The sequence below is a fragment of the Zingiber officinale genome, chromosome 2B (assembly GCF_018446385.1).
Source record: "Zingiber officinale cultivar Zhangliang chromosome 2B, Zo_v1.1, whole genome shotgun sequence".
Taxonomy (NCBI): domain Eukaryota; kingdom Viridiplantae; phylum Streptophyta; class Magnoliopsida; order Zingiberales; family Zingiberaceae; genus Zingiber; species Zingiber officinale.
The window spans coordinates 128,476,011-128,547,786 of NC_055989.1; the positions used below are offsets into that span (position 1 = coordinate 128,476,011).

At 36.7% G+C, this 71,776-nt stretch overlaps 4 protein-coding genes across 6 annotated transcripts; 3 read left to right on the forward strand and 1 right to left on the reverse strand.

The window, feature by feature from the left end:
- The first annotated feature begins 18,469 nt into the window (after positions 1-18,469).
- LOC122047122 (probable galacturonosyltransferase 13) lies at positions 18,470-29,279 on the forward strand. Its single transcript, XM_042608190.1, has 6 exons — positions 18,470-19,040; positions 20,764-20,822; positions 20,924-21,079; positions 23,136-23,723; positions 24,888-25,190; positions 28,480-29,279. Exons 1-6 carry the CDS (start codon positions 18,830-18,832, stop codon positions 28,765-28,767), a joined length of 1,605 nt encoding a protein of 534 aa, XP_042464124.1. The 5' UTR covers positions 18,470-18,829; the 3' UTR covers positions 28,768-29,279.
- A 1,295-nt stretch (positions 29,280-30,574) lies between these two features.
- Positions 30,575-42,562, forward strand: LOC122047123 (casein kinase II subunit alpha-2-like). Of its 2 annotated transcripts, XM_042608191.1 has the most exons (11): positions 30,576-30,900; positions 32,807-32,936; positions 38,451-38,645; positions 38,903-39,060; positions 39,246-39,336; positions 39,463-39,528; positions 39,866-39,948; positions 40,153-40,216; positions 40,316-40,384; positions 41,236-41,293; positions 42,175-42,562. In XM_042608191.1, exons 1-10 carry the CDS (start codon positions 30,662-30,664, stop codon positions 41,290-41,292), a joined length of 1,152 nt encoding a protein of 383 aa, XP_042464125.1. In that variant the 5' UTR covers positions 30,576-30,661; the 3' UTR covers position 41,293; positions 42,175-42,562. The 2 variants fall into 2 exon arrangements, with proteins under 2 accessions (XP_042464126.1, XP_042464125.1); XM_042608192.1 differs by lacking the exon at positions 41,236-41,293 and having other exon boundaries at positions 30,575-30,900.
- A 1,488-nt stretch (positions 42,563-44,050) lies between these two features.
- On the forward strand, positions 44,051-47,955 carry LOC122047124 (probable protein phosphatase 2C 78). The gene is made up of 4 exons (XM_042608193.1): positions 44,051-44,468; positions 44,581-44,948; positions 47,114-47,350; positions 47,441-47,955. Exons 1-4 carry the CDS (start codon positions 44,210-44,212, stop codon positions 47,711-47,713), a joined length of 1,137 nt encoding a protein of 378 aa, XP_042464127.1. The 5' UTR covers positions 44,051-44,209; the 3' UTR covers positions 47,714-47,955.
- Positions 47,956-51,786: 3,831 nt separating this feature from the next.
- On the reverse strand, positions 51,787-54,504 carry LOC122047125. 2 transcript variants are annotated; one of them, XR_006130482.1, is made up of 4 exons: positions 53,976-54,504; positions 53,427-53,774; positions 52,281-53,298; positions 51,787-52,217 (listed from the first exon to the last, which is right to left on the reverse strand). XR_006130482.1 is itself a non-coding variant. In XM_042608194.1 (3 exons), exons 1-3 carry the CDS (start codon positions 54,396-54,398, stop codon positions 52,810-52,812), a joined length of 1,260 nt encoding a protein of 419 aa, XP_042464128.1. In that variant the 5' UTR covers positions 54,399-54,504; the 3' UTR covers positions 51,787-52,809. The 2 variants fall into 2 exon arrangements, 1 of the variants encoding a protein (XP_042464128.1); XM_042608194.1 differs by having other exon boundaries at positions 51,787-53,298.
- Between the last annotated feature and the right edge of the window lie 17,272 nt (positions 54,505-71,776).

The window sequence follows — 71,776 nt, forward strand, 5'->3', positions numbered from 1 at the left end:
AAAATTAAATTCTAATTAATTTTTAACAAAAATTATGTAAAACAATTTATTTGATAATTCTAAGCAAACAATAAAAATTAAATCAATTAATAGTATGACATGCATAAGAATTTAATTTAAGTATGATTTTGGAACCCAATATAAGTTCCTTCCAACTGAGTTAATCAAAAACTTCTTAGGGATATATTTTACTGATAATTTTCTCATGTGACCCTTTTGGTATCTAAGATGCCAATTGAATCCTTCAAAATTTCTAAAATTTGAAGAAATAACATTCGAATATACAGAATTTTTCAAATTTTGTATTTGTTCTTTTAAATTTTTATTTTCTATTTTTATTTTGTCAAAATCTTATAATCGACAAGATGTAGCTAAGGTTCCTTTTAATTCATTATTTCCTTTTAATAATTTTTAATTATATATTTCTAATTTATAAGAATTTTTTTGATAAAGTTTTAATAAATTTAAATAACTGGTCAGGAGGTAGAGACTGCACCTGACTTACCTTGTCGATTTCTGATGCTTCCCTTGTAGAGTTGCTTTCTTTTGACGTTGCTCTCCCTTCTTCAATACTTTCGATGCTCATTTTAGATGAGCTCACTTTGTCTTCTTCTTCTTGGTGACTTATCATTAGCGTAAGTCTGGCATAGGCCTGGATCGGTACGATATACCGTACCCAAAATTGAATATCGTATACCGTATCGAAAAAATCGGTATTCTAAGAAATGATACCGATACCGTACCGACATTTCGGTATATCGAATTTCGGTATACTGAAATATCGGTACGGTATCGGTAAAATACCGTCATGCCGAAGTTATATATATATTACATATAATATATAAAAAATAATTCTTTTGTAATGAAGGCAGTGATCATATAAGAACAAGAGTTGGGATTTCGGACCCAAATATACAAGATTGAAGATTAAACCAGTAGCTAGCGGTCCCAGGGTGGTGACTCGTCGGAGATTTGTCGAAATCTTACCAGAAATAACTAAATGCTAGCTGGAAAAATAGGGGAAGCATATAGGCTTCAATCCATACTAAAAATACCATAAATCCACCAAAGAAACAAAAGCTAAAACTCACCGGAAAATCGGACAAGAACTTGCACAAGCATAACTCTCAGAACAGAGCTTGGTGATTAGATTTCTTCAGATTCAATGAAGGGAAAAAAATATTAGGGTTGGAGAAGAAGTTTCTAAGTTGCTGTGCATCTTCTCCGGCGACTACGTGCGGTGGTCGACTGTGGAAGGAAAGAATCGCGAGTTGCGACGTGTGCACCGACGGCGCAAGGAGAGAACATGGTTTGGGGTCGTTTAGGGTTTGGTTTAGACTTTAGGGGAATCTAAATTATTCATATAATCTATAGTTACTCGGTATTTCGGTATACCGAAATATTTTAAATCGTTACCGTTACCGTTACCGACAAATTCGGTACGGTATGATACCGTACCGAATTTTTCGGTATACCGAAAATTTCGGTATATACGATATTTTTTCGGTACGATTTTTTGATATTTCGGTATTTCAATATTTTTTTCCAGCCCTAGTCTGGCATGGACTTCGATCTCCGACCTTGACGACGTTTCATCCCACGTCGTTTTTAAATTTTTGTGCTTTGTTTAGGTCGGCTTCTTGTCCTTTTCCTTGTTCTTTAATTTTGGATAGTTGTTTTTGACGTGCCCTTCTTCATTGCACTGGTAGCATCTTACCTTTCTTTTCCTTCTTTTACCCTGCACTTGATTAAACTTATTATCCTTAAATTTTTTTTTTTGAATTTCCTTACCATGAACGTCGTTTCGTCATTGTCAAGGGATGTTTCAAACTCTGATTCATCCATTTTTGCCTTCAGGGCAATGTTCTACATCGTTTTCGTCTTTAGATCTGCATATCTAGATTCGTGAATTTCAAATGTTAAAAATAATTCCTCTAAATTACTTACCTCTAAGTTCCTAGAGTTGAAAAATGTTAGGATGTATACTAAAAGCCTAGCTTTTTGTATGAACATTTATTTTGAAATAAGAATCACATTGGTCAAATGTCTGCATTTAGTTTAATGCAGTTGTCTATTTAATTTATGTTGTAGATAACATGGTGTGTGGTGTCACACAGAAGATAATGTTATCAATTCCTTATAAATTATAAAAATAGTAGCTCACAACCAAGATGAATTAGGACAAACTATTGGAATGGTTGTAGTGTAATTTGGTATTAGTTTATCTTGACTATAAAATCACACTAGTACACTATGTGTGTATTGAGTAGAACCATTTGAGGTTGTTTCTTTTTATACTGACTGCATAAAAGAACAAAATCTCTATTATTATGGATGTGCGTACTCTTAATCCCGATACAATAACAAACACATATACTTAGTATTTATTTCTTTAATTTATCAAAGGGTGAGATTTATTCAGTTAAATCAATAGGCCCGATAAGTTAGGAAATAATATTATTTATATGGTGTGTTGTTGATTATAAAAGGAAATTATGTCCTAGTAATCTAGGTTGATGATGTCCCCTTGAGGAGCTCATAAGGATTATCATGTAAACCCTGCAGGTGGACTTAGTCCGACATGATAATAAGGTTGAGTGGTACTACTCTTGGAGCTAGATGTTAATTAAGTGAGTTGTCAGTAACTTATTTAATTAATGGACATACGATATCTTAAACACAGGGAGACTAGCGCACTCATGATAAGTAGGAGCCCATATTGTAATATGGGATTGGTGCGGTAGTTCAATAATAACTCTTTAGTGGTATGAGTAATTATTGATGAACTTGAGTTGGGTGTTCGGGTCGAACACAGGAAGCTCAAGTCTATCAGGAGGCCAAAACTAATTCCTCCTCTCGGTTCCTGTTGTAGCCTCTATAAAGCCTTGCATTCACCCATTTTGGTTTTGCTTCCTACCCAAGAAAGGGGTCGGCCACATCCTTGCTTGGTGCCCAAGCAAGAGGTCGGCCAACCCTTGCTTCCTACCCAAGAAAGGGGTCGGTCAAGCCTTGCTTGGTGCCCAAGCAAAGGGCATGCCAAACCAAAAGAAAAGAGAAAAAAAGAGAATTTTTTTTCTCAACAGAATTAGAGATTTTTCTAAAAAGAATTACGTTGATTCTTTCTTAGGAATTTTCTAAAAAGAATTATATTACTTCTTTTTTAAGAAATTTTTCTAAAAAGAATTATGTTAATTCTTTCCTAGAGATTTTTCTAAAAATAATTATGTTGATTCTTTCTTAGAAATTTTCTAAAAAGAATTATACTATTTCTTTCTTAAGAGATTTTTCTAAAAAGAATTATGTTAATTCTTTTCTAGAGATTTTTTCTAAACAAAAATCTATTACTTTTTCTCATTTTTTATCTGGGGCAAAGGGTTATAAAAGGAGAGGAGATTGTGCCACAAAAATCAATAATTCAATTGAGAATTGATAAGTTTCTCTCCTTTCCCTTAAGGTAGGCGCCCATTGTTTCTTTTCTTTCCTCTAGGGACGACACCCCACTTCTTTTCTTCTTCCCTTTTCTTCCCTCTAGGGCTAGCACCCCATCTTCTCTTGGTGGCCGGAGCTTGGAGGAAAAGAAAACGAAGAGACGAAACACCTTGGTGGCCAGCGGTTTGGAGGAGAAGAAGAAGAAAGAGACGTTCCTTTCTTTGCATCTTTTGGTGGTAGGCGGCTTGGAAACAAAAGGGGTTTGGGGTGTTTTTGTCTTGGTAGATCGTCGCCCACACGACGTACAAGAAGAGGAGAGGAATACGGCAGAAGATCAAGAGGTCTTTAAGATACAAAGAAAGGTATAACTAGTTAATTTATTCCACAGCACAACTAGTTTTGCTTTCTTTGTATGGATCTTGAAATACCAACACAAGAGGCTAGCGATTTTGTGTTTCCATTTTTGTGCTTCGATTTTATGTTTCGATCCTGTGCTTTAATTGAGGTTTCTGTAGTTAAATCTAATGTTACTGTGAGAAGTTTAAATATTCGAGTTCTTTGAAAGATTTTGTGTAGGAAGTGGTGGATGATCCCATAACCAAGAAGGCCTAGTGCCTCGCCAACGACCTGGAAGCCAATCCTTGAAATAAATATTTAATAAACTTCTGTAATATGGTTTAACTTTTGAAGAACACAAGGGTTGAACATGGAGTAAAAATATTAAGTTCCGTTTCTAATCCAAGTTTATCTTTGAAGAACGAACTTGGAGTAAAAATGTTAACTTTCGTTTCCAATCCAAGTTTAACTTCTGAAGAGCACATGGGTTGCTAGGAAAAGTTCTGTGCTTGTACAAATTTTTGTACAGGGGAAACATAACGGTATTCCAAGTAGCACCCTATAAAATATGCATCTACTAGGGTTGATCATTCTAGAGTTCTAGGAAATGTATTAAGTGCGTACCTTAATAAATCTCAGTTGGTTACCTTTTCTCTGAGATCTTTGAGTCCGGTGATGAGTTCTTTGATCCTTAAGTGGAGGTGTGCGACGGTTTCACCTTCTTCTAACCAGAGGTTGCCAATCTGGTTCCAGAGTAGGTCCTGTCTTATGAGTTTTATCTCAAGGCCCCTTCATGTAGTTCTAGGAATTTCTCCTAGAGCTCCTTGGATGACTTATATGCTCTGATCCGGTTGACTTCTTGTGGCAGTAACACGCTTAGCAGATGAAATTCTGCCTTGTCGTTTGCCATGAAGTCGGCTTGCTCCTTTTTCGTCCAATGATGTTTTTCTTTGTCTTTTGGTGCTACAAAATAATATTTCATTATAATTAATAAATCAAAATCCATTTTGAAAAATACTTCCATCTTTCTTTTCCAAATAACGAACTCTCCCTCGAACTTAGGAGAGTAGATGCTTGGTCTGACAATCGTCTTTTATGCTTCGATCGGTGGTTAATCCTTCTAAAGCGATTGGGCTCTGATACAACTTGTTGGTCTCCTTGATTAGCAAGAGGGGGGGGTGGGTGAATTGCCTTGCACAAACAAACTCAAACCTTTTCCTAACTTATAGCTTGATTAATACAAACACTTGTTAAAAAGAAACTAATTAATAAAAAGAAAGAAGAGGCATATCTTTTACTTAGTTTTCAATCAGAAGATTGTAATTCAAGATATTGAACCTCACTAACAAATCTTTTTCAGGCAGAGAAACCTCTTATAGTAGTTAAAACACTCGAATATAAAACTTAACAGAAAGAGAATCATTTACAAGTGTTACTTTTTAACTACTGAGATCAGGACTGTATTTATAGCCCTATTTCGGGTGCTTGGAAGGGTTCCAGGCACCTGAGTGTGGATATAACTTTATCCACATCATAACGAATCGTGATAGCTGGCATTTCGATAAACTTTCTGATCCGGGCGCCTAGAAGAGTTTCGGGCGCTCGAACGATGTTGATACGACCCCCCTCAGGCGAGGCGCCCTGGGGGCGCCCAGGGGATCCAGGCACCCATACCAAGTCCAGGCACCCAGACTTAGTCCAGGCGCCCTTGACAGTCAACAACTTGTTGAGTGTTCAATTTCTCCCTGTTCCGGCTCTGTTCACATAGGTGATTTCGACCATCGAGAATAGGGCTCACTCGAACCCATTTTTTTATCTTCTCGAGCAACTTTCCGCTCCGGCTTATCATCCCTCAAAACTGCTGCACACTTCCTTTTCATCTACCAGCGTATTCTTCCGCAGCGCCTCGTCCCTCAGACACACCGAGCCAGTCAACTCTCTTCCATGCCATCTTTCTCACTAGCTGCATTTTTCGCTCGACTTCCTGTACTCCTAGGTTCCCGCACACTTAGATACAAGGCATCATAACACAACAAGACCTAACTTGACTTGGTTGATCACATTAAAATTACCAAGGGGTACTTACAGAGACTACTACACTTCTCACAAAGTTAGTGTGCATGTGGTAAGGGTAATATTAGGGAGTACATCATGGAGATGTCCAACTTAGTTACAAGGCTTAAGACACTAAAGTTAGACATGTCTGAAAGTGTCCTTGTGAAGGAGAAATGAACACTAAATGAGCTCATAGCTCAGTATGTATGGGAAGAAGAGAGATTGAGAGGTGACACATCTTAAAGTGCACACTATGCATCCTCATCTCAATATTCAAACAAGAAAAAGAAGAAGGATAATGGTAAGAGTAAGGGCAAACAACTTGTAGTGACTGGGGCTTCAAGGTATAAGGTGCAAAAGCAACAAGATTTGGACCTAACTTGTTTCTTTTGTAAAAAGAAAGGTAATTTGAAGAAGGATTGCCCTAGATACGTCAACTGACGTACCAAAAAAGGTATACTTCTCAACTTTGTAAGTTAAAAAGTCAACCTAGCTACTGTACCTAATAACATTTAGTGGATAAATATTGGTGTAACTACTTACATAAGTGTAACTATGCAGGGTTGCCTCATGAGCCGAATGCCAATTGATGTCGAAATATTCTTCTATGCGGGAATGAGCAAGAAGGCAAAAATAGAAGCAATAGGTGTCTTTAAAGTTTGTTTGGGGAATAATGTACTTTTAAATTTGAAAAATATATTTGTAGTGTCGTCTTTTAAATGGAAAGTTTAGTATTTTTCAAAATTCTATCTTGTGTGGTACTGGTTCCTTGATTGATAAACTATATAGCTTGGACACTGAAACTCATATGAATAATCTTGTGATGCATAGTATAGGTGTGAAGCGTGGTGTGACAAATGAGAATTCATCCATATTGTGGCATAGACATTTAGGGCATATCTTCAAACAACACCTAGAAAAGTTAATGTCATAAGAAATTCTCGATTCCCTTGATATGTCAGATTTTAGAATCTGTATTAAGTGTTTCAAGGGAAAAACAACTAACAAAAATAATAAGGGTTTAAGGTGGAGTAATAGAATCTTAGAGCTTATACATATGGATATATGTGAATTATTCTCTAAGGCTTTTTGGAACGATCAAGCATACTTTATATGATTTATAAATGATTATTTCTGATACAGATACTTGTACCTTATTCATGAGAAGTCGCAATCCCTAGACATGTTCAAAACATTCAAAGTTGAAGCTGAAAATTAACTTGGTAAGAAGATTAAGGCCGTAAGATTAGACTGCGGTGGTGAATACTATAATAGATCTGACGGATCATGTGAACAACATTCTGGGTCATTTGTGGATTACCTTGTTGAGTGCGGTATCGTGGTGCAATACATCATGCTTGGGACACCTCAACAGAATGGTATAGCAGAGCGATGAAATCAAACCCTTAAGGACATGGTGAGAAGTATGATTCCATTTTTTTCTCTACCGAGTCTTTGTAGGGTGAAGTACTTAAGGCTACAGTTTACCTACTCAATAGGGTTCCTAATAAAGCAGTAACCAAAATCTCATACGAGTTGTGAACAGGTAGAGCGCCTAGTCTTAGGTATCTACATGTCTAGGGTTGGTCAACTGAGGCTAGACCCTATAAGTCTAACAAAAGAAAATTGGGCTCAAGAATCATTAACTGTCACTTTATAGGATACTCTGAAAACTCAAGAGGTTTCAAGTTCTATAATTCCTTCAGTAGATCCTTTTCGATGGGTAATGACAAATTCATTGAGGATGATGGGAGTGATAATGCCAGAGAAATATCATTTGAGGAGAACATTAGTGATCCTAATATGATAACTACTAAATAATAATGTACTTGATAGTGAAATGATTATCGTTCCACATATAGTTGAAGTTGCACAACTGGAAGGGGTAGTTGGTCATGATATTTCCATATTACCTCCAATTCATTTCACTACAAGAAAAAAGCTAATAGACAACGCTTTTAAAGCGTTGTCTTTGTGCCTGAAAAAGTGTTGTTAAAGGCACTGTTATTAAAAGTCTGCTCAATGACAACGCTTTTAAAGCGTTGTCGTTTGTAGCGATGATAACGCTTTTGCAACGCTTTAAAAGCGTTGTTGTTTTTTTACAAAGACAACATTTTTTGCAACGCTTTAAAAGCGTTGTCGTTTTAAAGAAAAAAATTTTAAAAAAAATATTTAAAAATCATTATTTTTATATTTACGAAACTATTATTTTTCTTTTACCATGTCCAGATTCGAATTTTACATATAATCAACTCAGCTAATGATTTCAAACTCATACCAAAATAATAGAATTCTGGCATTGAAGTAATATTAGTATTTAATTACATGAGAAGCTAGTAAATATCAAAATTAACACTAATTCTATTTCAAAGTAGATAGTGATATTCACATATAAAACAAAAGAACACAAAATAACTAGCCGACCTCGAAGCCAACAATCTATTTACTTCTACTAGCTACACTCAAAAATTATTATCGGCTTAAGAACGGGACAAAACATTACAGTAATTACTACCACAATACTGAAGAAGTAACTTGTCTTTCTCAATCTATTACAGGAATAAACAATTGGATTTTGTCTAGGATCTTTGTGAGCTTTGAACAGATTGAATAGTTGGCCTGAAATATAAACAAAAAATTACAGTCAATAGTTTGAACCAAAAAATTACTTCTACTAGCTAGTTTCTATAAATGAACCAAAACTCATTACTCAGAAATGAAATGCTTGTAGAAAGAAAGAAAGAAAGCTTGCAGAAATGCAACGTTTCTTCAAACTGCAGAAAGAAAGTTTGTAGAAATGAAACGCTTTCTTCTCTGCAAATGCTTTCTTGCAAAAAGCACTGTTGTTGCATAAATGCAACGTTTCTTCAAACTGCAAAAATAAAGCTTGCAGAAAGAAAGCTTGCAGAAAGAAAGACAATGTTTCTTCAAACAACATTCTAAAATGCATGCAGTTTCTAATATGCATTCTAAAATGCATGCGGTTTCTAAACTACATTCTTCAGTTTCTAATTTGCAGAGAAAGCTTGCAATTTCTCCATTTTAAAATGCATACAGTATTTCTCCATTCTAAAATGCATACAGTATTTGCAGAAAGAAAGCTAAAATGAAACGTTTAGAATATGAGTTTAACTAATAGTGGAAAATTGCCAACTTCCTAAAGAAAGCTTGTAGAATTTTTAGTTTAACATGCTTGATAGACTTAAAGCTTGCCAAAATCTTGCATAAAGCTTGCAAAAATCTTGTAGAAAGCTTGCAGAATATTTGCAAAGAAAGCTTGCAGAATAGACTTAATATTGTGCCATTCATCACAATGCCGATGACCGAACCCATAATGACTTAGCATGAATTAAGGGCAACAAACTGAAGACAAGAAAGTACTCCAATGTATTTGAGCTACAGCTTAATTGTTGCCCTTGTAATTTTTTAACTACTGCTGATGTGGCTGCAACCAAGTAGGAAAAAAAATGATCTAGAGTTTAAGAACTGGAGCATCTCCACCTAAGTGACTAGTCACCAATGATAATTAGATTGTGTACAAAACAGAACTTATCCATATTAGAGTGTCATTGTGTTGATTAGAACTGGAGCATCTACATCCAAGCAACTAGCCACTAGGATTGATAAGAACCCACTAATAAGCAGCAGTGAAAATTAATAAGCTGGAGAAACTATTGCTCAAAAATCAAATATATTTTACTAGGAAGTCAAAAGGATACCACTAACTAGAGCATTTTCCTGAATGCTGGTGAAGACTCTCACTGTAAGATAAAGAAAAAGTAATTATAAACTGTGTCCAGCAAAATGTAGTAGGGGTTTAGACAAATAAAAGTATTCCTAAATGAACTTTCACCAACAACTTTTAGTCTAGCGAAGTGTATAACAACATCAAACCTGCAGAAACAAACAAAATGATGTCATGAAATGTTAAAAAGGATATCCAAACAAAATCGGACGCAGAAAGGTAAATGATAGTGAAATAATAAGCAACAAAGGTCTAAATCACAGTGTATTAGGCTTGGCAGCCTCAGCATGCAACGCCAAACAAACATCTAAAGCACGCTTACTATATCAATATAACATATGTAATGCTCTTGGGACACTTGTTGACAAAGTATGTTTCTTTTTTGGTTGTTCAAACTTATTCCTTCGAGACTTCTAATAATTTCAAATGATGACAGTTAGATAGAATGACTAATAAAAAAAGTGACAATTTAATTTGAAATAAAATCTAACAAATACCTCATCTTGGTTCACTACCAAGGATAAATAACTCCTTTAAGAAAACTGAGGCAAAGACTATTAGCTAAATCCTGTCTAAAGAAAATAGTGATCACATGACCACAATATATCAAAAAATGTGTAATGACTTTATTGCAGTTACATGTATAAAAATTAAGGAACATAATATCCACTAGCATTGAGCATTTATTCCTATAAATTGGAAATATTAATTCTTTATGCTATATTTTTTCAATGGATAATTAGAAAGGTGTGCTTCTTAATTTGGGAGCCTTAAATTCGAGTTTAGATTCATGTCCCATAATTAGAATCAGTTAACAATGCAACACCACATGATGATTGTTTACCTTTGAGCAATACCATAGCTGAAGATATTGCCTTCAAAATGGATGTTCCTTCTTTAGGCGTTGGATCAGTGAATTCTTTCAAACTCAAAACATTTGCATCAAATATTGACCAATATTCATATGCTTACAAGGTTGGTCTGCACAAAAATAATAAATTGACCGCTTAATCCATAGCATATAGTAGCACATTTTCCCAGTAAGAGACATTGAAATGAATTCCAACAACTTATCAAAAGTCATAACCATCTTGAAACATATTGTATTGCATGTAGAAAGAGTTTTCAAATTTCTAGAGCAGATAAAGAGTATTACATAATAAGTTATTTTTAGTTCAACAAGATTATCAAAGATAAATAGCAAGCAACCAAGTATGAGATGGACCAAATTTTCAGTAAAAAAGGAATCGAGAAGGTATGGCTTGAATCAGAAAAACTTGCTCCAACAATTAGTGCCCAAGCTGTACATTACATGGTTTAGAAAACTTTATAGGCTAAGCATCACGCAGCTGCTGCTCTAGGAAAGTGCTTAAGCACAGATGCCTATAGCTATCAGATGCTTATGAATTGCATATCTGTTTCACTTACAAGCAAGCACAAGCTTAAATCTAAAGTAGAAACATATAGAACCAAATCTAGAAGAATACCTAGAATGAAATGAGACATTTAATGGCATAGTGGTAAAGTGCAGAAGTGAGCCATGACCACCTGCAATTGATTGGGAAAAGGAATCAAGAACGAAGAATCAACGAAGATGAAAAACCCAATTTGTTTTGCTTACCGGAGTTAGGGATTTCCAAAAGCCCAAGTCGGTCTTGGGCGGCTCGGTAACCCTAGTAGCCCAGAAGATGAGCATTAATATAAGGGAGCTAGACAACGGCGAGGGAGAGCGTGGAGGTCAGCCAAGGGTAGGGGAAGGCATTGAGAACCTTCTTATTGTAGATGTTGAACACCACGTTCAGCGCCCACCACGTGGCGAAGTAAAATCTAATCTTGACATTCTGCGCCACCGCCAATCGGCTCTCCTCCTCACCACCGATCGGCCATCAAAGCCCTAACGAGCTGGGGAAGCCCCTTGGCGGTCTCCGCGGAGAACCATCCCTCCTCCTCCATTAGATTGGCTACTAGGGTATCGATCTCGTGCGGCGATCCGCACCTAGACAAGGTGGAGGCCATCTCTGTGTAGAGGTTGAGATCGACATGGTACCACTGCTTGCTTCGGGTGGTAGTGAAGGCTTTCAAGGCAAGGCATGACTGATCCTAAAAAACAAGCTATTGTTTGAAGGTGTTCAGAGGAGAGATTCGTAGAGAGGGTTTCGTCATAGAGGGGTTGGACGGAGAGGAGTTTGAAGGAGAGATTTGAGGAGAGGGGTTGGATGGAGAGGGGTTCGAAGGACACGAGTTCGGGAAGGGAAGACTTTTTAGGGTTGGCATAAAAATTTCGAGGCCGGAGGAAAGAAAACACTGATGGGAAAAATACGGTGAAGAGGAAAAAATGTGTCTAAGGGAAAAAAACCATGTTATTTTGACAGAAAGGTTCAAAGACAACGCTTTTCAAAAAAGTATTGCCGTAGCCCTCAAAAAACTACTTTTTCTTGTAGTGTTTAGAAGGTACATCATTTCAAATAGAAATTCTATCCTATGGTTGAGAATGACTGCCAACCACCTCAAGATCAAGTGTCACTAAGAAGATCCATTAGAGAGAGAAAATCGACGGTGTCTCGTGGTTATGTATATCTCCAAGAGCATGAATTTAACATTGGGTTGGAAGATGATCCCACATCATTCCAAGAAGTCAAACAATGCCCTCATTTGGAAAAATGAATGAATGTCATGAAGGAAGAGATGAAGCCTATAGTGGACAACAACGTTTATAAACTTGTAGAATTGCCTGAATGTGTGAAACCTATTAGTTGTAAATGAATATTTAAAACTAAAATGGATTCACATGACAATGTTGAAAAGTATAAGACACGCTTAGTCGCCAAGGGATTCACTTAAAAGGAGGACATCGATTACAAGAAGATATTTTTGTCGATTTCGATGAAAGACTTCTTTAGGGTAATCAAGACACTCGTATCTCATTATGACCTAGAGCTACAACAAATGAGTGTTAAGATTGCGTTTCTTAATGGAAACATTGAAGAAACTATATACATAGTACAACCGGAGAACTTTGACTCAGATGATTCAAAGCACCTAGTATATAAATTAAGGAAGTTCATTTATGGCTTAAAGCAGACATCTCATCAATGGTATCGGAAGTTTGATCAAGTAATTTCTTCATATAGTTTCAAGGAGAACCCGATTGATCAATGTTTGTATATCGAGTTCAGTGGGAGTAAGTTTATTATACTTATTCTATATGTGAATGGTATATTGTTGGCAAGCAGTAATATGAATCTGCTGCTGGAAACCAAGTTATTTCTATCCAGTGAATTTGAAATGAAAGATCTTAGTGAAATATTTTTATCTTAGACATATAGATTGTTTGTGATCATTCAAGGTACACACTTGGACTATCACAAAAGGCCTATATAGAAAAGGTGTTCATTTTGTATAACATATAAAATTGTTCTTCCAACAACACTCCTGTGGCAAAGGGTGATGGACTTAGCTTGCAACAATGTCTACGTCATGAATTTGAGATCAACAAAATACAGCAATGCTCCTATACATCAGCAGTAGGGAGTTGATGTATGCTCAGGTACGTACACATCCGGATCTTGCGTATATTATGGGAATGTCGGGCAGATATTTGAGTAACATTGGACCAGAGCATTAGAAAATCGTAAAGAGAGTTATGCGATATTTGTAAAGAACGAAGAATTACATACTTATATATAAGAGATTAGGTCATCTGGAGATCATTGGATACTCAGACTCTAATTTTACTAAATGCTTAAATAGCAGGAGGTTCACATAAGGTTATGCCTTCATATTGGCGGAAGGGGCTATATCATGGAAAAGGGTCAAACAAACACTAATAGCAACTTCCACTATGGATGCAGAGTTTATAGCCTGCTATGAAGCTTTCAATCACGGGATATGGATATAGAACCTTATCACAAGGTTACATATCATTGGGGACATTGACATGCCATAGAGGATCTCTTAGAGTGTATACTAAAAGCCTAGCTTTTTGTAAACATTTATTTTTGAAATAAAGAATCACATTGGTCAAATGTCTACATTTATATGCTAAGTGTAGTTGTTCAATTAATTTATATTGTGGATAACATGGTGTATGGTGTCACACACAGAAGATAATGTTATCAGTTCTTTATAAATTATAAACAGTTGCTCACAACTAAGATGGATAGGAACAAACCATTGGAATAGTCGTAGTGTAATTTGGTATTAGTTTATCTTGACTATAAAATTACACTAGTACACTCAGAGTGTATTGAGCTGTACCATTTAAGATAAGTTCTTTTTATACTGACTGAATAAAAGAATAAGACCTTTGTTATTGTGGAAGTATGTGCTCTTAATCCTGATATAATAATAAGCACATATATCTAATATTTATTTCTTTGACTTATCAATGAGTGAGATTTAGTTCGATAAATCAAGAGACCCGATAAGTTGGAAAATGATATTATTTATAGTGTGTGTTGTTGATTATAGAAGGAAACTGTGTCCTAGTAATCTAGATTGATGATGTCCCCAAGAGGAGCTCATAAGGATTGTCATGTAAACCCTGCAGGTGGACTTAGTCCGACATGACGATAAGGTTGAGTGGTACTATTCTTGGAGCTAGATATTAATTAAGTAAGTTGTCAGTAACTCATTTAATTGGTGGGCATTCTATATCTTAAACATAGGGAGACTAACATACTCATTATAAGAAGGAGCCCAAAATGTAATTTGGGATTGGTGCGGTAGTTCAATAATAATTCTTTAGTGGTATGAATTATTATTGATGAAATTAAGTTGGGTGTTCAGGGCGAACACGGGAAGCTTACTTTTATCGGGAGACCAAAACCAATTCCTCCTCTCGGTCTCTATCGTAGCCTCTTATTTATAAAGTATTATACCCACCTTCTTATCCACCTTAAGGTGGCCGACCAAGCCTAGCTTGGAGCCCAAGCTAGGGCCGACCAAACTAAGGTGAGTTGGTTTGCTTAGGTGGCCGGCCCTAGCTTGAACCCAAGCTAAGGTGGTGGCCGACCACAATTAAAAATAAAAGGATTTTATTTTAAAATCTTTTCTTATGTGGAAGCATGTTTTAAAAGAGAGTTTAAAATTTAAATCTTTCCTTTTATAATTTTCTACAAAGGATTAAGAGAAATGTTTGATATCTTTCCTTATTTGTAGTTAAAAGGAAGATTTTAATTTTTGATAAAACTTTCTTTTTTTAACCATGTTCATGATTTAAAAGAGAGTTTTAAAAATTATAAATATTTCCTTTTATAGTTTTCTACAAAAGATTAAGAGAAAGATTTGATATCTTTTCTTATTTGTATATTGAAAGAAAGATTTTAATTTTGGAGAAAACTTTCTTTTTTGTAATCATCCACATGTTTTAATAGAGAGATTTTAATTTATAAAAGTTTCCTTTTATAACCAACCATGAAGGGAATTTTTAAAGAGAAATTTTATTTTGAAAATTTCTGGAAATAAATTAGGTAGTTTAAATTTTGTATTTAAAACTTTTCTTGTTTGGAGCTCAAGGTGGTGGCCGACCATTGAAATTTAAAAAGGAATCGTTGTTTAAATTTTCCTTTTGTTGGCAAGGAGAATAAGGAAGTTTTATTAAAACTTTCATTATATGCCAAGACCAAGGAATATAAAAGAGAGGGTAGAGGTGCCTCACCTCATAACCTAACATCTATTATTCCCTCTCTTCTCTTCCTTGGTGTGGCCGGCCCCTAGTCTTCCTTTTCTCTTTTTCTTTAGTGGCCGGTGGCACCCTCTCTTGGAGCTCTTGTGGTGGCCGGATTTTGCTTGGAGAAGAAGGAGAGAAAGGAGACTTTGTTCTAGCATCCCTTGGAGCTTGAAGGTTGGTGGCCGAAACTTGCAAGGAGGAAGGTGGTGGTGGTTCTTGTCTTGATATATCGTCGCCCACACGACGCCCAAGATAAGAAGAGGAATACGATAGAAGATCAAGAGGTTGTTGCTTACAAAGAAAGGTATAACTAGTAATTCTATTCTGCATCATACTAGTTTTCTTTGTATAGATTTTGAAATACCAAACACAAGAGGCATATGATTCTAGGTTTCGAATTTGTGATTCGAGTTTGTGTTTTTTTTTAATTTTTTTGAACTTGTGATTCGATTGTTCTTTTTGGTTAAACCTAGGGTTACTATAAGGAAATTAAATATTAAATTTCGTTGAAAGGCTTTGTCTAGGAAGTGGTGGATGCTCCCATACCCAAGAAGGCCTAGTGTCTCACCATGTTTAACCTGGAAGCCAATCTCTGAAATTAATATTTAATTGAATTTGTAACATGGGTGGATTTGGATAAAAAAATGTTAAGTATCATTTGCGATCCAAGTCTAAACCTCTAAGAACAGATAAGTTAAATTCGGAATTAATAATGTTAAGTTCCGCTTGCGATTCCTAATTTAATTTCTAAAGAACACAATAGGTTGTTAGGAATGGTTCAGGACTTGTACAAAATTTTTGTACAGAGGGGAACTGGTACGATATTCCGAGTATCAACCAACAGGATCAACTGTGATAACAAAGCTGTAGAATTGTATTACAAGAATAATTACAGTCTGTCGAAGTCTAAACATATCAACATAAAATTTTTGACGGTTAAAGAAAGAGTTCAGAATGGTCCAATAATGATGGAGCATGTAAGAACAGATTCCATGTTAGCGGATCTATTCACCAAGGGTTTGTCACCCAAGGTGTTTCACTAGAATGTGCTGAATATGGGGGGTTCTTTCTTTTGATGAAGTACCCATTATGTAAGAATTTGATTTTGTGTGATGCTCTATGGTCATGAACATATATTTTGATTCATTGTATATACTGTAATTTTTCTTTATGTGTGCATGATTTTTGACTTTCATTGACATTTGGATATCATATTTATTGTTGCGGTTTTACATTTGGTTATTGTAAATATGATGTGGACTCTATCGAGAGTCATAAAGTTAAATCATGATTTACCACTGTAATTTAGCATAAGGTTTTGGTAAATATGATTTTGACCCGATTTGGGTCGTAAAGAGGACTTATTAAGAATGGACACTTATAGATCATATTTCATGTCATTGTTGTACTACACATCCACATTTGATCTATGTCGTTAATGATATTAGTATTCTGATTACTATTGGGTCTTGTTACAGTTATAGTAGTTATCACTTCTTTAGTCCTATACTAATTGATTTAATGGATGAGATTGTTTAATGGGGTATTTAACCTATAAAGTTTGACATGTTGAACTCAACTTAGGGGTTGTATGGTATATAAGGAATCAAGTATAGCCCAAGTGAGAGCTTGTAGGATTAAGTCCACATGAGTAGACTAAATCCAATTGAGTCCACATGAGTGAACTTAATCTCCATAAGATGGGTTTACATTTGATCAACACAAACAACTAATTGCCATTAAAGTAGCTAAATCCAATTAAGTGATTTAATGTTTCTATGCATATAAAGAGAGTTTAGATTAAATAAATATGGATTTAATATGTAGATCTAATAATCCGATTCATTAACATGGATGGGTTGTTAATGATGGATGAGCTTCAAGGTGGATAGTCTCTATAGGATGTGCTTAGTATATAAAGAAAGAGACTCATGAATTATGGCAGGTTCTAAAGCTTTCTTCAACCTCCTTTCTTCTCCATTGAGAAAGAACTAAGGATTGTCGTCGCCCACTCTTGTAAAAGACTATTCCACGCTAGCATGAACACCGATGGCAAGTAAGAGGCGATAGCTTTGCGATAAATTCAAGTAAGCTTGTATTAGCTATTGTTTTGATTTTCTATTGCACTTTAGAGATTGATGATATTAAAATTCTATTATAGATACATCCATTAATTCATATATAATATTACAATTCTAACACTTGCCACTTAGTACTCAACATTGAAATGCTTAGCCACTCAGAGACACAACACTCAAGCACTCGAGTTCTCAGCCACTCGACCATTCAAGCATTCAAAGCTCAAGCACTCGGGAGTGCAACTCACTCAGATTTGAGTACCCGGAATTAGATATCTATGGTTTCATATATATAATATAAGAGAGAGGGAGTAAACTTTTTAGAAGAAATTAAAACATGGTCGATCAAATTACCCTTAATCCTGTTTAACATTATTAATTCGTCTAGTTATTTAGCAATGCTAATATTTTGGAGTGAATGGATAAAATTTTGAATCTTGGAATTCGTTAGTGAAAAAGAACAAAATTTGGGGCTAAATGAAAATTTACAATCTTAAAGATATAAAAAGTAGACAAGCCGCTTGATTTGATTACGGACAGGTCACATGATGGCCGACATATTATTCACAAATTTGATTAAAAAAATATTATAATTTTGTACCAAAATTCCAAGTCAATGAAAAGGTATTATATTCTTTTTTTTTCTTTTAAAAACTATTTTAACTGTTTACGTAAATTATTTTTTTTCATTAGGGCAAAAATTAATGAGCAAAAACTCATAACAAATTTTATTTTTAAAAGATCTCATATTCAATGGAGACAAGATATCTTGGCCCATAAAAAAAAAAATACACCATTTATAATTATAATAAGATCATAGTTATTATCTGATCGTAATTAGTAATGATTTTTTTTTAATTTATCATCCCCACTAATTATAATTTGAATAGGAATAGACGATCAAAAATTATTCAGAGATCATCGAAAATAAATAAGTGTCTAATTTGTCCTAGACGTTGAGCAAGGAGCATCCTCTAAAAAATCATTTTTTTTTTATGTCTTTTTGATTTTTTTTATTTTTTGAAAAAGGTATTTTTATATGATTTACATAATTTGAGCAATTAATTTATATTTGACCAGTTTATTTTTTTGAAATGAATTATTTGAAATGAATTCCGAAAACACTAATCATGCATTTGTTTTAAGAACCTAAATGCATTTTCTCTCTCTTCGTGTCTCGTTTTCCTCTTCCGTGGAGGGGAAGATCTGGTTGCTCGAGATTTGCTCACATTTGAGTTTGTTATGAGCGATCGAATCCGAGGACGCCGCCGAATCTTAATCTTTCTTCTCGATTCCGATCGCGAACTGAATGCTTGGCCGTGACAACCTTCCAAATCCAGATTTTTTCAGCTGCCGGCACCTGATCTCGGCCTCCCGACCCGCTGTTTATGCGTTCGCCTGCCGCCCTTGGGATCTGGCAGAGGGCCCTTTTGCTTAGAGGCACTCGGGTGCCGCCACGGCGACGGCGGCAGTGGTGAGGGCCGGCGGCGAGCAGCAGCTGGCGCAGTGGCCACGATGCAGATTAGATTGTCGCCTAGCATGAGAAGCATAACGATATCGAGCAGCAATGGGTTTATGGACTCGATGAAGGTGAAGGTCGCCGCCCGTCACTTCTCCTACCGGACCCTCTTCCACACCATCCTCATCCTCGCCTTCCTTTTGCCCTTCGTCTTCATTCTCACCGCCGTCGTCACCCTCGAGGGCGTCAACAAGTGCTCTTCTTTAGGTATGTTAGAGGAACAACAGTTTCTGGATCTCGAATTACCTTTTTATGTTTGACCAAATTGTAGTCGTGATTTTACTAATGACAAGATTTGATCTTTTGCTTTGAAATATTAAACCGGCTGATTCCGTGGGTCTAAACTTGCAGTTGTTCAATATGTGTGATTCGTTTATGGCGTTTTATTGCTTTTGTTGTCCAATTTCTGTGGTTAAAATTCGGCTGTCTGGTGCATCTTTCTCTCAATTGGTGGTTTGATGAAGTAGCTATCGCATCTCTTTATCTTGGATCCAGGATTCAATATAGTTCTACTTTTGGCGGTGCTGCATGTCTATTTTTTGAGGTTGAATATTATGGCAATTGGATGAAACTTTTTGGCTTTTCTGAACCTGATCTCTCTATCTAAATTTGATTGGGATCTATTGTCCTTTCTCATTAAGGGACTAAACGAAATTTTAAGTTAGCTATATGTGTTCCTACTCTCTGGAATCTATCTAGTTTACGCTACTTTTTCGCATTTGTGGCACATATATACATATACATATGTTGTCTTCCTTTCTAATTTGGTGTATGTGCTTTTTCCGAATTGTGTTGAGTGAAGATATGCCATATCTATCTTTCCTCTTTCTTTAATTTGTTGGGTTAATTGGAACCTTGGAAATAAGCTCATTTGTTTTTGATATTACTTGCACAATTTCATACTTATATCGACTTGGCTCTAGTATTTTATGACATTTCTGTTACTGACTCTTTTTTTGATTAACTAACTTGATACTATGCTCCTAGTCACTGTGGTTTTAAGTTATATTTTAGTTATGTTTCCCATTCTTCTTTTCTTCTTAGGAATCATGTTAGGGTAACTTCCAACTGCATTTGGATTTCACTGATATTTTATGATCTTAAGATCTTTTCTGGTCTAGTACTGACCTCGTCTTAATCATTCAACAACTGCATACCATCTTTTGTTTGAAATGTTGCTTCTTTATAAGGTCTTTCTTTAATGTTTCTTGACGCAATATTCCATCTCGGTGACTCTGATGAAAACTTGTTAGCAGTGAGTTGTTTTTGGATAATGATGTTCAGGTGGCATGACCTAAGCATGTGGATTTTGGCAGATTTAGTTGTCTGTCATTTCATATGTTTTTAAGTTATTTGTATTGTCTACAAGTTTTCTTAGGATTTCCTTCAGCCACATCCTCTTTGTCAAGCATTTGGTTGAAGGCTTACTCATTGTCATCATCATCCTCAAGCCTTGTTAGTCCCATCTATTTTGGATAAGTTATATGGATATTCATATTATACTTTACTAAGCTCAATGCAAGATTATATTACAAGTAATGCTTGCAAACTTACTTTTCTGAGAATCCACAGGCCAAATCATATGTTCATGCTTTTAGTCAAGCATGCCATTGCAAATTATTAAACTAATAGCTGCATTGGATTCATGATTTGTCTTTTAATTCTAAATGCTTGTACTTTTACACTAAACAATTTAGTTGTTATTTCTGATCTCTCATTATTTGGTTATCAGTTTCCCTTTGATTCAGTATTTGAAACACCTACACTATTTTCATGTTGATTTTTCTGGAGGCTGCCGCATGTTTTTTTGAAGTGAATGAATGGCAAAGTAGATCTACTTTTCTGCTTGTAGTTATTTTTGAGAAGGCATAACTTCTGTGCATAGTTATACTTTTCCAAATAACATCAATTAGAGATTTATTTGCTTCAGATTGTCTGGGTAGACGATTAGGTCCAAAGTTTCTTGGACGGAGTGGTGATGGATCTGAGGTAATATTTTCTGTTATTTTCTACTTAATCATCATTAGTATATAATAGTTTCTTTTATGAAAATGCAAACTTACTTTGAATCAAATGAATGCATATTTCAGAAGGTTGTTAAAGATTTATCCAAGTTACTCGAGCAAGTAAATTCTGAGGAAATTCCAGATGGCTTGAAATTGCCAGAGTCTTTCAATGAGTTTCTTTCAGACATGAAGAACAACCAGTATGATGCCAAGACATTTGCTCTAAGGTTGAAGGCAACGGTATGAGAATTACTAATCTTTTATGCTCACCAAAAAACTGCACTATGGAAGTTCAGTGTTTTATGTTTCCACCATGTCACTATTATCCTCTTTTGTCCTTATGAGTTGAAATTCCTTAGGGAGATAGACTTGACTTTTATGAATTATGAAACTGTTTCTTAGTATCTTCATTCATGAATCATGATGATTTTTAATGTCTGCCCTTCAGTTGGCAGTCAAGAAAGGAAAAGGTTATTCCTTGTGTCACCATACACTCATGAGTCCAACAACTATTGGCGTAGTGGGGCCAGCAAGAGGAGGTGATTTGCCTACAAGAAAAAATAACCCCTTCTCGTTCTTTTGATTTGATTAGTAACACAATAAAAATAACAATAATAAAAGAAATAACAAGTTAAAGAAAGTAGGTGAAAGGCCAAACTTTTACTTGGTTACAACCTAGGTGGTTGTTAATCCAAGACGTTTGAAAAACACTAGTAGATCTCCTTCATTGAAGACAACTCAAAAATGATTAGGAAAGTTAATACAGAAGTTGTTGAATATTTCCTAGATCCAGGGGATTTTTTATAGCCCCTGAAAAATTCTATCCGAGGCTGAAAGGCGCCTTCAAGATGGTCCAAGGCGCCTTCCATCAGATAAGTTTTATCCGCGCGAAGATAAAACTTTATCTTCGCTAACGGTCTAAGGCGCCTCCAATGGGCTGAAGGCGCCTTCCACCAAAAATGCCCGAGGGTGCCTCCAACCATGTTGGGGGCACCTCCCACAGAAAGGCGCAGGAGCGCCTCCAACATCATTGGAGGCACCTCCAACAGCTTCGCAATTCCCCATTTGCTCTTCCGCTGCTCCGATCGCCTGGGTGATTTCGTCCATCCGGAATTGGGCTCACCCGGACCCATCTTTCGGTCTTCTCCTCGAGCAGACTTCCTCCCTGGCTTCTCATCCCACGAACGGTGCGCATGCACTTCTAGTCCACCGGTGTACTCTTTCGCAACATCTCATCCCTCGGATACACCGAGTCCGCCGACTCCTTTTTCCGTGCCATCCTTTTTGCTAGCTATGTCTTCCGCTCGACTTCTTGTGTTCCTAAGCTCCTGCACACTTAGACATAAAGATCAAATACACAGGACTTAACTTAACTTGGTTGACCACATCAAAACAACCACGGGGTACTAACAATAACATGCTTCTTTAATTGAACTATATACACACATATATGTATATGTTATTTTTTATTGAATTTCAAATATTTGTGATTTTGATATAATCGTGAATCATCTATTTAGTTTAGCATCAAATTTAGTCACTAAATGAAAATTTCAATTGGAGTTACATGGCACGACACGGTGCTAAAGTTTGGGTCGAGACCGAGATTATAGAAATTCCCAATTGAAAGTTTCATTGCATCATCATCATCTTCCTCACCAGCATCTCATCTAGCTCTTTTAAAGGGTTGAGATGGTCTTAGTGGATCTATCATTGGACAGTCTTCATTCTGGATGAATCCAATATCGATAGACGAAACCAATATCAAACGGATCTTTATCATTTTTTCCCTTCTCTTTTATTATGACCCTTAATTGAAAATGCATATTATAATGAACAAAAATCATTTCTTCAAGTGACGATAAGAGAGAAGATTTTACATGAAGCCGTCTGTAAGAGAATTGATACTATACTCTTTTTTAAATTTGATGTTGATTTTCCATATTGTAATCACCACTCAGGTATAAGATAAATAAGTGAACAAAATTAAAATAGCCTTTTATATAACTTGATAATGAATATCAATAAATTATTCTATGTTTACCAATATCTAATTTATATTTGCATGACATCCTAAAAGGATCATCCATATAGTTGAAGAAAGACAGGTAATGTATTAAGCAACAAAACTCTTTGTAGAAACTTTTTTTTTCTTCCTTTATATCATCAGTTATTCTGGCTGATGAAATATGATTTCCTTTAAATTTTACATAATGTGTGACTTAAACCAATTATTGGAAAAAAAAATAGTGAATATTTATAGAGGTTTATTATTTTTTTCTTTTCTTCGGTGCAGATGGAAATCATGCATAGAGAAATAAAAAGATCTAAGCTAGCAGAGCAACTGCACAAACATTATGCAGCAACATCTATTCCAAAAGGATTACATTGTCTCTCATTACGGTTGACTGATGAGTATTCATCCAATGCCCAAGCACGTAAACAGTTGCCACCACCTGAGTCGCTACCTTTGCTCTCTGATAATTCTTATCACCATTTTGTTCTCGCCACTGATAACATTCTTGCAGCCTCTGTCGTGGCTACTTCTGTTGTAAGATCTTCACTAAAGCCAGAAAAGGTAGTCTTCCATGTCATAACTGACAAGAAGACCTATCCCGGAATGCATTCATGGTTTGCCTTGAATCCTCTTCCCTCTGCTATAATTGAGGTGAAAGGTGTTCACCAGTTTGACTGGTTAACTAGAGAAAATGTGCCTTTTCTTGAAGCTATTGAAAATCACCATGGTGTCAGAAACCACTACCATGGGAAGCATAGTTTGGGAACCAATGATGCTGACAATCCAAGGATTTTTGCTTCAAAATTGCAGGCAAGGAGTCCTAAGTATATTTCTTTGCTCAACCATCTGCGCATATACCTACCTGAGGTAAATTAGCCATTATGATCCTTTTGCTTCATGTTACCATCTCTACTATTACAAAATTGATTGCACAGAAACAATGCCATTTCAAAGTGAAATTTTCAGAAGATCCTCCTCTTTCTAGTTTATGCCTCTCTGAAAAAATAAAGGTGGAAAATGTGGAGAGAGCCTTATGTCACAGGGTATAATTTAATGATATGTTAATCAACCATTGGATTGATAGAACACTTTTCTTTTTGTGTAAGCTCCAGACAGGCATTGCCTTGTAGATGGATATTAGAACATTAAATTTCCCCAAGACCATGGCTTTCATTACTTGTATTCTCTCACACATATATTAACAATTTACTACAAAAAAATTATTTCTAGAGTTAGTCACATGGCAACCAATGTAGTTGTATGGACAGGTGGTAGGTACCTTTTAAATTCATCAAGTTCTAATTAAAACATAGGAGTGAAAGCTTTATGGCATTAGTGGATCACCTTGTCATAGATGGAACATGATTTACTTAAAACATGAATCAAGGGGAGGGAAAATGTGCAGAAGTAATTAAAACAGAATTTTGCTTACCCAATGTCAGATATATGGGCCTGAAAAGCTGGCTTACATGCGAAGCATTGATAGTGGAAACCATGTTAGGACAAATATATCTTCTTTATATATCCATAACGACCATGCAATCACATACAGTATGTATTATCATTAGTCCATAACCATAATACAGTAATCAAAGATATCTGCTATGCCTACACAAGGATTTCACATGCTGTATAATGCTAAGATGCATAAACTTAGATTTTCAACATGTGAGGTTGAGGAAATTCCTGCCAACTTCTGTATATAGGTTTGGAGCACATGTATAATGATCATGAAAGACAAAAGCAACATTGCCTCAGTGTAAAAGATTGTCAGCAATTAACAAGAAATAAATTGTCCTTGCTTGTTTCCTTTAATGTATCATGTCCTTTCCTGATTGCTACAGTATGTTGTCTGCATTTTATAATATTTATGTTTTCAGTTCCATAGATGACCATGATCAGGAATGTCAATATTCAAATACCTTGAGCCACTAATAACATAATGTCATAGTTCACATTTAATGATGAGTTCTCTTCAGAGATGATTTCCTGAAAAGTGGTGATAATGCTCGTGCTACTGTTTCTGAACAGCTATTTCCCAACCTCAACAAGGTGGTGTTTCTTGATGATGATATTGTTGTTCAGCGTGACTTGTCACCATTATGGGAAATTGATCTTTTTGGTAAAGTAAACGGTGCTGTCGAAACTTGCACAGGTGAAGATTCATGGGTTATGGGGAAACGGTTAAGGACATATTTCAACTTCTCACATCCCCTCATAGCCAATAAATTGGACCCTGATGAATGCGCATGGGCATATGGGATGAATATTTTTGATTTGAATGCTTGGAGGAAGACAAATATTAGGGAGTCATTTCATTACTGGGTGAAGGAGGTAGTAACCTCATTAACATCTTTTTTTTCCTATCTAATGCCATGAATTTTCCTTCCGGAAAGAAGTAGATTTTCTTTCATTCACTCTTTGTTTAACCTTTCCAACTTGCTTGTGAATTAAATTTGCAAGGTTAAATTATTTAATAATGTAATTGAGTTTTCCTTTGTAAAGAAATTTATCTGAATTTGTATATTTTGGCCTATTGGTTTGGCTCTAATATTTTTATAATTCATTTCATGGTCAGTTTAAATGGATGCTTCTTCACTCTGATTTTAAATGTGAAATCAATTCTGAAATTCATTTGAATTTGTATACTTTAGCATTTTGATAATCAATTTAAATGGATTGTTCTTCACTCTGATTATAAATATGATATCAACTCTATATTTAATTGGCTTCAAATTTGAATTCATTATGTTGTCATAACAATACACAGACACATACATGCATTTCTAACAATCTATTTTGGTTTTATCATTGTTATTGGGATTTGGTTGGAGCTGTCTTCTACACTTTGTTCATGAAATCTCTCTTAGGAGACGAATATGGTTTGCTTGTCTTTTATACTACCAACATTTCTTGCACTCCTTAAGAGTGTAATTGACAGCATGTTTATGAAGCAAGAGAAGCTATAAATAAAAGTATTTCCATTCCTTTATGATGTTTCACAATAGTGTGATTGGATTTCAAAATTTCCTCCATTTCATAAGTCATTATCAGTCTAAATGTTCCAGTTTCATGTTTGTAGAAATAGGGATAGAATCTCAATTCTCAATCACTGTATTTGGAGGTGAAAGTTGAATTAATTACCTTTGCAATAGACAAACCTTCAAGGATAAATGCTTTGAGATTGAATGGAAATGAGTTCTGAACTCGTGTGTTATCATGTTACATTATCCCTTAAAAGAAAGTTCTATATCAGTACGACCCAACCATGGTGTATGGGTTTTTGACACAAAAATTAGGAGAGATGGATTTTTGAGTCTACAAGGAGAGAGAAGACAATATTATTTTTCTTATAGTCCTGATAGATAATTAATTGATAGACGTTAAGATTGGTATGTGCATACAGAAAAGGGACTGATAGATTCCATGATTAGAGAAGTTGATTGATTTCAAGGTTTCAAGGGACATTGAGGATAACATAATCAAGAGTTTTAAATGACTACGACCAAGTTTAAAATTTCGACCCGTGCCGAGGTTTCGGTCCTGGACCGGAACGATACGGTTTCGGTACCGTATCGTGCCGTGCCGATATAGTTTCGATATTTTTTAAATATAAAATATATTAATTAAAAACTAAAATATTTAACATAAATATTTAAAAAATAAACAAGATAAAAAAATAATCTTTTAAAAAAGGAAAAGATATGAAAATAGATAAATAAATTAATAAAAAATTTATTATATTTTTTAAATTAAAATAAATAAAATATAAAATTAATTAGATAATTGTATTAGGGTTTAATAAAGTCTCTTTAGATTATCTCCACTATAATTAGGAGTTGATTAAAAAAATTAACCTAAGTTTAATTAAAAAAAATTGAAATCCGACACCACTTGTGAGCCCGCATGACTTCAGTGTTGTCGTAGGGTTGCGCGACCAGCCATGGCCGCGGGGATTGCATGACTCCTTCGACGCAACCACGTTGGTCGTGCGACCCCTCTACAGTGACCGCAAGATCGCACGATGCCTCCACGGCGGCAGCGGAAGGGTTATGCGACCTCTCCGCTATTGTTGTAGGGTTGAACGACCCCTCTGCTGTGACCACGGGGTCGCGCAACACGTCACACCTATTGTGGGTCTAGTGCCAGAGTCGTGCCGGTGCCGGTTGCCGAGTGGAACGAGACGTTTCGCCCGTTTCGACTGTTTCGGCACGCACTTTAAACCATGACTACGGCTAACTATTGAATGATCTTGTATCCAGCTCTATGGAGTAAAAACTTCAATTAGATGAAACCCAAATAGTTGGGGGCATGTTGTTTCTTTTTGTGACTGCAGAAGAAAACAAATCTTACTTTGCCCCTTATCTAGTGGAGCCGTTAAAACAAAATAGAACCAATTCCAAGAGAGCACGCTCAAAAAACCTCTAGTGCTGATATATCATTTTGTCCCACTCCATTAATGACATATCATGGATAGTCTTTGTAAAATTTTATGGATGCTGTTAAAATTCGAAGGCCACTTTACTAAGTCATGCCTTGGTGCTGATTTTTTTTTTTTTACCAAATCATGCCCCAGTTATAAATTTTTCACATATTACCCTTGGTTTCAACTATCTCAATGTAAGTTGTTTTGTAAATTAGCTTTTGACATGATGTTTGAGCAAATATTAAACATTTGAATTCTTAGAATTCCTTCCATCCTACGATGGCTCCCTTCAAATTGTATGGTGAAAAATGACAACATTTAAAATCATCTTGTGGGATCAAAACCTCAACTATATGCAAAATTAAGGTGTGGGATAATCCAAAATAACCATCTTACGGTGGAAGAAATTCAAATATCTAGTTTTCTCCATAAATCATGTTAAGCTGATTTGTAGCTCTGCTTGCAAACCATTTTGCATCTTCCAACATAGGAGCTCATTTTGCAAGTAAAAAATCGCAAGTTTATGCTAAATTAAGGTGTTAGAAAACCTTATTAACCATCTTATGTTGGAAGGAACTCAAATGGCTAAATTTTGTCTAGAAGTCATGTGCCACAAGCTTGATTTGTAAATTGCCTTGCAATACATTCTTTTCAAATTTATGCAAAATTGAAGTGTGGGAGACCTCTTAATGCCCATCTTAGATTTGAAGGAACTCAAACATCTAATTTTTGTTTAGAAATCCTGCAAATTGATTTGCAAATCAACATAGATTTTGTTTTTTGTAGGAACTTGAAAGCCATGGGAAATCTGGGTAAAATTTATGCTTTGGGTGTGATTCAGTAAAAATAAATAAAATCAGTAGTGTACCATGATTGTTAAAATACCAAATTTTAATAATAGTCTTAGAGGTGATTGCATATGTTTTCACCTGAGATTTATTGTGATTGCCTGCCAACTCTAGGCCCATGTTAAGCATATATCACCTTTAGTCTTTTGTGTTACATGATAAATGCTTGAATTTTACTGTACCTTATTCCGGCTGACAAAAGTAAAATGCAACCTGTGATAGACCTCTTTATTTATATGTATATTTTATTTTCATGTATTTGGAGATGCCTCAACAGAAGTTGCTTTCTTTTCCTAACTAAGCATGTATGCCTAAATCTTTCTCCTTTTGTTTTTCTATGCCAATGCAGAATTTGAAGTCTAATCTGACCCTATGGAAACTGGGAACATTGCCACCGGCCTTAATCGCATTTAGAGGTTATGTGCATCCCATAGAATCATCATGGCATTTGTTAGGTCTGGGCTATCAGGAGAAGACAAACCTTGATAGTGTGAGGAAGGCTGCTGTGATCCACTACAATGGGCAGTGCAAACCATGGCTAGAGATTGGATATAAGCACCTACAGTCCTTTTGGACGAGGCATGTAAACTATTCCAATGACTTCATAAGGAACTGTCATATCTTGGATCCTCAATAATGGTCGGAAGCTAAAAATCTGCAGTGATTCCTATTTTTCACTCAGTATCCGATGAACCACCACTTGGTAAACCAAGAACATGGCTCCATAGTTGTGCAGTCGAAACAGGGCCGATGTCTCACAGCTTCTGATCTATCAACTGCAATTCTAGTAACACAACTCTATTCGTTCTGTAAGATAGTAGCAATCAGTATTTGCCATGCTAAAGGTAGTTCTTCCCACTATACTTGATGGTGTATTGCCATTGCATCCCGAGGAAACAATCAGCTCCTTATTGCTAGAGCAGGAGCATCTGATCACGACAAGTACATACGGAAGAGAGACTGGATCTTGGTGTTGTTTTTTCTTTTTTCAAATTTATTTTGTGTTATTTATTAATGTACTTAAACATCTTCCAGTTCTTTATTCTACCTCTAAATTTAGAGGTGCAGATGTCACCTTTGAAAATTGGGGAATCTTAGGTTATAAGATATTTAAATGTGCAGTTAATTCTTGATAATATTTATGTTTCACTTGTCTTATCTTTCTGCCGAGATCTATTGTCTCATTTATATGGAAGAGGTATATCAAGCTTTCATTGGTATAAAATCATCTTCTTTTTATTATTTGCATCCGGTATTTAGTTTGCGTTGATTAATTTAGGATGATTGGTTCGGTTTCATATAAATTTTTCATCGATCATTAGGATAAATTTAAAAGTATCTACATCGGATAATCTATCAATCTAGTATTTTTAAATCAATTATCCATTAGGGCTTTGACAAGAAATGAATGATTTAAGTTGATTGAACTAAAATAAATCAATTATCCATTAGGGCTTTGGCAAAAAATGGATGATTTAAGTTGATTGAACTGAAATAGTTCAGGATTGAAGACTTTGATCATAATTGCATTTCTCAAGAAGAGAGCATTAATCTTCTGCATTTAGTGGATAAGATTTTGGTCTATTATAGTGATTGGAGGGATTTAATGATCTCCACCTGTTAAACAGATAGAAATTATTTTTGATTTACATTTAATGGATCAGGTCCTGATCCACTGTAGTGATTGGAGGGATTCAATAATCACCATCTATTTAGTAGGTGGGGATCATTGAATTCCTTTAATCACTATCTCTGGTCCAAAAATAAATCAAGATAAGAAGATCTTACCTACTCAAGGAGACCGTCAATCGAGAGATGCACAAATACAAATAACAAATCTTGTGCTAAGTTTTGCATTTTCAATCCAAGCTCCCATATTACTAGTTATCTACCTTTTTTTAATATTAGTAATTGAAAAATACTTAAATAGTCCACTAAAAATAAAAAATATATAAGAAAATACTTATAAATCCTAGTTTTATATTAATTCAATCTGTAATTTTTTAAGAGGCTTCTTTTAAATCCAAGCTTCTATCTTTATTTGATTTTTTTTAATTAATAACTAATTTTATATTTATTTTGATTTTAATTGACATAAAAAGATTGTTTGATAATTCAGATACTCCAGCCTTTAGACTCGATTAATTCTGAAGACAGATGATCTTCTTCTCCTCCGCCAACTTCATAAATATGGAATCGCGAATCACATTACTACCCAATGATATTCTTGATAATATAATAAATCCATTTAATCTTATTAACTAGTTTTAGAGATGACTGATTCAGTTTTACAGAATTTTATCATCGGTAAACAGGATAAATCGGTCGGTGAATTTTGTGTAGAGCTTACGGTATATCTATGAGCGGAAATTAAAAAGAAATTTTTCTCGGAGAGTGTTTATGAAATTTAGAGACTGCGCGTATGTATTTGTAAAATTCCAAGTCAGAGCCTCCGAGTCCGTTACTTAATTTGCAAGCTACGAAAATTGGGCGGCGAGGCGAGGCGAGGCGAGGGAGATGAGGGCGAGTGAATGAGAGATACTCCTAATCGCCGGATCCTCCTCGCCGTCGCCGTATCCGTCGCCGCTTCCATTTCTCTCGTAGCTCTCCCTGCACCTCCTGCGCGCTCTCTGCCTTCACCGCTGTGCCCGATCGGCATCAGCGAGGTCGGTGACCGCACAGCAATGTCCAAGGCAAGGGTCTACGCCGATGTCAACGTCCAACGGCCCAAGGAGTACTGGGACTACGAGTCTCTTACCGTGCAGTGGGGGTAAGCCAGGCCTCGAGCCATCGATGCGACGACGATAAATAATCATTTTTGTCCTAATAAGTTTCTTTAACACCTTTTTGAACCTATTTGATATACTCTATATCTATCAATATAGAAAATTCTTTACCTTGTCGTGATTATTGGTTGTTTCTTAAATCCCTCGCGCCATCATGTTTCACGTTTTTCCCTATAGTTGATTGCTGGTCGTTTATATATATTTTTTGGCGTCACATATAGCCAATCGTAGGCTGTCACTTTACGAGTAATTAGTTTTTTTTCTTGGATGTTTCTAGCTTAGGTGAATTATCTTCACTTATTCATCTGTTGGTTCCCAATGCCTATTCATTGAGATGTGAAAGTTGTTGTTTGAATTATTTTCATTGGCCACTGGCCGATTTTTGTTTGTCATGATTATCATTTCATTACCCCTCTAAGATTTCCCACATGGACAAATTTTGTTTACTTATCTTGATCAATCTATTTCTTCTTTGCAACCATTTTTTTAGAGTTGCTAGGATCTACAGTTAAATGAATTTGTCAAGTATTGGGAGTTGTACAAGATAGGTTTGGAATGTACTGCCATGTGAATATGATTGAATTCATTCGTAATGCTTTGGTTGAGGGTAAACACGCATATAATTTAGTACATATGAACTAAATCCAAACAAGTTAGTGTTCATAGCATATTGGCTAGATAATAGGTCTGAAGTCTGCAAATTTGGTTGCAGGATAAAACCAATTGCAAGATACTGTAAGCAGTGAGTGCTTTTCAGTAACATACGTTCATGGGTCTGGTACAGGGACTTGTATTTGAGCTCTTCCACGTACTCCTTAAATATAATTAACTGGTAGGAAAAAGCTAAATGGTAATACCTGAGCTAATGTCTCTTTTCAGGACACGACAAATGACTTTAAATTCTTTAAGCATGGATTAAAGTGAAAGAAATGTTAGCTTATTTGGGATGCTAGGTAGAAGTAAAATATTATAAGATTACATGGGGTCTAACTGTAAGCTATGTGAAAGTTCTCCTAAAAAATCATTATTTAGAAAAGGAAGGTAGTCAAGGCCAGAGGGAATTCACTTATCTATTTTCATACAAGACATAAATGTAACACCAAATTTGAAGGTTTTTTAGTGAAGAACTGGTTGACAACAAAGATATTTGAACACAAATACATCAACAACATTGACATCTTCATGACAATTGTGCTTAATATCAACATCAGAATTCACTATGTTCTTTTGCCATAATGCAAAGCAGGAAAGCTTGGTGAAGGTGGTGCAACACAAGGAACCACAATCTCATACAGATAACAAAAATTATTAAGGGGAATATTATTAAATTGATTAAGATGTGTGATTGAGGTCAGACTCCAATCCCCCCAAAAAATTGAAACTACGAAAAAAGTATTTCTAAAAATAAATAATCCTATACCTAAAAAGACTTGGATCGGATTCGGAGAAAAATCTCCTATCTTCTAAACAGGATAGTCACCCGATCAAAAATTAACTTAATAAACTAATTCTTCTAAATAAAAGGATCTGTAAAATAAATTTTTATCAAGCCAAACTTGTAAAAGCTAAATACACAGTATGCATTAGAGGAGGGACTGACAAATACAAAAGTCAAAACTCTTTGGGCTTCTAAAAGTTGTAAAATACATATAACACCTCACAGCAATATTTTGTTATTTCCTCCATATGTGAAAATCTGCTTTCCTTTTATTATTAATATAATCTTAATCTGGTTGTTCAATTAATTGTAACCAAGAATAGTATTGTTGTGTTTGCATATGTGAGTAGATGCTAACTTTCATGATGCCACTGGTTAGTAAGAATCTTGCATCATGCAATTTGTGCAGTTCTTTGAGTCTTTACTAACCTTTTGTATGTACTTCATCTCAGAAACCAGGATGACTATGACGTCGTTCAGAAGGTTGGCAGAGGAAAATATAGTGAGGTTTTTGAGGGCGTAAATGTTTTCAACAATAAGAGTTGCATTATTAAGATCCTCAAGCCTGTCAAGAAAAAGAAGGTACCAATGTCATTGGTAATTTATTATATGATATTAGAATTAAATGTCTTTAGATATTCCACTGTAGTCTCCACTGGTAAAGACTAGAAGTTCATTTCAAGAATTCCCTATTACTTGGAGTTCAAACTTCAAACTGAAATCAAAATTTCTGTATTTCTAAAAGATGACATGAGTTATTTTGTTTAGTAATTTTGTTCATTGTTTAGGTTCTTAATCAAAGGATCCAATTTGACTCCTTGTTAAATAAAAGTTGAAACTTAGAAAGCAGTGTGTGGTACTTTAGTCAAAGTGTAATCATGTCAAGTGTGAGAAAAGCGGAGGGAGATATGTAATTCATGCTTTTGCTTGTTATCCAGCTTATTTCGAATCTTTCTAAATCTATTCACTTGTGTAATTTTATAATCTTCTAATGACTCTATAATGCACAAAAAAATGTTGAATCTTGGATGAAATAATATTATTTCATGAATAACATTTTTACAAGTGCTTGATGTTCAACTTAAAGAACAGACTTCGGAATGTTGGACCTTGGGTGAAACAACATATTTTCTATTGCTATAGCTCCATGAAACCATTGGATGTGCAAATCATTTAAGTGCTAGTTGTGTATATGTTTCTAGGCTATGTTGGATAGTAAAAACTTAAAGGCCTTTCTTATACTTAAATATGGGTGATGGTAATATTGAGAATGATACTACTTAGTTTATATTCAATGTAGCAAAGAATAGGAGTTATGTTGGTGCAGAGAGCACCAGATGATCGAACCTAAGTTTTGATTATGGCAAAGGTTCCAAAGTTAAGATGACTTGTTGTCTAACAAGTGTGAATGAGCTTGCAGGAAAGTCCTAAGTGTTCTTAGGCAAAAGTCCTAGTGGATTCTAGGTAAGTGGAAACCCTAGGGGAGGTAACCCTAGGTCTTAGGGGGTGGTAACCCTAGGCAATGGAAAGTCCTAATTGCGGTTAGGCAAGGCGAAGTCTTGGCGGGTCGAGCACTTTGGGCGAAATCCTAGAGTCGGGGACTCTAGGTGAAAATCCTGGTGGTCGCGAACCAAGTGGAAGTCGGGTCGTGGAGCGGACGTTCAACATGAAGACCTGAAGTGTACGGTCGTGGAGGACCGATCTGGCAAAAGGTAAACTCTCCTGAAAGGAGTAGGTGAGGACGCGTTCACCAAAGAGGGAAGAGTTCAGTGAAACTCAAAGTCATAACTAGACAGTCAGAGGCTGTCAAATTCATATTATATATATTGTTTATTGCCTGGACTAACTTTGTTTTGCAGGAAAAGGAGGCTGAAAAAGTTGGTTCGGGCGCCCTGACCAACCTCGCCTCGGGTGGGCTTGGGGTGTCTTGGCGATCCGGGCGCCCGGAGTCAGTCCAGGCATCCGAACCGCAAAAGTCATCCATAAGTTGATGTGGAGCGCGTCGATTGGCCGAGCCACGTGGTCTAGGCGCCCGGAGGGGTTCCAGGCGCTCGGAACAACCTATATAAGCAGAATTCGACCAAGAGTTAAGACAACAACATTCCGAACGACTTCTGTTCTTGCGCGCTGCTCAGAAAGCACCTCCTCGACTTCCAAACACTGCTCTGACGACCTAGAACAAGAATCTTCAGATCTGTAGTTGTTGGTATTCTTGATTTTACAGTTGTTTTAATATTGTAATTTCATACTTGTACTATTTCGGAATTGATAGTAAATTGTCCAACGAAAGCGATCGACGATCGCGGGTCTTGGAGGAGTCGTCACAAGCTTCGAACTAAGTAAAAGAAACTTATTAGTGATTGTTTTGTTTTCTTTCTTTCTTTCTTTCTTTCTTTCCGTTGCGTTTTACTCGAACGTTTTTAAACAAACGTGAAAGCTATGAGCGCTATTCATGTTAGAGTGTATTCTAAAAGCCTAGCTTTTTGTAAACATTTACTTTGAAATAAAGAATCACATTGGTCAAATGTCTACATTTATATGCTAAGTGTAGTTGTTCATTTAATTTATATTGTAGATAACATGGTGTGTGGTGTCACACACAGAAGATCATGTTATCAGTTCCTTATAAGTTATAAATAGTAGCTCGCGACTAAGATTAATAGGAATAAACCACTGGAATAGTTGTAGTGTAATTTGGTATTAGTTTATCTTAACTATAAAATTATATTAGTACACTCTGAGTGTATTGAGCAGGACCATTTGATGTAGTTTCTTTTTATACTGACTTTTTAAAAGAACAAGACCTCTGCTATTATGGAAGTGTGTACTCTTAATCATGATATAATAACAAGCACGTATATTTAATATTTATTTCTTTAATTTATCAAAGGGTGCGATTTAGTTCGATAAATCAATAGGTCCGATAAGTTGGGAAATGATATTATTTATACGGTGTGTTGTTGATTATAGAATGAAACTGTGTCCTAGAAATCTAGGTTGATGATGTCCCCTTGAGGAGCTCATAAGGATTGTCATGTAAACCCTGCACGTGGACTTAGTCCGACATGACAATAAGGTTGAGTGGTACTACTCTTGGAACTAGATATTAATTAAGTGAGTTGTCAGTAACTCATTTAATTAGTGGACATTTGATATCTTAAATACAGGGAGATTAACATATTCATGATAAGAAGGAGCCCATATAGTAATATGGGATTGGTGCGGTAGTTCAATAATAACTCTTTAGTGGTATGAGTTATTATTGATGAACTCGAGTTGTGTGTTCGGGGCGAACACGGGAAGCTCAAGTTCATCGGGAGACCAAAATTAATTCCTCCTCTCGGTCCCTATCGTAGCCTCTTAGTTATATAGTTTTATACCCACTCAAACTCACCTTCTTACCCATCCTTAGGTGGCCGGCCAAGCCTTGCTTGGAGCCCAAGCAAGGGCCGGCCAAATCAAGCCATGGATGGATCAAGTTGTGGCCGACCCTAGCTTGGAGCCAAAGCAAGGGTGGCCGACCACAATTAAATAAAAGGGATTTTAATTTTAAAATCTTTCCTTATGTGGAAGCCTTGATTTAAAAGAGAGTTTTAAAATTAAATCTTTCCTTTTATAGTTTCTATAAAAGATTAAGAGAAATGTTTGATATCTTTCCTTATTTGTAGTTAAAAGGAATATTTTAATTTTGGAGAAAACTTTCCTTTTTCGTAATCATCCACATGTTTTAATAGAGAGATTTTAATTTATAAAAATTTTCTTTTATAACCAACCATGAAGGGAATTTTAAAAGAGAAATTTTTATTTTAAAAAAATTTCGGAAATAAATAAGGAAGTTTTAATTTTGTGTTTAAAACTTTCTTTGTTTGGAGGATTTGATGTGGCCGACCGTTAAAAGGTTTATAAGGAAGTTTTTTATTAAATTTTCATTCTTAAATATTGGCAAGGAAAATAAGGAAATTTTAAATTATAAAACTTTCCTTATTTGCCAAGACCAAGGAATATAAAAGAGAGGGTAAAGGTGCCTCACCTCATAACGATACATCTATTATTTCTCTCCTCTATTCCTTGGTGGTGGCCGACCCTTATCTTCTTCCTCTTCTCCTTTTCTTCTTCTTTGGTGGCCGGCGGCATCAACTCTCAAGGAGATTTTGGTGGCCGGATTTAGCTTGGAGAAGAAGTAGAGAAAGGAGGCTTTGTTTCTTAGCATCCCTTGGAGCTTGGTTGGTGGCCAAAGTTCTTCATCTCTAGGAGATTGTTGGTGGCCGAAACTTGCAAGGAGAAAAAGGAAGCTTGGGTGGATTCTTGTCTCGGTAGATCGTTGCCCACACGTCGTCCGAGATAAGAAGAGGAATACGGCAGAAGATCGTGAGGTCTATAAGCTACAAAAGATATAACTAGTTATTAGTTTCCGCATCATAACTAGTTCATCCTTTTGTTTAGATCTTGAAATACCAAACACAAGAGGCTAACGATTCTAGGTTTTGGATTTATGATTTGATCTTGTGTTTCTTTTGTTTTTTTTTCGATCTTGTGATTCGATCATGGTTTAAAGTGTCGTGCCGAAACGGGCGAAACGTCTCGTTCCGCTCGGCGACCGGCACCGGCACGACCCCGGCACCATATCCACGACAAGTGCAACGTGTTGCGCGACCCCGTGGTCACAACAGAGGGGTCGCATAACCCTTCCGCTGTCGCCAGGGAGGCATCGTGCGACCCTGCGGTCACTGCAAAGGGGTTGCACGACCAACGTGGTCACGCCGAAGGGGTCATGCAATCCCCGCAGCCATGGCTGGTCGTGCAACCCTGCAACAGCACCGAAGTCGTGCGGGCTCGCGAGTGGTGTCGGATTTCAGATTTTTTTTAATTAAACGGGTTAATTTTTTTAATCAACTCCTAGTTATGGTGCGGATAATCTAAAGAGACTTTATTAAACCCTAATGAAATTATCTAATTAATTTTATATTTCATTTATTTTAATTAAAAATTATAATAAATTTTTATTTATTTATTTATCTATTTTCATATCTTTTCTTTTTTTAAAAGATTATTTTTTATCTTGTTTATTTTTTAAATATTTATGTTAAATATTTTAGTTTTTAATTAATATATTTTATATTTAAAAAATATCGAAACTATATCGACACGGCACGATACGGTACCGAAACCGTATCGTTCCGGTTTAGGACCGAAACCTCGGCACGGGTCGAAATTTTAAACCTTGGATTCGATTGTTCTTATTGGTTAAACCTAAGGTTACTATAAGGAGATTAAATATTGAATTTCGTTGAAAGGCTTTGTCTAGGAAGTGGTGGATGATCCCATACCCAAGAAGGTCTAATGTCTCGCCATGTTTAACCTGGAAGCCGATCTCTGAAATAAATATTTAATCGAATTTGTAACATGGGTGGATTTGGATCAATAATATTAAGCATCGCTTGCGATCCAAGTCTAAACCACTAAAAACAGATAAGTTGAATTTGGAATCAATAATGTTAAGTTCTGTTTGCGATTCCAAATTTAATTTCTAAAGAACACAATAGGTTATTAGGAAAGGTTCAGGACTTGTATAAAATTTTTGTATGGAGAACAGTACGATATTCCGAGTAGCAACCAATAATTCACTTCCCCTCTAGCACATCGATCCTACAAGTTCTAGGTTTGTAGGAAAAAATTCTAGATAATGCTTTTACTTGTCACTTGCAAATGACATGTACTTCTTATGTTTATTGTTAACAAATTTACTGTTAATAAAAGCATTAATTATTACACATATGAAACAACCCATGAGTCCCAACTCTTTCAGGTCATCTATATATGCCCCTCGTCCCGTCATTTGGTTTATAATGCCATTTATTTTGTGTGTTCATTCTCATCTGCCATTGCAAAAATGTTTCTGTGTTTTATTTTGATTGCTTTAAATCTATGGGTCAAGATGTAGCCATCAATAAATGTGTGTTCATTTTCTTGTGCCAATGCGAATAGTGTATGGAGACATGATGTATAGAGACTATGTTTTATTTTGATTGCTTCAGATCTATGGAGACATGATGTATATTTTAACTACAAATTTCTTGGTTTTTCATACTGTTGCAGATTAAAAGGGAGATAAAGATTCTTCAAAACCTATGTGGCGGTCCGAATATTGTTAAACTTCTTGACATTGTGAGGGATGAACATTCTAAGACCCCTAGCTTGATATTTGAATATGTCAACAGCACAGACTTCAAAGTGCTATACTCTACATTGTCTGACTACGATATTCGCTACTATATCTATGAACTTCTCAAGGTTCTCTCTACTAATCTCTCCTTTCTGGTCTAGCTGTCACATGTCTTATTTTAACAACACATAACTATCTTCTAGATTACAAATCAAGCATTATCATATTTCATCTAGAAAAATAAGCTAAACTTGATGGCTTGCTTAATCAGATTTTATAAATATTAGTTCATCAGTCAATTCCCACCCTATCTTGGTGTATGTCAGTTTTACTTTGTCAGGTATTGTTGATGCTAGTGCTAGTGTTTTCTCCTTGATTGTTTCAGGCATTAGATTACTGTCATTCAGAAGGTATTATGCATCGGGATGTCAAGCCTCACAATGTTATGATCGATCATGAGCTTCGGAAGCTTCGGTTGATAGATTGGGGGCTTGCTGAGTTCTATCATCCAGGCAAGGAGTATAATGTTCGTGTGGCATCAAGGTTTGTCTGAGTTTATGCAGTGGTGATTCAGGTTACACTATATTCATGCTGTTGTGTTCACACAATGATCAACTAACTCTTTTCCTAGCCCTCTACATTGTTTATCATTCCATGAGTATTATATTTTAAATTTCTGTTTATCTGAATACTTTGAAATTTGGATGTTTGTTATCTTGTCACATTAGGTACTTTAAGGGTCCAGAACTTCTTGTTGATTTACAGGATTATGACTATTCCTTGGATATGTGGAGTCTTGGATGTATGTTTACTGGAATGGTAGGTTCTTTCATACATCTAGTTTCAAGAACTGCATGTTAATTGCTGACAGGGGTTCTTCTATGTCTAATTGATGCTTTCTCGTATCTGTTGTGATTGTAAATACTGCAGTCTATGTGATTGTAGATATTTCGCAAGGAGCCTTTCTTTTATGGGCGTGACAATCATGACCAACTTGTGAAAATTGCCAAGGTAGTAATCAATTGATTCGATTTAATCTTCTTGTTTTAAGTGTTTCAGTTCATTTGCTTCACCCATTCCCTCTTTTCATATTTTACCTTAGTTGTTAATCGGAAGGTAGATATAATATAAATATTAATTAATTCATAGCCGTTGATTGGGTGCCAGGCTTTTTTTTCACAACTATAAAACTAATGCTTGTGAACTCTGTTTTTTTCTTCCATTTCTTTGATATTTTGCTAAATGTTTCTGTTATTATGGCTTGTGGTTGTCTTTCATTTTGATAATGTGATTGTATGATATACTGACATTAAAATTTTTTATATTTTGTGCTGGTAATTTATTTCAGGTGCTTGGAACAGATGAATTAAATGCTTACTTAAACAAGTACCAGCTAGAGCTTGATCCACAGCTTGAAGCTCTTGTTGGAAGGTTAATTTTGAAAATGTGTTCTCCCCGCATGCATGTTAACTTGGTGTTTTGTGTTGTTGACGCAACTGATATGATTATTTAGTTAAATGATCTATATGATTATTTAGTTAAATGATCTATTTGAAAAACAGTAAATTCTACTCTAAAGTTTATTAGCTCTGTGTAACCTATACTAGTATTTTCCCCTACTCTTACAATATGCAGGCATAACAGGAAGCCTTGGACTAAATTCATTAATGCAGACAACGAACATCTAGTTTCACCAGAGGTGGTGATACTGTTGCCAAAGCTTATCCCATAAATATATTTTCAATACTTTTAAGTTTTAGTTTGATTAAAATATTCTACTTATGTATCTGACATACAGGCGATTGATTTTCTTGATAAGCTTCTTCGATATGACCACCAAGATAGGCTCACAGCAAGGGAAGCTATGGTATCTTAGTTTATGTTATTGTCCAGTTTTTTAAAAGTTATCCAATCTAATTTTAGCCTGTGCAAGCTATTATTTTTACTACCGCATCCTCAATATTCAGCTTTAATCATCATATCCTTATGCTGCAATTGAGTTGGGCTAATATTTCTGAAATATCATCTGTTTATTCTGTCATCTTGAGAATTCAGATGCTTCCATCTAAATTCTGCGTTCATCCACTTGTCTGCTAGACTGATTTTAAACAATTTTTAGTATGCGCTACTTTGACAGTTTCAGAACATTTTTGACCTACTGATCTAAGGTTGAGTTCATAATTTCATGAATTATGAAAAATTTATAGTGTATCATCAGGTGCATACTTATGATTTTTTGGCCTTGTTGTCGATCAGTATGCCAAAGAATAAGTTTGTCTTGTGTGGATTAGATCTCTCCATGCTCTTCATAGTGTAGAGTTGCATGGATGCCCAATAATTTGAAAATGAAGCTGAAATACATGACATCACTCTGGTGACGCTTAAACTGATTTTTGAGCTTTCTAAATATATTTTTCCCCACTGCTCACTCATCATCATAACTTAGTGATGGCTCACTCAAACTCAATGCTATCAATAAACTCGAATACTTTTCCAATTCATCTATCGTCAAAACCTCAGATATTAACCAAACCTGTTGCCATAGTCTGAACAGTTCCAACTCTTATGTCATAGACAGACTTGCTTATTCAGATCACTATTAATTGTGTATGATGGCGAAGACCAATGCAATCTCCAACGAGTTTCCCACATTTAATAAATATGTTTTAGCTCGTGCCGCTTTCCTGACTGCTAATATGACTCTTGTATGATTTACAGGCACACCCATATTTCCTTCAAGTTAGAGCTGCAGAGAGCAGCAGAAGTTACACTTAATGTTAGTACTTCATTCCCTGGATTCCCATGTTAAAATATGATATGTGATTCACACTGTGTTGAGTGTGCTCAAGGTTGCTTAACTCAACCAAATTGCCACCCAAAAGCCAACCATTTAGTTGTTTATCATTTGTGCAGATACAACTTGGTCAGGCCTAGATTGCTTGTTCGCCCATTGTAGTTTGTAGATTCACCAATGACTAGTCACTGAAACTATCGTCCCGACAGTAACTGTACTACTCTATATGTCTGTATTCATACATTTATTGGATACCCTTGCGTGCTAATTGGATATAACTACAATTTAGATAGTTGACATCAAACTAGCTACGTTAGAGAGTACATGTGGATAATCAAATTTGTTTGTTTATGATATTGTGTGAACGTTAAGGGCTTTTTTTGAGCCACATCAACTACACAATATTGCTATAAAAAATTTGGCTGTAGCAACAAGAGATGCGGATTAAGGGAGGTCTTGAGGCACAAAGACCTTCCTCATAGTGTTTAATCATTTCCCAACATTTGAAATTTTTTGTCTAAATTTGATTTTATTTTTTTAAAAGGAAAACCAACATTTGATGTTGTCATCACTCGTAGCTAAATCAGTCTCCTTGAGAATGCATGCTTCAGAACTACCCATTATATGGATGTAACAAGTTAAAATGTGGAATCTTGATACTTTTGGCTAAGAAATAATAGCATGCTTGAATTAATTCTATTAATTAGTTTAAATAACAGTAGAAGTTGGAGTATATTTATCTTCCAATGTGCCACTGTTTGGTTGAAATCCTTTTTCTAGTCGTATTGTTTGTATGTGTCTGTAGAATAATAATTGGATATTTGACTATTTATGTTGATTATGACTTGTGCGATTTAATATAGGTTTTAGTCAGATGAAGCCTAATTCAGGGAGATGTTAAGCCACACAATTTTCATGTGAGATGGAGATTCAAAGACTAGAAAAGTCACCTGAAATCTATTCAATCATGGAAAACGACTATTCAAAGGGGAGTAAAATAAGGATTTTTTTTATTGCTTTTACATAATATTAAAACCAGAGTTATTCACTTTATGCTATATAAGGTAAAATGAAGCCATTCAAGAATAGTCTTCGACTCGTGAAGCTATGAATGAATTCAATATGCCACTTAATAGTCTTGAATCTTGTTCAAGACGCCTAGAATTTGTTGACTTTTGGGCCGTGAGGTCAGTGTAAACCAGCCTTCATGAACTCTTGTTCAAAAGAATGGTCAACTAGGCTTTGAAATTACACTGTTTGAGACTGATGTTCCATATAAATTGATAAATAATTCAAGTACGAAAAAAAATGTGAACACAAAGAAGTATTGAGTCTTTAACAAGTTCTAGGCTTGAAGCATCCATGGTCTCTACGTGAGACTTGAATATGTCATTTCAAATTTTTGACTATCTTTTGTTTATGAATTGATTGAATGGACCTTTCAAAGTAGTAACATTAAGATAAAATATAACTAGCTTATATGTTTTTAATGCAAACTACTTCAACTAAGACAAAAAAAAATTAAAATTTAGTTCAAAATGGTATTATTATCATTGGCTTGGTTAGATAGAAGGAACTTGCAAGGAATATCATAGCAAAGACTCGTATGCGGATAGGTCTAAAGCTTACTAATATAATTGTCAAAATGATGGGTCCTCAACTCATTTTATAAAATATCATGTTTTGAGTTCAATGAGTGATAGTATGTATGTCTAGGATAAAAAGGAGTCACTTCTTTCAAGTGTTACTATTTTTAAGGATTTAAAGGTTTAATCATAAAGATTTAAAAGAGGATGTCAACAATGCTGGATGATAGCATATAGTGTGCACTGGATTTTTAGGAGTATACTTTGTCTAAGTTATCTCTTATTGGACGATTGAAATAACTAGTTCAAGTTTTGTCTTGTGGTACAATTTTGTCTAACTTTAAGATAGTTCAGTTTTTTTTTATTTATATAATCGGCTTTTGAGCCGATTAATTTCAAGATGGATTGTCTGATCTATTCCGTCCATCAAATAAATGGAGGAAGTATGGTGATTCTTAACATGGGGATCCAGCATTACACCAATATTTTAGATACCTCGGTGAAACATAGATTGAATGTTGGAAGACATATATATGCCTCCACAAATGACAGTTCAGAAAATGTCTTGAAAAGTATTTTTTTTAATTTTATTTTATTTCAAAAATAATGAGGGATCGATTCTTTGAGTAAAAATGCTTTTGAAAAGTTTAATAAGATGGAAAAGGAGAAAATATATTAAAGTATTAAATATTAAATTAGTGAGGTAAAATTATGGTTAAATAATGAAAGTCATTGCTATGAGTCTTAGATCATATACAATTATATTTTGTGCAAATCATGATTTATTTTAAGTGTTTAAAAAATATAAAAATAAAATTATAAAGGTGTTACTTAGGTGTATTAAAATATAAATAAAATTAAAATACAATGAACATATTTAAATTATTACCTAAAATTTTATTTTAAATATATATAGACGTTTAAAATGTAGAGAATTCATAACTTCATTTATGGATATTATTTATAGATATTATTTACAAGGTAAATGCGTTCACACTGAAGGAAGTGAATACTTGTCCCGGCGGGCCGGTGCTGCAGAAGTCTTTTTAATTTTTTACGTATTTAAGAATGGAATTTCAATTTCGACATGATTTTTTTTTAATAGTTCGATACGTGCCAACTTAAAAAATAAATAAAAATAAAAGTAAATACTCCCCCCCTTCCTCGTCGCCTTTAATGCGTTTTTAGCCCGTTATTATCTGGCCGTACTACAGCTCTGCCGCCGCGGCGACGAAGCTTCTCGACGTTTGACTACTTCCGCCTCCGACGCCACTTCTTCCTCTTACTCCTCCTTCGCGGCGGCGCCTCCGTGATGCTGCGTCAGTGCTTCCGGCCGCTGGAGCGGTGTTTCGGCCGGTTCGGTGGCGGAGACGGCCTGCTCTGGCACATGGACCTCAAGCCCCACGCCTCCGGCGACTTCTCCTTTGCCGTCGTCCAGGCCAACCACTCGCTCGAGGATCAGGGCCAGGTTCTCACTTCTCCCTCCGCAACCTACGTCGGCGTCTACGATGGCCACGGCGGGCCCGAGGCTTCCCGATTTGTCAACACCCGCCTCTTCCCGTACCTCAATCGTACCTCCCCCTTCTTTCACTCCGCTATCACAAATTGGACTTCTTAATTGGATCGCAGTTTTGATTTTTGATTTTTTTTGCCCCTCCCCCCACTTCTTGAATCTTGCTTCAGGGTTCGCTTCCGAGCAGGGGGGCTTGTCGGCGGACGTGATAAAGAAGGCATTCAGCGCGACGGAGGAAGAGTTCCTTCATCTAGTGAAGCGATCGTGGTTGTCGCGGCCGCAGATCGCCTCGGTGGGCTCGTGCTGCCTTGTGGGAGCGATCACCGACGACACTCTCTACGTGGCCAATTTGGGGGACTCGAGAGCGGTGCTTGGACGCCGTGGTGTCGACGGGAGGTCCGTGGTGGCGGAGCGGTTGTCGACAGACCATAACGTCGCGGTCGAAGAGGTTAGGAAGGAGCTAGCCGAGCTGCACCCGGATGACTCCCACATCGTTGTCTATACTCGAGGCGTGTGGCGGGTTAAGGGAATCATTCAGGTTAGCCTTTCCCATTATTAACTGTTCTATTACATAGTTATTTGCTTGACTACATGTTTAGGATTCTTTTTTTTTCACCCTAAAATCTGTAAATCTCTCTGTTCAACAAGAAAAATCAAACTCTATTTCGCCACTTCTAGCAAAGTTGATTTCATGGTACTGAGCATACTTCCAATAACATTTCTATTTGTCTTCGAAGTTCTGAACAAAGAAGTGCAATCAGTCATGAAGTTTGGAAATATTCGTCTTAGTCGGAGAACACATTTTGCAATACTTGATATTGATTTTGTAGATTCATGTGTTTCTATCTTCCATCTTTTTTTTCATCCATCTTTGATTTTTATATATATAGTGCCAAGTAATAAGCTAGAGCTAGGATTCCATGATTCAAAATGCTGCCTAATTTTTACTAAGAATTTGGTTGATGATGAACTAACAATATTCCTTCAGAGATACCAGTGGGTCAATTCTTTGTTTATTTCCATTGGTTCTGTTCAGTTTCTGCTTCTCTGCGACTAGTATTTTGGCTCAAAATTTTTTCTAAAGAATAGTTAACATTCAAAAATGATGGTGTTATCAAGCATTATGCTGAATGATCGCCATATTTTATATTAATGTGATTTTTTTCCTTTCTTTTGAGTTTCCTTCTTTCTTTGTATTAACTCATTCTTCTAGTATTTCAATGTAATTGTTGGATTCATGTTGATGAATTTGCAAAGTTGGTTGTCCAACAATATGTTGTTGCTCAGCGCATCGACTATTGGCATGACATCCTTTTGTTCTAAGTGGATCTTACGATTTTGTGATTTCTGCAAACTTTTCAATAAAAATGACAAAAATGTGAAGATTTTTTTCTTTTTTCTTTTTTCTTTTGAATGGTTTGGGTAATTAGCCTCCACAATGAATATATATTTTCTTGTGGAAACAATACAAATATTTTGCATGCTCCTTAAAACAAGCCAACTTAGTTGTACCATTCATATATATATATATATATATATATATATATATATATATATATATATATATATATATATATATATATATATATATATTTTGCTTACTTGCCTACTTGTTTCTTGGTTATGGGGCTAATGCTTCCATCTCCCAAAAGTTAGCTGTAATGGTATTGGTCAATATGTTAGCTAAAGAAGATGCATGTTGCTATTAACTGCTTTTCCTAACAAATCACTAAGATATATTGTAATACCAATGCTTGTGTTTTGTCAGCGAACATGGGACCCTGGAACAAGATGCCTAAAAGTTTGACGGTGTCTTTTTCTCTCTCTTTTTTTCCCTCTCAGGATAACCCGCATGCTTCTAACAAGTTCTATATTCTGTACTTGGGGTATTGTGTATAATGCAATCTTCCTTTTCAAAAGTAAACATGTGCTTCTATAATACTTTATATTCCTCCTTGAGTACGTTTAACAAGTTGTTGATTTCTTATTCATGGAAGCATATTCTCCTAATTATCAAGAGATCGAATCATAATCCTGATGGATAGTTGTTAATAGGCAAAAGAAACATTCCAAATAATGTTGGATGCTACTGGTTGGGTTGCTATCCTCCTAGTCCAGATTCTTGAGTAGCATTGTTAAATTTCCTTCTGAGATATTGACGTGCTTTGTAATTGATACTTGTCCTTTAATTAGCTATAGGGTCAGATATTTAAACTAATAAATTATTTCAAATACATCCATTTGTAATCTCACTTAGGTACAGATAGCCTTCATTTGGTGTTGCATCTTGGGCTTGATCTTTTATGTCAGTTACGCATCTTTGGGTTGCAAAGTAGGAGCGCTGTATTTGGATTGCTTTTTCTTCATATTTATCCTGTTTCTGCATAACTTTTTAAGCTAACCATGCTGGGAAATTTGTGTTTCTTTCATTTAATATGTTCATAATCAAGGGCCACAAATAAAACGGATTCTGAGGTTTTAACTTTGACTTCAACATTCCAAGCTGTTGATCGTAATACAGAATGAAATTTGAACTTTCATTGAGGAACATTTATCTTGTTTAAATCCCTCTCTGATCTTATTTATTTGTTATTCAGCTGCATGATATCATAGTTTGGCATCCAAAAACTGCTGGTCATTTGTTTCTGTTATGCATTTATCTCATCTTGTATCCTTCACGAACTTTGCTTTTTCAATAAGCAGGTTTCCAGGTCTATTGGGGATATATACCTGAAAAAACCCGACTTCAGCGTCGATCCTTTATTTCAGAACTTTGTTTCCCCCATTCCCTTGAAGCGTGCGGTCATCACCGCTGAGCCAACTATTCGGACTCATAAGCTTAAACCACAAGACTTGTTTTTGATCTTTGCATCAGATGGACTCTGGGAGCAGTTGAGTGATGAAGCTGCAGTTGACTTGGTGTTCAAACACCCAAGAGCAGTAAGATTCCTATGATCCTAAATTCTAACATTTGGTTAAGCAACCAAGCAACTGGTTACTTCTTACACTATCTTAAATATGATCCTTAAGGGTATCGCAAAGCGCTTGGTTAGAGCTGCACAAGATGAGGCGGCAAGAAAAAGAGAGATGAGGTACGAAGATATTAGGAAGATTGATAGAGGAGTGAGACGCCACTTCCACGACGACATCACAGTCATCGTGCTGTACCTCGATCATCCGCACCATCAAGGCGGCCATGCCAAGTTCAATGGCAATTTGCCCTCCGACTGCACCAGTGCACCTCGTGACATCTTTTCCTTCAATTCAGATGAATCAGAAGACCCTCTTCGGGCCATTGTTTGAGCAACTACTGCATTGCAAGAGTTTTTTCCTCTTCGGGCCATTGCGGACCTAATTGATTGTATCTGAGACAATCCTGCGACACAAATGCGAGTTAGTCATATACTTGTATATCATGTGATTATGAGAGTGTGCCTTTGGAAAAACGGAAGAAAAAAAAACCGGCAAAAATTTTAAGGAAATAGCTGTTTGATGGTTCTGTTGTGATTTATAAATTAGTAACAAAGGTCAGTTCAACGTAGCAATTGAATCTCCAGTTAAGATTTAGTTGATTTATTTGCAATTGGCCTAAGGCTGTCGCAACTATTTGGTTTTTATTAGAGCTGTGTTATGTGCGGGTTGGTACGTGACGGAGTGGAGTCACTGTAAAAAATTCATGATCTTCTAAAGGACAGTGATCCTGTCCGAAAACAACGGTGAACAAGATTTGTTGGGATGTGATTTTTCGATTGACCGTGTGAAGATTTTGTATTGATCAGAAATATCAATATCGGGTCTGAGAATGAGTTTTGGATATTGGTCTTTGATGTTTAAGTCAGTTATCGGAGTAGTAAAAAAAAGGTGGAGTAATACAGTAGCAATAAGAGCATAAGCACAAATAATAGATGTTACATGTCTCTATCGGTGTATGAACCCTTTTATATAGTGCTTAAATAGATGATGTGCATGCTTCTCAAGGACCGAGCACGTTTTCCCAACCGTCCTATGAAAGGATATGTTAGAAAAATATCTCTGACATCATATTTTAATAGAGAATGTAAATCTCTGATACGATAGTAGAAATTTCCGTCATATGGTTTACTTATTGATCATGTCCTGTTGTCAGTGGCATTACCTCCCAGAGAGATATTAAGAGATATGGGAGGGGTCTTACTGTTTGACTGAACGGGGTAGCCATTCGGCCAGAACTTCGTGCCCGGTCGATTTTAGCTGCTTTTCTTCGTAGTACTTCGGTTCGACAGATTATTTCTTGCCTGATCGGACATGAGCTGCGATCGGCTTGACACTCGCTTGGTCAGTTGTGAATCTATGATATTCTTTCTGTACTGACCCTAACCGGACGAGCGATCTACTCCAATGAGCTTTCTCTTCCACATCGACTACTATTTCTTTCCTTGAACTATATTTAGTAGACCCTCTTTATCGCTACATCAGATAAGTTAGGAAATCTCCCATCTAAGTGGGTTTCAGATTATGCTAGCCCGTTCACAATTTACATTAAAAAAAAAATAGATCGGTTGGGAAATCTCTAATTTAAGTTGGGTTCAGATTATGCAATCGCTCGCAATTTACTTAAAAATAAATAAAATAGAAAATTTTAAAAATTTTAAATTTGAATGATGAATTAAAAGGGGTCCAGATACTCTGGACCACTTTTTACTGTTCAAGGATAGCCCCTAGATATACATTGATAGGGATGAATGATCCTCACTTATTTTATAAATGGGATATGTACAAGGGCGTAGCCAAGGCTGGGCTACACTGGGCTCCAGCCCAGTGCAGCCCAGATAACCTCCATATATCCATCACTCCTTGCAATATTATTTCAGGGTTGCATTGGGCTCCAACCCAGTTTAGCCCAGCCAATTTTTATATAACAACCACTTTTGACAATATTATTTTATGTCAATATTGGAATAGGTCCTATATGAACACCAATGATGGAGCAATTGAACTAAGATTTAGTCCAGGGTTAGTGATGGAGTTATTGAACTAAGATTTAGCCCAGGGTAAGTGATGATCCTGACTACGCCATTGGATATGTATTCTATGAATACATACTTAGGTATCATCCTCTGGATCGTAAAAAATTATTTAGGGGATCCGAGCTCGAATTAGACCATCCAATCCATTAAGTTTTTTATTTTTATTTTAAGTTTTAGAATTATTTTTCTTCCCAATTCGTGGGTCCATTTGAACTCGTGTCGAATCACTTGGACCCACAATTTACACGTGATTGACCATTTAAGTCTATCTTTAAATGAATTGATAAAGTTTTAATTTAATTTATTTAAATTATTTAATGAGGTGGATTAATCTAACTGACTCCATCTAAATTGATGACTTTAATTTAAAAAAATAGAAATTGCATTAGATATTAGTTGATATGGTGTAATTTGATTAAAATGAAATTCCGAATTATAGAGGAAAAAAAAGCAGTTAAATGTTTTTAAATAAATAGGTGCAAATGTAGATATATGAAATCATTAAAAGTTTAAAATAAAAATAATAATTAAAAGGAATATTAACATAATTGGATGAGAGAAAAATGAGTTATTCCTAAAGTCGATATTAAATATATAGTTGTAAATATGAATAACCGTGATAATGATGAACTTTTTTATTACTTTAAAAATTGTGATTTTTTAAAATCTCAAACTAGTCTTAAAAAAACTCTTTTTCATTCTTTTAGCTCGGAGGATCTTTACTTTCGAAATCTATAAAATTTACTTTGTCGATTAAAAAATTGAAATGCTAAAATTCAAGTCAATGGGTGATGTTGAATTTTTTAACACAATTTTCACATGACTTATTTTTAGGATGTTTCAAAGATCCTTTTAGTCGTCTAAATATTATTTATAAAAAAAAATAAGAGACCTAAACAAACATTAATAGGACACACAATAAAAATAAATAAGAGGAAATATATGGAAGCAGTAAAAAAGTGATATTCAGCCTAATAAATTTAATATCATCAACTTGACCATTGACAATCGACTCCATACAAGTAAATTGTAGAGAGTATTTTATTATAGTACAATAACTTTTTATATAAAAAAATTAAACACATTAAATATTTTATTCTCATTAAAAATTAATTTTAATATTTATCAAGATTAAATACTTGTATAAATACCAACCGTGTAGATCGTTAACACAGTAGAGAGGGAATATATGAATTTTTACTGTTCGACAAGGTCAATAGACTACACGTGATAAAAGGAAACTAAATGAATTAAAGAGAAGGAAAAATGGCCCGGTAAATAAACATTAATTTTAAACATTTTTTTTAAAAAAAGGGAATTAATTTTGATATGATTTAAATAATTCTTATTAAAAACTATCAATATATGACAAATATGATCTTCCAAAATTTTAATAATAAAAAAATTGACAAAAATTAAATATTACGTAATTGATAATTTGATGAGTGAAAATACCAGTTTCCTTAAATTATTAAATATTGATCCGGAATGTTAAAAAAACAAGTTACGCTCCAAAATACAATTATATTTCAACTGTTTAAAATGTTGTTTTAAAAAATATAAAAAAGAACAAAGATACGGAATCTAGCAAGAGGTTGGGGACCTTCGAGCCTACAACATTAATTCTGTTGGAAATTCATTAAATTGCCTACCAAAAGAAATATCTCTGCAACAGGAGTAAATAATAAAAATGATAGCCACCCGGGCATAGTGCAACCCACTCGAATACTTTGCTAAGTATTCACGGCCTAAATTTGGTGCAAAAAAAATTTAGAAGGTTGACAGTTAGGCGAGGAGTCGCTCATGCTTTTGGAGTTGTTCGTGCTTTTGAATTTATCTGATGGCCGGTCTGTGAGGGACCAAAGATTTAGATGTCTAAATGATTCAAAATAATATTCTTGTCTTTAATGTCATTTAAAAATAATCCTTGAGAAAGAAGATGCAGCGAACAAAAAGTCTTTCAAGAGATTTGGAGATGACAATGTCAAGAAACTTTAGATTAATGGGAAACCAAAAGCTCTATCAAGATGATACCCTAAACCCTTGGGAACCAGCCCTATATATAATGGACATTTATTATCAGTTCATAGATAATAATACGAGACTATAAGTTCATATATATATACTGAATATTTATTATCAATATATAGATGATAATAAATACGAGACTATAAGTTCTACGCATATGATATCGACATCCAATTACCCGAAATCCATTAGACATAAGTTAGATCATTTTAAAAAAAGTTCAGATCGTATTCACATATATAATTTACAAATAAATCCATCGAATAATTATATCCAACAATTACAAGTTACCAACTCTTTTCAAATGCATATGTAGAGCAATAGAGATCACAATCCCATAAATTAAACCAGCATTAAACCTAAATTCAACTCCTAAAATTCAAGTTTATAACCATAATAATTACAGCAGAGTACAATTACTGTTCCTAAATGTTTTGCATCTACTTACTTGTCCTTGGAAGATATTAAAATGTATTGATTAGTCACAAGTACACACTGGCCTCTTTGAATCATGTGATCCACATGGCACACTTCCCATCAGGAGCACACACTGGCCCATGAGGGAGAAGATAAGAGTGCTCAGCGAAGAGAATAGCTTGATGGCGATGCAATCATGAGCAAGTTAAAAATTCTGATAGATGGGACACTTGTTGCTCAACGGCTGAAACTATCACATGGGGCTTCCAAATCAATTTATTCTGGTAATGATAATTGCACATTTGTTGCTGCTGAGTGGAGTCAGTGAGGCCCAAGCTATCTACCACTGCTTTCTTCTGCCAAAGCAGCATTAATAGAAATAAATTAATTTCACCAAGATATGCTGTCAAATTTATTACCTTAACTCCAGCATGAACCAGGACCCAGAGCTCCATCACTCCACAAAGTTGGTGTCATATGCCATAAGCAAAAGAAGAGCATAAATATCAAAGCATTCATGATGACTAAAGCCTGAGATCGATGTGAATATCAAAGCATAAATATCAGATGGATGAAGTAGATTAGGTAAAATCCATGCCCACACTTTCATATACATACACCTTGACAACTTCCTTGGTAATAGACAAGCAAAACAGCCAATGAGAAAACTAAAAAGCATAATGCTCAAAAGCCAATGTTCTCTAGAACTGGAGGTGTATGCTGTCAAATTTAAGAGTGCTAAACTCTATTCTTCCATATTAGAGAGCATCATGGTCATCCTCTGTTACGAAGAACTAAATAGATCAAATGCCACTAGAATTAAACTTCCACCCTCCACATGATGTTTCATCATTGAGTGACCTCTCTAGGGCAGCAACCTTAGTCCAACCAAGTACCAACCATTATGTTTTTTCCCCCTCATCTCCTTGGGGCAGATCGCAAGCTTCACTAAGACCCAAACTTATTATCAGCTGGAGGTATGAAACAATCCACAGAAAGCCCAGGGACATTAAAGGCCACCTCATCAACAGTCCAAGCCTCCTCTATTCTGGTTTTGGTGTGACTCAAGGCTACTTCCCCAAACTGGAAAAGGGTAATGACTGAATGACCAGAGTGAGCAATCATAATCCCCTCAACTGGCCGGTAATCATTGATGGAGGAGTTGATTGAAGTTTCCCAATACACAGAATCGCCACCAATATTTGCATGGATTCGAGTGAGACGTGAATCCTCCATATGGATGAGAAGCCCAGATCTCTGACTGAAGTAACCAAATAAGACATGTCTAATAACTTCAACATGTCCTTCACTCTTTACCTTGAGAGTTTGTGGATCTGCACATAGCTTGAGGATGAAGCAATCTTCCCCATTAACATTCTTCTCCCCAATGCATAACGCATTGGTGAACATGGTTGCTGTGGTCAATGGATCAAGACCCTAATGCATACAAAAACTGAACCATCTGAATTAAGCTACCACAAAACGTGGGTGCAAATAAAAAAAAAAAAACAAATTTAATAACCATCTGATCTAACAGAATCATGCTCCATGAATTGGTTCTATACCTGAAGAGCTCGACGTAGTGGTCGAACAGGGCCCTTGGCTGCATGGGCACCGACCCATGGCGAGTGGTGCCAAACGAGTTTGCCATTGCAACCGGCATGAATCTTACTGCCGCTGACAGAGAGCTCCATGTACCACATTTCAGGCACCATCTGCCATAGCACAAAGCCACCAGATACAGCATCTCTAGAAGAATTCCTATACCTGATGACTCGGGTAGCTGTCTCTAACTCAGTTGCTACCATCCTCACCTTCCCCATCACATAAGAATTCTTGATCGAGCTCAACAACTTGAAACCTCCTGATGCAGCTGTGTACTGCTGCAATATGTACTGTGCCGAAGAGGTTTCCTAGGGCATCAAAAGAATGAGTCATTCACATGGCAAGGAAAAGCGGAGTCATCTTTGTCTCAATCACTAGGAAGTATGAATTTATGGCGACATGAGTACAACAGAGACATCCTTGTTGATATGCACATGCATTTCATAGGAATATGTCAGGGATTTCGTCAAACACAAAAGCAAACATTCAACGGAGGAGAGGATCCTCACAATTGGGGTATCCTTGATGCCAAGGTGAGGAGGCATCTCGGCGTAGGAAACATGGACGGGGCCGAGAGGCGACGCAATGACTCCGAGCATGAGCAGTAGATCCGACCGGCGGCCGGAGCCGGATCCAGAAGGTGGCCATGGCAGTCGGACCCACGCCCACTGCCCCCACCCACATTCCTTCCGCGCGCTGTCCCACTCTGCCTCCTCCCCGGTATCCGGCCCCTCCATCAGCGGCGCCAGGCCGCCCAACCTCAGAAGCGCCGGATCCTCCACAGCCCCGAGACGCTTCCACCGCCGCGAGAGGAGGAGGAGGTGCTCCGCCATTGGAGGAAGTGGCCGCCGAGAGAGATCCGACGACACGCACCTCCACGCCTTCGCCAACTCCTCCCTCATCGCCGTGAAGAATCCTTGCTTCTTTTCCATCTACGAGGACTCCACTGTAATTAGTTAAAATTTTGCGGGGGGAATTAATAAAATCAGAGGAAGAAGAAGAAGAAGCAGCGGCGGCGGCGAAGGAGCGGCTACAACTCGCATCGTTGGGAACAAATACATAAAGACAAAAATTTAAAAGGTTTTTTGAAATTTAAATATTTATTTTATTTATATATTCAAAAAATATATATCTCAATGGAGGAATTTGTCACGTGACAAAATTTCAAATATTCAAAAATCTGTATTTTTTTCTTCTAATTTTTATTTTGTTTTGCAGGAATTTACCATGTGACAAAATGTTAATTAAATTGTTTAGCTTCAAATTATTAATTTAGTCCTTGTAATTTGGTAAAAAAAAAAACTTCTTAAAAATAAAAATTAATTTAGGAAATAAAGAATGGGGACCAGCTCTATGCTGTGCAACGTAGCGTACGTTACGTTATAAAAGCCATTCAAATTTGTCGCATTAGATGGCATTCTCGTGCTATCCTGTCCGTACATGTGTATAAATTAATTAATTAATTGAAGATATATTGTCTATTTTATAAATATAATATAATACTATATATAATATAATAATAATAGAATAGGGTCGGTCATGCTGACATCATGATTACCTAAAAAATAATAGATAAAAAAGCAAGTGAAGTTGAAAATTTTATCTGAGCCAAAAAAAAAATAACTTTAGTTATTTACAAAATAATGATGAAAAAGACAAATATGGATCTTTATTTAGTTTTCTAAAATAATCAACTCAATATTCACTGCAAGTTGCCATCCAAACGTAGGATCGAAGAAGTACAAGAGGGGGAGACGGAGTGGTGAATAACGTATTTCATTTGTCATATTTTTTGAAAAATAATATTAACTTAATATTTTTTTATTTGGTTCACAATCTAGTGACCATTAGTATAAGGTACGTACTTATTGATCGCTTTTGATAAGCAATTTACTATCAATTTATAGTTTATAAAAGATTAGGAATGGTAACAAGTTTACCGTCCTTATAAAATACATACGAAAAAGACGAATGCAATAATAAAATTATATTGACATGAAAACAAGATCCAAAGTTGAGCGTCAATTTTGAAGCAGCGTTTCGGCATCATAACGATGTTTCTAAAGCGTGCATCACTTGAAAGAAGCTTATGAAATTGTTGTTTGTTTGCTTTGGTCGAATATTGTTAGTGTAATTTTCTTAGGTTAAAGTTGATCAGTTTGATTAAGTTTGAGTTGACTCAAGCTTGAGTCTTGATGTTTGACAATGCATGGAGATTGCAGTTATAATTATCTGTGCGGGAAGATTATTTGTGCAATTCCTCTCTGATCAAGATTTAACTAGTTTAATAAGAAGAAGAGTCAAGTAGAACAAGGTTGATCGGATACTTCATTGGAAAAGTCTTAACTGGAAGTTAGGCAAGGGCAAGTCCAACTGGAAGGTTGGCAGAAGAAGAAAATCCAAATGAGTCAGTGTTAACCGGACATTTAGTGTGGAAAGTCCTGGTGAATGAAGCCAGGTGAAAAGCCTTAGTAAGTGAATTAGGTAGAAGAAAAATCCTGGTGAGTGAAGCGAAGTAAAAAACCCTAGTGAGTGAAGCTAGGCAAAAGGAAAAAAAACCTGGTGAGTGAAGTCAGGTGAAAAGCCCTAGTGAGTGAAGTTAGATAGAAGAAAAATCCTGGTAAGTGAAGCCAAGTGAAAGTCCTAGTGAGTGAAACTAGGGAGTGAGAAATCTTGGTGAGTGAAGCCAGACATGCATGTGGAGATCCAGGTGGGTCAAGATTGACCGGACACTTGGTGATTGGAAATCCAAGTAGGTCAAAGGATTTACTAGATACTTGGTACAAGGAGAAAAGTCCAAATGAGTTAAAGGATTGACCGGACACTTGGTGAAGAAGTCCCAGTAGGTCAAGGTTGACCGGATGCTAGGCATTCTAAAGTTCCAACAGGTCATGGTTGGCCGGATGGTGGGCGAGGAACCTAAGACTTAGTTTTGGAAGTTAGAGTTCAGTAATCAATTCGGGTAATCGATTACACCGTGTGTTAAGCGATTAAGCAATTTCCTTAATCGCTTAAGGAACTTTCTGTTTGAAACAGAAAGGGTCATAATCGATTATGATATTCTTAATTGATTATGGCAAACGATTAAGGTGTTTGTCGCGAGAAACAAAAAGGGCCATAATCGATTATGGCTTTCTTAAGCGATTAGAGTGATCAATTAAGCTGATTTTCACAAAGACATAAAATGATTGGTAAGTGATTAAGTAGGGAGGCTTAATTGCTTACAGGCCCTTCTCGAGCAAATAGAAGTATGGCTAATCGATTAGGCTAGTCGATTACGCATGGTTAATCAATTAGGGCAATCGATTACGCTTGAAAAACTAGCCGTTGTGCAAGTAGAAAAGGCGTTCGCGTGCACTATTCTTAGCATTGCTTTATGATCTTCTTCACCAAGCTCACGCAGACATCACCATCGGTTCTTGAGGCTCTTTAAAGACAAGTGTTGCTGCACTTCCAAGGTCAAGAGGCGTTGCCAAACAAGAAGAAGAAGCAAACTAGGATTTCATGTTGTAAATCTTGTAAGATTTATTATTGTATTAGCCTTTTTTGTTTTTCTTCTTGTATTTTTGTATTGAGAGCTTGTACGAGGCTTCTCTGCCTCTGGATTATTTCTGAGAATGAGTGTTTCATAGTGGAGATTGTGCATGAGGGTCGGATCCTTGAATTAGTCACCTCTTCTTAAGGTTGATACAAAGTAAATCCATCTTGTTAGCATTGGGAAGCTTTGCGTCGAGTTTATCCACTGCACATCATCATCGACAAAGTGCGAGAAACTATTCACCCTCCTCTAGCTCCAAAGTATCCCAACAAATACAGCTTATATAAGGCATCCAAGATGCCTCAGATCAACCCAGGACGCCTCAAATGAAGCTTATCTGATCTAATGCAATATTGCCTTATCAACTTGATAATGTTTCTAATCCAGGATGCTTTGGATGTTCTATGGCACTTCCAAGCATCCCGGGGCGCTTCCAAGCCTCTCGAGGTGCCTCCTATAGGATCGAGGCACGTGAGAGGGAGGATGAATCATGTGTATTTTAAAAATATTTTTATTTTTAGAAACTTGAGAGTGAAAAGTGCGCAACAAAAAAATAGAAACAATTAAGAACAGAAAGAACAAGATGGTTACTTGGTTCGGAGCCTTCGACGACTCCTACGCCAAGACCCATGATTCCTCGGACCGTATGATGAGCAATCGATTAAATTCTCTTTTGGAACCGCCAAAAGAGTAATCCGAATATAAATAATCGGAGGAAGTGTAACAATCCTACACTTCCTCTATTCAATAATAAATAAATGATAATGACAATTTAAATTAAGATATACCAACTCGTAGTAAATGGAAGTCGAAGCTTGGAGTCAGTGTCGTAGTATCATAGCAAAGCAACATTAGGAGGATGACACAACAGAATGATCGAGGAAGCTCGTATATGCATTGTGTCTTGAAAGCTGACCGAATCCCTCTTATATGCATTGTGTCTTGAAAGCTGACCGAATCCCTCTTATATAGGTCTCCGCGCCTCCAACCAATCCGAAGCGCCTCTAATCTATCTGAGGCGCCTCCAATATGCTGGTTTGACATAACAACCATCTGGAGGCCATATCTTTTGACTCCAAACTCAAAATTAGGCTCTGTCAGTTGCCATACGTACAGAATTTGAAGATCTACGTTTGTCTCTATAATACAGAGTTAGAAAAATATATGCATGAATAGTTATATATATTTATGAGTTAGATCTTGTTTTACCAAAATCAGGTTTAGTCTTGGTTTCAACCTAGATTTTTAAAATGAATCGAAGTTGGACCAGCACCTATAGTCCCACTAAGACTCGTCCTCACTAGATCACTCTCCTCCGGTGATTTACCTTACTTACTATGCATAATCGCTTGACTATCTTTTAACCCACCAGATTTTGCCACCAGTTGTTAGGTCCGCAGACCCAACTGGACTTCGGCCAGCTATCAGGCCACGCGAACTCAGTCAGACTTCCTGCCAGATATTGGGTCACTCCTTAATCTATCTGGATTTCCTACCAACTATCAGATCCAATAGACCTAGTTAGATTTCTGCCTAGTGTCAGGTCTTCCAGACCCGTCAAGTCATACACACTTGGTAAAAAGGTTAGATCACACCACACCTAACTTTAATCTATTTGTCATTCATCAAAACTTAGGTTTGACTATTGGTGATAACTGCACTAACACCTCCAAACCTCCCAGGCCCTTCCAATCCACTAGTTCAGCATAACAATCTTTCGAAGGCCTTAACTTTTGATTCAAGACTCAGAATTAGGCTTTGTCTGTGGCCACGCGTGCAGAATTCGAAGATCTGTGTATATCTCTGTAACACAGAGTTAGTACACAAATATAATATGAAAGCAAACATAAAATAGTTTTATAGTTTCGAGACTGTCCGGTCCTGACTTTTGGATTTCTTAAAACTCTAAGTCGGACCGACGTCTACTGTTCCCTTTAAAGGAATGCGTCCTTGTTGATGTAGGGAGCACCAGACGATCGAACTTGTGTTTTGATTATGACAAAGGGTTCAAAGTTAAGGTTACTTGTTGTCTAACAAGTGTGATTGAGATTATAGGAAAGTCCTAACTGTTCTTAGGTAAAAAGTCCTAGTGGATTCTATGCAGGTGGGAAATCCTAGGGAGAGGTAATCCTAGGTCTCAGGGGGTGGTAACCCTAGGTTATGGAAAGTCCTAGCTGTGGTTAGACAATGAACTCTTGGCGAGTTGAGTACTTTGGGTGAAATCCTAGAGTCGAAGACTTTAGGTGAAAATCCTAGTGGTCGCGGACTAGGTGGAAGTCTGGACGGGTCCTGGAGTGGACGTTCAACATGAAGACCTAAAGTCTCAGACATTGAGTGAAAGTCCAAACGGTTTGGAGGACCAATCTGACGAAAAGGTAATTTCTCTTCAGAGAAGTAGGTAAGGATGCGTTTCCCATTGAGGGAACAGTAGACGTCGGTTCGACCTAGGGTTTCTGAAAAATCTGAAAGTTAGAACCGGATAGTCTGGAGATTGTCAAATAATTTATTATCATATTTTATTGTACTAACTTTGTTTTACAGGGTATATTTTATTTGTGGACTAATATGCCTTGTAGGAAGGGAGATACATAAGAAAATGCTCGGATGAACAGTGCCCGAGGCGTCTCCAGGGTTGTTGAAGGCGCCTCGGCTGCTTTGGCCAAAGGCTCGCGCGGAAGAGGCGCGGAGGTGCCTTGGATACCGGATGGAAGGTGCCTTCAAAGGGATAACTTTTGCAAATGGTGGAAGTTATCATCTCTGACGCTGCGAGGATAAACTTCCGAGTTGGAGGCGCCTTCAAGGAGGTTGAAGGCGCCTTCAATAGCTTATATATGTCTTCTTCAAGTAGTGCATCAGACATAACTCATTCTTACGATTCTTCCCTTGCGCGCTGCTTCAAGGACAACCCTGCGACTCCGCGACGCGACTCCGACGACCGAAAGCACGACTCTCCAAATTCCAAAGTCATCGGTATAATTTTTACAACATTCAAACTATATGTTATTGTAACCATCTTTGTAATTGTGATTTACGAACTGATAGTGAATGACCCAAAGTAAACACTCAACGAGTATGAGCCTTGGAATAGGAGTCGTCACAGACTTCGAACCAAATAAAAACAAACTGTGTTAGTGATTCTTTTTACTCTACTTATGTTCCGCTATGTTTACTCTGAGATTGTTTTTAAACGAAGTTGAAAACCATGAGTGCTATTCACCTCCCTCTAGAACGCATCGATCCTACAATTGGAATCAGAGTAAGGCCGCTCTGAATTGGTGAAACCACCAATCGAGCAGGGGGTTCATTTTTGAAAAAGAAAATTGTGTATCGTTTGTGTTTAAAAATTAATATTACGCCTTTTATTTTATTTCCTCGTCATTTTTTAAAAAAATTCACTTTCATTTTTTCATCATTAGTTCGAGTTGGTGAAATATCACATTTAACAAAATTTGTCAGAATATTTTTTTATTATTTTATTAATTTATCTTAAGATTAGTAAAACTCCCTTATTTTATTATTTTATTCCGCACTACTAAGCCAAAACCTAATCTTGGGACAAGTCTTTTTCCTATTATGTGCAAGATCTTTTCTAAATGGCCTACCAAGAAGGTTACGACACCGCATGCCCACCACTCTTCTCTGGTGAGAATTTCGGGTACTGAAAAGATCAAATAGAGTACCAACTAAAAACCAAGGCGAAGATATGGACCATAATTAGGGGTGTCAATTCGGGTGGGTCGGGTCGGGTTGGGTCGGGTTGAGTTTTTTTTTTTTTTTTTTTAACCCAACCCGAACCCGACCCGAACCCGAGTTCAACCCAAAACACCTCAACCCGAACCCGAACCCGACCAACCCGATCAACCCGAACCCAACCCATATAACCCGAAAATCCGATTCAAAATGACTTTTTTGGGCTATTTTCCCTATAATTATTCACTTTTATCTCAATATTCCATCATTATCATACAAACATGATATTAATATACATAAAAACATCTAAATTTTTAAAATAAAATTTGATTTAACCCCAAAAAAACCCACAAAACCCTATATTTAAGTCAACCCGGGTCAACCCGAACCCAACCCGAACCCAACCCGACCCAACCCGAGACTCTTTTACTCTCCAACCCTCCCACCCGAACCCAACCCGAACCCGAAAATGCCCAACTCGAACCCGATTTTTTTCGGGTCGACTCGGGTTGGGTCGTCGGGTCGGGTTTATTTTTGACACCCCTAACCATAATCTAGATTGGATTTATACTGCCCACCGAAGAAGGTATGCACAAACAGGGAGAAAAATCGAGGCAGATGCAAAAGCGACCTGTGCTCTCCTATACAGACTAACAAATGAAGAGCTTGATCGAATTGGAAAGTTCAACAACGCTAAGGAGCTTTGGGAAAAATTAATCGAGCTTCATGAGATTTCGTCAGAGCTAGAAGACCAAGTCAAACATGAATATGAATTCCTAGAGTCAACCTCTGAACAAGACGCAGAAGAATCGGATCAAACCAATTTCATAGCGCTGATGACCAAGGAAGATATGACTGAATCTGAGTCTGAATTCAAGATGACAATAGTCAAGGAGGAGGAGCCAAAAGGTAAAATTTTAAATTCAAATTTTAAGTTTCAAATAATTTGTTTTAAGTGTAGGAAAAGAGGGCACCACAGAAACCAGTGCTCTACTTGTAAGATTCGTACGACACAACCGGAGAAGAAGGAAAAATCGATGCTAAGAGTTCGGAAAGGGAAGGAATACACTAAACACTTCAAGTGCAAATGGATGAGTCACTACAAAAATCAATGCCCAAAAATAAGACTTAAGAATCCATGGGAAGAAATCAAGGTTAGTAAATTTATATTACATGAAAATCTAATTTTTGCAACATGTGTCGATACCCTAACTAATCATTATTGTTCTAGTTTAGTTCCCTCCCAAAAATCAAATATGCATGCTAATAATGCAATTAATAAAGTTCATTCAAATTTATATAAGAATAACTCAAAATTATTTAATAAAGACAAGAAATTAACTTTTATAAAATTAAAAAAATAAAATAATATTTTAAAAGATAAATTTGATAAATTAGAAAAGATTGTTAATAATTTAACCAAATCACAAAATCTAGACTTGGATTACAAGTCTAAGGTAAAACTTAAACTTTGCAAACCAAACTATAATAAAGTACCTTTTAATTATGAAGCTAATCAATAAATTATAAACTTAAAATAATTGCTTGACTTGGTTGATCCATGTATAATTGCCATGAACATGCATATGCTTAATTGATTTATAAATGTCATGTCATTCATGATTACTAATTGCTTAATCTAGAAAGAATAGATAAGGACTTAGGCTTGATCTACACTTGACCAGTTAGACTTAATATTTTCAGAAAAGTAAATAAATATTCAATTTTTTTAAAAGGTTTTGTCTATAAGTGATTGATGATCCAATATCCAAGAAGACCTAGTGTCTTACCACAGTCTGGAAGCTAATTATTGAAATAAGTGTTTAATTGACTAACTGTTAAACCTTAGTCTTATCTAAGGTCGATTTGTAGTTAGAGGGGGGGGGAGTGAATAGCTCGTCACACTTTGGTTGTTTGCTTTAATGATGTTGTTGCAGCGGAAAACACTCAAGCGACGCTCACAATGCTAACACAAAGGATTTACTTGATATCCACCTCAAGAAGAAGTGACTAATCCAAGGATCCACACACGACACACTCTTTACTATAAAAAATACTCCTTCTCGGTAACTACCGAAGGTGGAGAAACCTCGCATTAACTCACATAACAAGATACAACTCTAAGCATGAAGTAAATACAAAAGTGAACAAAGCAAAAACCTCTTCTTGCTTGATCTCTTGTTGATGAAGATGCCTCTGGACTAGTTGGAAAGTGCAACATCACTTGTCTTCCACACTTGAAGTCCGGTGAACAGTAGCAAGGAGAAATCGTGTAAGCACTGTGTCGAGAGCGCGCTGAAGAAGAAGCCCGCCACAGCTTTATACTCTACGCTTCTAGGGCTCCCAATCGATTGAGCTTACTCCCAATCGATTGCCACGTCACATCTATGCAATCGTAGTCGTCCATCGCTCGCTTCCTATGTAATAGTCATATCCCAATCGATTGACCAATTGATTGAGGAGGCTTGAATTAATCGGATAATCGATTCAAAGCACCTCTGTGCTATGCTGGAAAAGACCTAAATCGATCAATGGATCAATTCAAGCTTCCTCGTGAATTGCACCTCTGTACTTTCACCTAGCTTCACTCACTAGGATTTTCACCTGATTTCACTTACTAGGATTTTCCCACTGTCCAGCTTCACTCACCGGGACTTTCACCACCAAGTGTCCGGCTAATACTGACCCACTTGAATTTTTTTCCTACCAACATTCCTGTTGGACTTGCCTTTGCCTAACATCTAATTAGGACTTTTCCAGTCAAGTATCCTGTCAACCTTGACCTACTTGACTCTTCTTCACATCTAACTGGTCAAACATTGACCAGAGGGGAATTACACTAACAATCTCCCCAATTAGACGATCGCACCAACAATCTCCATATATTGTCAAACATCGAAACTCAAACATCCAGACTCAAGATTGAGCCAACTCAAGCTTAGTCAGCCTGGTCAACCTTAACCTAGGGGATATTGCACCAACAATCTCCCACTTTTGATGTTTTACAATACCTTTAAGTTAGGTTAATGCCATAACCTCAACTTTCCTTCATGCCAAAGCATGAATGAGGGTTTCCTTCATTCTCTCCCTTTCCTAGAGGGCAAACTCCCTCTTTAGGTAATGAAGGTCTAACTTAAACCCTACATTCTCCCCCTTTAGCACACATAAAAAACTCTCCCCTTGAAGAGTTACTCAACGTTGTTCACAACCTCACATGTTGTTCATAACACCATAATGAAGGTCTCATACCCTTCATTGTCTTTAATGCTCACACTTGAGCATTAACCACTTCACAATACTCATCTTAAAGCATTCATCAATCCAACAATGAAGGTCTTATATCCTTCAATATATCAAATGCTCACCCTTGAGCAATAATCCACTTCATAATACTCATCCTAGAGCATCCACAACTCAACACTGAAGATATCCACTCTCCATTGTTTTTCAATACTCAACCTTGAACATTTACTCCAACGAAGGTTAACCACCTTCCATGGTATTTAAACAAATTAATTTTCATGTCCTTAAAGAGTGACTCCCCCTAAAGACATGCTCCTAACTTTTGTCATTGCACCAACAATGACTTGGAATCCCTAAATCTTTAGGAAACCCAAAACTTGAAGTTTTGAGGTTCAAGTATCAATATTTGAATGCAAACCTCAACCTAAACTTCAACCTAGTGTTCTATAACCATTTCTCCTTGTTTTCATCATGAAAACTACCCTTAAATGCATATAAATATATTCCAAGGGGTTGGGAGTGGTTAAAGAGACTAAAATGACTTAAATTGCTGAAATCAGATTTTCCCAACCAAAATTAACCTTCTCAATCGATTGGGGTTGAGACTCAATCGATTGGCACCATTTCAATCGATTGACTGATCGATTCCGCGAACTTCTATTCGTGGAGAAAGCACCTGAATCGATCCACTAATCGATCTAGGCAGGAATGAATCGATCGGCTGATTGATTCAATGAGCTTATGCTCACGGGAAACCTATCTCAATCGATTGCCCCATCGATTGAGACACTCCAATCGATCGGGTGATCGATTGAAGGTCTGATTTCTTGAAAGTGAATTTCAACCGAAAATCAGAAATACTCTAAAAGTTCTATAAAATTCTAAAAATCATGAAACTTCTTGTAGACATTATTTAGGGTATATACTATCATGAAAAAAATAGTTTTTTTAAAGAAAATACATATTATTTTCAAAGATTGATACAAACTTGAAAACTCTTGAAAACTTCAATATTTTTTTCTAATTTGTGTCTAACTTTTCAATGATGTTTACTATCAAAAGATAGCCTTCACCAAAGTTTTTCAAAGTATATTTAAAATGATTTTCAAAAATAATTTCCAACCATGTTCTTTGGGTTCAATGAACATGTCTTGTACATTAGCTTTTCCAATGATTGGAGTACACATAACTATGTGTTTTGATGAAATCAAAACTCAAATAGATGTACTAAACCAACATCTTGAATCTTGTTCATCATCTAACATCTCACTTGTATCTAATGTACTAAAACGCATACAAGTCACCTTATAGTCCTTGTGAGATGTAGATTTGAGATTTTCCCTAAATTAGGGATCGTGCATATTTATCTAGGCATTTTAATTTATGTACATTCACCTAGGATGTCACTTGTTAGTAAATGACATTGTCCTTATAAGGAATTTAAAACTAATGCATGATGATTTTGTTGGTCCATTTGGAGGTCGGCAAGAGGGGAGGGGTGAATTGCCCTACAAAATAAAACTCGAACCTTTCTCGGATTTCAACTATATAATGAACACTTGTAATAAGTAAATAAAAGAGACTAAGTAAAGAAAGCAGACACCAGAGTTTTACTTGGTTTGCAATCAGGGGATTGCTAATCCAAGGAATGTAAGCGCACTATATGATTCTCCTCTAGGCGGAGTAGCCTCTTTACAATGTTGACAGCACAAATGAAAAGAACAGAATTGAAAGCACATAAGGAATTGATTACAAGTGAGTTCTTATGATCTGTGCAAACCAGTGCTATATTTATAGCACTGGTCGGGGCGCCCCGAAGGGGTTCCGGGCGCCCTGGGGGGATAAAACTTTATCCCCCAACGTTCAGATCGAGTTTGACTCGATCTGGTCAAAAACCTCGTTCCGGGCGCCCCGGAGGGGTCCGGGCGCCTCGGACGGAAAAAGTCAACCAGAGTTGACTTTTGGGGTCAACTCTGGTTGACTTTTTCCGTCCGGTCGCTCCGCTTCGGTTCAGCTTGTCTCGGTCCGGGTATTCTGTTCCGGCTCCACTAGCTTGGATGATCTCGGCCATCCGGAATAGGGCTCACCCGAACCCATGTTCCAGCTTTCTCCTCGAGCAGCCTTCCTTCCCGGTTTCTCGTCCCTCGAACGCCGCGCACGTTCTTCTCGTCCACCGGTGTACTCTTCCGCGGTCACCTAGTCCCTCGGACGCACCGAGCCCGTCGGCTCTCTCCCGTGCCGTCCTTCTCGCTAGCCGCGTCTTCCGCTCGACTTTCTGTGTTCCTAAGCTCCTGCACACTTAGACACAAGGGTTAAACAAACGCAGGACCTAACTTAGCTTGTTTGATCACATCAAAACACCTTGGGGTTCCAACAATCTCCCCCTTTTTGATGTGAGCAACCCAAGTTAAGTTAGGGTAACCATATGCAATAAAAACAATTTATATTCAAATAAGTCCAAATATTTTTCAATTGAAAAATTATAGTACCTCCCCCTAGACTTAACATACTTCTCTCCCTTTGATCACATAAAATTTGGGGTTATAAACAAGTCTAAGGTTATTTCAAACATGAACTTTCAAGTGTAAAATAATGTCTTAAGGAAATACACTCTTCAGAATTTTTTGTTCGAAAAAAAATATTTTTCAGATAAGAACAGTCATAAGTGTTAAAAAATTGAAGTTATAAAACTTATATCAACATTCCCCAAAAAAAAATTCTAAGTGAATATTCATAAGAAACAATTCTAAGTCAATTTTTAAAAAAAATGATAAGGCAATATTATAAAAAAAACTCTAAGTTTACTTTTATAAAAAATCTAAGTCAATTTTCATAAAAATTTCTAAGATAATAAAAAATTTCTAAGTTAAGTTAAAAAAAATTTTAAAATATTTTCTAACACAAATCGAATAACTCTTTTAAAGCATTAAGTAATTTAAATTAATACTTTTTCAGTTAATCAATTAAACTTTTCATTTCGATTCTTGGCTTCCAGGTCGTGGCGAGGCACTAGGCCTTCTTGGTTATTGGAGCAACAACCACTTCCTTAGACAAAGCCTCATAAAGAAATTAGTTGTTTAATTTCCTTGCTGAAAATGCTAAGTCTAATTTTAATTTTAAATTAAATAGATTTTTGGAACCCAATAGAGGTTCCTACCCACAGGATTGACCAAGTATTTCCTAGGTATACAGATTTTTGATATATTTCTAATTTGACTTTGATGAAATCTATAATACCAATTTAAACATTTATAATTTCTAAAAGTAGAAATATTTGAACAATTAGATTTTTTCAATCTTTCTATTTCTTCTTTTAGTTTTTCATTTTCAATTTTCAATTTTTCAAAATCCTCTATAAGACATGATTTTGCCAAAATTCTCTTTGTTTCTAAAATTTCATTTTCTAATTTGGCATTTTTATTTTCTAATTTATACATGGATTTAGTCATAGCTTTGATACCAAAGTAAAGTTCATCAGGGGGTAAGAGGCATACCTCACTTACCATATCAGACTTGAAGCCTGAATCTCCCCCTGCTTCGCTACTTCCATCTGAGGTCGCTCCCCCTTCATCGATGCTGGGTTCTGATGTACTTTGTCCTTCGTGGCTTGCCATCAGTGCAATCCCCGCATATTCTTGAGCTTCTGATTCAGATGAAGAAGTGTCATCCCAAGTTGCTTTTAGGTTGTGTTTCTTGGGTGTCTTCATTTTGACCTTCTTGAGTTCTGGGCAGTCTTCTCTTAGGTGTCCCTCCTTCTGACACTGGTAGCACCGTACCTTTCTTCTACCTTTTTGATTCTTTTTATTATGTATTTTAAATTTATTAGATCTAAAAATCTTTTTAAAGTTTCTTACCATGTACGCTTCTTGATCGTCTTCAGAGTCTGACTCGGGTTCATCCTTGTTGGTTGCGTTCAGCGCCATAGTCTGGGTTGTGTCCTTTGATATCTCTGCATATCTAGTTTCGTGTAATTCAAGGGTAGAAAACAACTCTTCTAAAGTACTTACCTCCAGGTCTTTTGAGATGTAGTAAGCATCGACGATTGATGTCCACTCCAGAGTTCTTGGAAACGCGTTGAGCGCGTAGCATATAGTGTCTCGGTTTGTTACCGTTTCACCAAGGTTTTCGAGACCAGTAACTAGTTCTTTTACCTTTGCATGTAGACCGGCTACTTTCTCACCTTTCTCCAGACGGATATTCATCAGTTTGTTGCGGAGGATGTCCCTTCTAGCGAGCTTTGCGTCGGACGTGCCTTCGTGGAGTTCCAAGAACTTCTCCCAAAGTTCTTTAGCAGATAAATAGTTTCCGATGCGGCTGACCTCTTGAGGCGGTAACACGCTCAGTACGGCTGTTTGCTACCGACTCATTCTGCTCCTTCTTTGTCCAATCGCTCTCTTCTTTTTCTTTTCCATCTTTATCTATTGGAGCTAAAAAACTATATTTCATAATAAATCGAATTTCAAAATCTGTTTTTAGGAATACCTCCATACGACGCTTCCAGTCTGCGAAGTTCCCCTCGAATTTTGGTGGGACGATGCTTGGTCCGGCCATCTTGTTGCTTCGATCGGCGGTTAGTCCTCCTGAAGCGCGCCTTGCTCTGATACCACTTGTTGGTCCCTTTGGAGGCCGACAAGAGGGAGGGGTGAATTGCCCTACAAAATAAAACTCGAACCTTTCTCGGATTTCAACTATATAATGAACACTTGTAATAAGTAAATAAAAGAGACTAAGTAAAGAAAGCAGACACCAGAGTTTTACTTGGTTTGCAATCAGGGGATTGCTAATCCAAGGAATGTAAGCGCACTATCTGATTCTCCTCTGGGCGGAGTAGCCTCTTTACAACGTTGACAGCACAAATGAAAAGAACAGAATTGAAAACACAGAAGGAATTGATTACAAGTGAGTTCTTATGATCTGTGCAAACCAGTGCTATATTTATAGCACTGGTCGGGGCGCCCTGGGGGGATAAAACTTTATTCCCCAACGTTCAGATCGAGTTTGACTCGATCTAGTCAAAAACCTCGTTCCGGGCGCCCCGGACCCCAAAAGTCAACTCTGGTTGACTTTTTCCGTCCGGTCGCTCCGCTTCGGTTCAGCTCGTCTCGGTCCGGGTCTTCTATTCCCGCTCTACTAGCTTGGTTGATCTCGGCCATCCGGAATAGGGCTCACCCGAACCCATGTTCCGACCTTCTCCTCGAGCAGCCTTCCTTCCCGGTTTTTCGTCCCTCGAACGTCGCGCACGTTCTTCTCGTCCACCGGTGTACTCTTCCGCGGTCACCTCGTCCCTCGGACGCACCGAGCCCGTCGGCTCTCTCCCGTGCCGTCCTTCTCGCTAGCCGCGTCTTCCGCTCGACTTCCTGTGTTCCTAAGCTCCTGCACACTTAGACACAAGGGTTAAACAAACGCAGGACCTAACTTAGCTTATTTGATCACATCAAAACACCTTGGGGTTCCAACAGATTTTATGGCATACATCAAAATAAATAATTTTTAAAAGAAAATATACTATATCTACATGATGTATGTATGACATGTCATGATATTTTTATTTATTTTTCATAATAAACATGAATGCAAAATATGATGTCATGACATATGATGGACAAACAATCATGACAATTTAGCATTAATAAATATACCTAGATTATCCATCTAAGTATCCTTAATCCTTACCTAAACTTAGAATTAAATCTAGATTGCCCCCATCTTCCTAAGAGAATGTCAAAACCCAACTTGACATTTCTTTTGCTCTTTCTTACTTGAGCCAATTTAAAGTAATCCAATTCCTCAAATCTTGGCACATTTTACTCTTCTAAAGAGTAATCAATTAATCCTTTTCATTTTCAAAGATTAATAAAAACCTTGAAAATACCTCTGAGTGCCAACTTTATTAAGGCTGGGTTAACCACCCTATCCATTTAGAGTTGACACTCTCTAACCCATCTAGGGCATAGAGAATATGCTCCTAGGAACCCAAAATGTATTTGTGCTCCTTGGATGCTCTAGGTACTCACTAGGGATAACTGTTGGTGTAAGTTGCACCAGAATCAAACCTGAGTTTTGATGTTGTCAAAGGTTCAAGTTAAGTCTTGTTGTGATCTAACAAGTTGACTGAGTATGCAGGATGTTTACTCAACCGAGAAAGACCTAGTTGGAGGCTAGGCAGGAGAAATCTTAGCAGATCGTGGAACCCAGGTGCAAGTCCAAGTGAGTCGAGGGGACCAGATGCTTGGCGTTGTGATTGAGAGGTTTGGAGGACCGAAAATCAAATGAAAAGTCCTGGGGAGCCGATCAAGGCTGAGTGAAAAGTCCAAACTAGATCTGGAGGATCTAAGTTTGGCAGGTAGGTTGAGGTAAACAAACTAGAGGAGCGACAGTGAGGTCAGGTTCCCGAAGGGAACAACCTTAGGTCGCTGATCCAACTGAAGAAATCGGGAAAGTTTCCAAGTTGAGATCAAGACAATTCTATTGTATTTTAATATTATTCTTGCATTATACTGTTACTGTGCTAATCTCTGTTTTGCAGGATGTTTTGCCTAACACTCTTTTACAAGTACTGCACGATCGGTCGACCAAACCAGAGGTTCAGTCGACTGAAACAGAAAAGTTCAGTTCAGTATTCAGATCAAATCAAAACATAGTCCGAGCCTGATCAAAGCTTGATCGGTCGACCGAACAGTAAGATTGGTCGACCGAACCAGGGTGACTCAGCAAAGGACAGCTCATCAGCAGCGATCAGCAATCCGCAGGAAAGGAAAAAGTTGATCGGTCGATCGAACCAGAGGATCGGTCAACCGATCCAATAAGCATTAAACAACATTAAATGAAGCTTTCTGGCAGATTTCGACGAACAAGGAAAAGGCCTGTTCGGTCGACCGAAAAGATGGTTCGGTCGACCAAACCATTAAAGACCAGTAAATGCAAAAGATCGAGCCAGCTTCGAACTTCAACCCGGAGGAAGGGAGAGGGTTCGGTCGACCGAACAGTGGGATCGGTCGACCGAACCTCCAGTACACCTATTAAAGCAGGCTCGAAGACAAAGGCCAGTAGAATTTTTCTGATCATCTTCAAGTCTTCTCTTTGCGTACGGATTGCACTACAAGTCTTCGACTCTGCAAATCTGCTCCGTCCGGAAGTGCCGACTGAGCTTCAACCTATACATAATTGTCGGTATATTTTCATATTGCATCCGTCCGGAAGTGTCTTCTTCAAGTAGTGCATCCGACACAACTCATTCTTACAATTCTTCTCTTGTGTGCTGCTTCAAGGATGACCCTGCGACTCCGCGACGCGACTCCGACGACTGAAAGCATGACTCTCTGAATTTCAAAGTCATCGGTATAATTTTTAAAACATTCAAAGTATATGTTATTGTAATCATCTTTTGTAATTGTGATTTACAAACTGATAGTGAATTGTCCAAAGTAAACACTCAACGAGTATAGGTCTTAGAGTAGGAGTCGTCACAGATTTCGAACTAAGTAAAAACAAACTGCATTAGCGATTGTTTTTACTCAACTTATATCCCGTTGTGTTTTACTCTGAGATTGTTTTTAAACGAAGCTAAAAGTCACGAGTGCTATTTACCCCCCTCCCTCCCAACGCATCGATCCTACAGTCCACACCTACTCCTCTCAAGAGAGATTACCTGTTTGGCAAACATCTGGTCCTCCAGACATATTTAGACTTTTTTCTTAACATTCGATCTTGACCTTCAGGACTTCCGTTAGACGTCAGACCCTCGACTCGTCTAAACTTTTGCTTTGTGTCCTCGACCCCTAGGCCTTCCCGCCTAGTGTCCTCGACTCTTACGACTTCTACTTGATATCCTCGATCTGC

Bases quoted from the DNA above. Each gene is read 5' to 3' on its own strand.
- LOC122047122 (XM_042608190.1), top strand. From the start codon at position 18,830: ATGCAGATTAGATTGTCGCCTAGCATGAGAAGCATAACGATATCGAGC. The intron at 19,041-20,763 runs GTATGTTAGAGG...TATTTGCTTCAG, and splicing joins CAACAAGTGCTCTTCTTTAG to ATTGTCTGGGTAGACGATTA. The intron at 23,724-24,887 runs GTAAATTAGCCA...GTTTCTGAACAG, and splicing joins TGCGCATATACCTACCTGAG to CTATTTCCCAACCTCAACAA.
- LOC122047123 (XM_042608191.1), top strand. From the start codon at position 30,662: ATGAGAGATACTCCTAATCGCCGGATCCTCCTCGCCGTCGCCGTATCC. The intron at 39,061-39,245 runs GTTTGTCTGAGT...TTGTCACATTAG, and splicing joins AATGTTCGTGTGGCATCAAG to GTACTTTAAGGGTCCAGAAC. The intron at 39,337-39,462 runs GTAGGTTCTTTC...ATGTGATTGTAG, and splicing joins GATGTATGTTTACTGGAATG to ATATTTCGCAAGGAGCCTTT.
- LOC122047124 (XM_042608193.1), top strand. From the start codon at position 44,210: ATGCTGCGTCAGTGCTTCCGGCCGCTGGAGCGGTGTTTCGGCCGGTTC. The intron at 44,949-47,113 runs GTTAGCCTTTCC...TTCAATAAGCAG, and splicing joins GGGTTAAGGGAATCATTCAG to GTTTCCAGGTCTATTGGGGA. The intron at 47,351-47,440 runs GTAAGATTCCTA...ATGATCCTTAAG, and splicing joins TGTTCAAACACCCAAGAGCA to GGTATCGCAAAGCGCTTGGT.
- LOC122047125 (XM_042608194.1), bottom strand. From the start codon at position 54,398: ATGGAAAAGAAGCAAGGATTCTTCACGGCGATGAGGGAGGAGTTGGCG. The intron at 53,775-53,975 runs GTGAGGATCCTC...TTGATGCCCTAG, and splicing joins GCATCAAGGATACCCCAATT to GAAACCTCTTCGGCACAGTA. The intron at 53,299-53,426 runs GTATAGAACCAA...TGTATGCATTAG, and splicing joins CACTACGTCGAGCTCTTCAG to GGTCTTGATCCATTGACCAC.